This window comes from Rutidosis leptorrhynchoides, chromosome 7 (assembly GCF_046630445.1).
Source record: "Rutidosis leptorrhynchoides isolate AG116_Rl617_1_P2 chromosome 7, CSIRO_AGI_Rlap_v1, whole genome shotgun sequence".
Taxonomy (NCBI): domain Eukaryota; kingdom Viridiplantae; phylum Streptophyta; class Magnoliopsida; order Asterales; family Asteraceae; genus Rutidosis; species Rutidosis leptorrhynchoides.
The window spans coordinates 372,857,788-372,929,876 of NC_092339.1; the positions used below are offsets into that span (position 1 = coordinate 372,857,788).

Genomic DNA, 72,089 nt, shown 5'->3' on the forward strand with positions numbered 1-72,089 from the left:
CAAGTGTCGTTCTTTTGTCCAAACCCCAATTATGGTACAAAGTCCAATTACCCAAATTTAAATATTTTAGCCCAACATCATGATTACTTCGATTTAAATAAGCATAATAATAACTTAGCTACGAGACATTAATTTAAAAAGGAGAACATAGCTTACATTGATTATTTATCGCGTAGTGTTACACGGACAGAGTTCCGACTTTAAAACCCGTAAAATAACCTTTGCATAACCCAAAATTAATCTAATATAAAACTACCCTATACTATAATATATATATATATATATATATATATATATATATATATATATATATATATATATATATATATATATATATATATATATATATATATATATATATATATATATATATATATATATATATATTATTAGAGGAGTATTATTATTATTCTCTTTAAAACTCGTCGAATAAGCTGGCTATTTATAGGACCTGACCAACTTTTTCGGGCCATGCGATCGCATGGGATATGTGCCTTCTGGCCATGCGATTGCATGGCCAGCTGGATCCAGCCACATTTGTTTGTTTTCTTCTTTGTCGACATAATATATAAATATATATAATATATATATAATTTATATAATTATATATATATTATATTATATTCTTGTGCATAGTAGACTTGTAATTTTTGGTTCGTTGCGTCGGGCGTTGATAGTTGGCTCAGGTCCCGGTTCCGGATTTTCGAACGTCATTTCGTATAATTTAATATCTTGTACTTTGCGTTCCGAAACTTGTACTTTTGTCATTTTTAGACGTTTCTCATCAATAAATTGAACCACTTGGATTGTATCTTGTACATTTGAGTTTTTTGGTCATTTGCGTCTTCAAATCGTCGTTTTCGCCTTTTGTCTTCGCACTTATTTAATATAAATGATTACAACTTAAAATAGGACAATTATAACTAAATAATTTACATATTGGGAGGATATTGCTACTAAATATATGTTCATTTGGAGCACTATCAAATATACCCACACTTGAACGTTGCTTGTCCTCAAGCAATACATAACTTGAAATAAAATCACACTTCACTCGAATCACTTTTTTTATTCTCACACTTTATACATCAGTGATTTTAATACAGTGGTATAAAAATGATAGTAACGATGTGGTTACAGTCCCACATGACTATGAAAATTTAGATCCTTTAAGGAAATTGGATCTTTATGAAAATATTTGATCTTTTGAAAATTCAATCTAGCTTTTACCCTAGATAAGTTTTCCGGAATAACCCGTCACCGGTGTTTGCAAATTATTTTTGTGAGTTTTGTGGGTTTCATATTTGAAAATTTTAGCTCAACATTTGCGGTTTTGTGTCACCCACTTGCTAACCTTGTATTAGGAAAGCAACACGTCCAATTTACTTGCTCCGTATATTACCTTTCGGTAAACTACCGTCCGGTTGTAAAGGAAAGCGATGAACAAGAAACTGTTAAGGCAATGTCTAATGACATGCATTTGTTCATGGTCTATGACGTGTCGGATGCAATTACTATCCTTTGTAGGAGCAATAGTAAAGCTCACCCTTATAATTTTCCGGTCTGGCACAAGGTCCTGTCTTTGACCATGCTATGCAACCACCGTTCTTACGGTTGACACCCGATTTAGTTCAGGTGACCTAATGAATTCTAGGTAAATTCCTAGGATTTTACGTTCAATGGTAATGAACGCATTGAAAATGGGTTTTCAGAAAACAAATCTGTTTGTAATTTTGATCAAAATATTTTCTCGTTCAAGCTCGAGTTTAGATATCATCGAATTCCATGAGTTTGTAATTCTCAATCTTTAAGGTCAATCTAAAGGATTGAGTAATATCAGGCTTAAAAGCTGATTTTTAATCTTTAAGGAGAATATCCTTTCTGGGGGTCTGATTCATTAGTCTTATCAAGCTAATTTTCACGGCGTCCTCCCCATTTTACGAGACAGATCCTCTCATGGTTAGGATAAGTCTGACCACTTGGCGACCCTGTTTGATGCTGAGATCCGTGGATTTCCTGCTGATTTTAGAGATGACTTTTCTAGATTTTGCGTCAACCTACAGCTGGTCTGGACGACAACTTCTTGACCTAAATCAAGAAGCGTGTGTCTTTTTCGAAAGACTTTACTTCCTTTTAATGATGGAATTGATTCATCGTGTAGATCCATCTATTCTTTCAAAAGTATTACAATAAATCGGGTAAAACAGTTAATTTAGTCCAAAACAGAAGCACCTGCAATAACTTTACAGAAACATATGATAGATAGTTTTTAATTGAATAACTTGGTACATTCTCCCCACACTTGGCTTTTATCATGCGTCTTTTTATATTTAATAAATAAATTCAAGCGTTTTAGTTGTTTCTCAATTTATGTCATTTCCGAGGTAACAATAATTTCGGCATTAACACCTAGTTTTATCGTTCATAAATATGTATAAACATGCTTTTGAATTCATTTAGTTGAAATTTTTTTAAAATTTTCACAATATTTAGAAAATAAGCCAAGTATAAACCCGAGAGAATTTATAACCCTTCCCCACACTTGAGATCATGCAATGCTCTCATTTGCATGAAATCGGACTATAATTATAAATTCACGAGGGTGATAAGTGTAGAAAAGTGATTAAAAATACCCAGTTTGTGATTACAAAGCTCGTCGAATGATAGATGACGTGCCTCATCGTTCATTCCTTCTTGTTTTATTACACATGTTTTTCTTCAAAAACGGTTGCTTTTCTAAACTGTTATCTAATATTTGAAAATACGTCTTTTACCCTAACTCATCATGAATTTTTATTAACGAGTTATGCACTAACCCGAACCCCTAATTTAACATTAAGTGGGGTTAGACTTCCCCATACTTAGCTGACGACATGTGAAGTCGGTAGAATAAGTTCCACGAATTAAAACAGTGAGCCAGTTATTTACATCTCGGGTGGTATAAAATATATCAATGGGTTTAAAGTTTAGACCCACCCGATCGTCACTACTTAATTCTTTTTTAAGTGTAGCTTTTAGTAAATGGATATGTTTCTTTTCTGGTTCTTGGTCAAATGGATCGATATACACCGACATACATATTTCTATAGGGTGGATAATTCCTAACATTTTCTTCCGTTTATTCTCGGGATCAAAGTTTTCACCTCTATTACCCAATTGGGTGAAATTCGAGGTGTCAATATCTATTACAGCTTGTAGTTCATCTTTGGTAGATGACTCGTCTATTGAGAATATTGGGTTGGAAGGTTGTGGAATGGTGAATTTTGGGATCAAAGCAAATTCTTCTTCATTAATCGGTTCCACCATTTTGGTCTCGGGGGTAAAATTTTCAACGTTATCGTTTTTCCAAGAGTACTGATGTGTAAAATCTAGTATATAATTTATCTCTGAAAAATGCCGGTTTAAAGATTACTACACACTAACGGGCAGTGTACCCGATCGTGTAATAGTATGAAATTGGTAATTCCGAAATCGTTTCAAGGACAGTTTTAACGTGAGAATTAAGATTGTACTAATAAAATAAAATAAATTAATCTACTAAAATTGAAAGTACTAGATAGTTTGTTTTGGTGGCTATTTAACGATTAGCCAAATCAAGATAGATTTAAAAGTAAAGACAATATTTTTAGGTTTTTAAGTTTAAATAAATCAAATAACAGACTCAACGGAAAATAAAGATAGTTTGAATTCAATAGATAAAAGAATGTTCGCCTAGATCTCCTATTCGCAGTGTTGGATGATTTGTTATTAAGCACTAGTTCTATTTATCAATGCATGCAATTACAGAGTCGGTTTACCCAGAGTTCTCTTTTAGCAAACACGTCAAACTAGGATTTATTGGCGTAGGGTTCCCTTTTACCAAAGACCTCTTTCGTTTGTGACTTAGTAACTAGCTAATTATAAGATTAAGATTTAATTGGTTACGCGTTCGCTCCACACAATTCACCCCTGCTTTGTTCAATCAATGTTACCCGGTTTACCCCCTTGGTCCAGTAAGCACCCAATCGGTTAAGACAAATCAATTGGAAATTAGATCACTAAATTGAAACAGGGTTCCCATTGTTCAAACAAGATTCACTAATCAACCTAGTAACAATAATCAACGCCCACAAGAATGGTTCTTAATCAAAACTCATAATTATCATGTATTAATTAATAAAACTACAAAGTATCATCCAAACACATGCAAATATTCAATCTATACAAACATTAAAAGTTTAGCCAAAAATCATGGCTAGAATAAAAATCACAATCAAAGTAATAGAAGAATTCATTGTTTTAAACAAAGAGATTAACCTAATTAATGATTGAATCTTGAACGATAGATGGATCGAGACTTGTTTCCGGAATGATTGATGTGTTAGAATGACCTTGAGAAGCCCCAAAAATCGCCTAAGTTTGTCAAAAAGCTGATGGAAATCGTCTGGATGTGAAAAAAATAAATTAGGGTAATTTTCGGGCTTTAAATAAGTGGAAATCTGAACCCGGATTAAGACTCGCGCGGCGCGCCATACATCCGCGCGGCGCGCCAAATAGCTGCGCGGCGCGCCACTCTCTGATGAACTGAAAATCAAGCCTTTTTAAAATGCTCGAACTGAATTTTATGCCTAATGGAGCGGCGCGCGCCCTTTTGGAGCGGCGCTCCAGACCCCATTTTCTGAAACTGAGCTGAAAACTTGCTAAAATCACCCAAAACTCGAATCGGACCAAACCCTTTCACTCGTTTGCATAGAAAATCATCCCAAAACCATCAAATAACTTCAAATTTAACCTTCTTGGTCTTGGAACTCAAACTTTCACAACTTTCACCGAAATAACTCCAAATCGTATCCAAAAAGGACCAAAATATACCCGATATCGCTAAGGAAAACGCGTATGAAATATGCGATATCAAACAACCCCACACTAGAGTTTTGCTTGTCCTCAAGCAATGAAACTCGATAATAATCTTCTACAATATGATAAATTCTTCAAACATGTATGTAGAACCAAATAAACAAGAAACCAAACAAGCAACTAGCGTGGGCACGATTTGGAGTAAATAACCACCATGGTTCCCACTTGCATTCCCCCAACATAACTTCCCAAACTGCAAACAATATGTAACTGATATAGCAACCAAAATTAATCTCGATTAACGTACCATACTGATGAAGTAGAGAATCTCGAATCAAAATAAAAGTCTTCAATGGAACCGGGAATCAAGTGGAAACCAAGCACCAACAAGTATAGCAATCGAACAAATGTGCCAAAAGAACGCACGGGCTACCCCGCAATTGGTCAAGCCAAGCCTCCCACAGTACCTAACATCGCGAGATGTCGGTAAGAAAATAATATGCTTAGGAGGATACACATTACGTCCAGATATCATCGATAATCATGTGGTGATCATCTAATCCGTTAAGTCAACCATAAAGATTGAGGTTCATCAGGCTTAAAAGCTGATATCTTACCTTTCCGGAGGTTATCCACTGGAAATCTGATCAATCACTGACATTTTGTGTATCATGGTGCGCTTCCCATTTGGCTAGCAAATCTCCCTCATTGAGATAAGCTTTGACTACAAGTTTCCCTGTTTGACGTTGAGGCCTGGTAGATTTCCAGTCGATTTTAGCAATGACTTTTCAAGATTTTTCGTCACCCTACAACTGGTCTGGACTACATCTTCTGAAACAAATCAGCAAGTGTGTCGTTCGGGAGACTTGACTCCCTTAAGGATGGAAAAGATACATCATGTGTGGTTAAATAAGGTGGTCGGGTGCAACATTGTCCTTGTTAGGAGAAACAATGAGGATCGCCCTGTTTAAGTTTTTGATCTAGCGAATGGTCCGGTTTCGACTATACGCTACTATCACCGTTCATACGGTTGACACCCATTTTTGTACAAGTGACCTACGTATGAACTTTCATGTTCATGTAGGATTTCACATTCAAAATAGTGAACATGTTTTGAAAGCTCAAGACTTTCTCCTCTAACAGTACCTCATCGTGAAATGATGGGTAATGAAATGGCACGCTTAAGAGGTATACGTACCAAGTGGAACGGTCGGAAGACTTTACTTCCTTAATGAGTGGATCTGAGTCACTCGGAAGTGCCAATCTATTTCAATTGACACTCGGTTTGAAACATCTTTCGAAAGACTTTACTTCCGATAAATCCCAAAAACCTTCGGGTGCCATAGCTTTTGACTATGGGTTGTGTTGTCTAAGCAAACACAAGTACGTAGCTATTGCTCCTAAAAAGGACAGCACTGGTGAAGCTCAAGGCTCCTCTTCCCACAGTATCACACCATTAGATGATGTAATAATAAAATGGTATAGTTTCGGAAGTCTGCTATACCAAGTAACCAAAATTTTTTGATCTGGCACGTGATTCGGTCACAATCACGCTATGCAATCACCGCTCTCTCACGGTTTACACCCGTTTTGGTATAGGTGACCTACTATTGAGTTCCCCGAACTCGTAGGATTTCATTTCCAATGGTAATGAACATGTGGAACACTTTTGGCTTCTTTGAAAACACGAATATACCATAAAATACCAAGCCAATTTTCAAAATTAAAGTTTTGTCCGAATTTTCAATTGTTTTTCTACTTTTTTATTTATTTTTGAACTAACTTTTCTGTTTTTTTTTTATTTTATATTTTACCCTAAATTTTTCAATTTTTTTTTACGACCAAAACCCATGAAACGTCAAGTCTTTTTAATATCAAAACTAATATGATGATGATTCCATTAACAACCAACCCGAGAGATTTTACATCCCCACCCCATACTTAGATCAAGCAATGTCCCCATTACTTGAGATCAAAAATTAGATTAAAATCGAAAGGGTAAGAAAAATAAAAACTTATCGAGTTAACCACTGATCGTGGAATGACAGTGACAGATGGCACTGAACTTACTGCCAGCATAAGAATATCGTCCATTCCCGATCCTCACACCAATATCATCACTCAAGTAGTTTTGCTGAACTTACTGCCAGACTTGAAAAATTGTTTCACCAACATACCTAAGAAAAGAAAAAAACAAAAAAACTACATAAATGGAATAAGGTGGTACCACCCGGTACCGAAACGCCTTGTCCCCAAATAAATCCACAGTACATAAGCAAATATAAAATTATCCAAGTACAAACCAACGAAACGAAAATAGTTTTAAACAAATTACAACAACAATACGTGCAATAAATCAATCACTTCGTGGCCAAAAATATCTCATCGGGTCCCAATCCATGCCATAAGTATCCTGGCACGCCTGATAAGGGTCGTAGTATGGATCCGGTCTCGGAGGAGTCACGGTTGTATAATCCGAAATGGTAGCGCGCGTCGGAACGTATGCTTCCGGCATCTGACGCATCTGCCGCTGAATCTGTCTCTGATGGACCTCCCACTGATTGTGGACCTGAATCCCCCTAACATCATACTCAATCCTGTTAACACGTTCGCCCAAATTACCAACCTCCGTGCGAACCTGACCCAACGTCGTGTTAAGCGACCCATAATTACCCTGGTGCCAAGTCATCAATTCCTCATTATGACGGCGCTGCTCATCGTACATCCGCTGATTGTGCTCAACCTGAGCATCATAAACTGATCTACTATTTCTGTACTCAAGATGCAACCCGTCAACTCTATTAACCAATGAATTAAAAGTCTCCTCATCAGGAGTCCATGTTCCCTGAACATTTGCACTTGAACTCCCTGCTTCATACGTGGACCTACTAGCACCACGTCCTCGACCTTGACCTTGACCCTGACCTTAACTCGGTTGTTGCTGTTCATCATCCACCAAAACCCATCCTAACGGACCTCGACGAATAAACTCAGCTTTCGAGAAAAACAAAATATTCGTGGGCATCGCTTCAGCCCCCGACACAGTGCACCTATCAGTAGGGACTGAAAATGCCCTAGCCAATCTTGTCACTAAATGACCCCCCAACAACGGGCGCTCAGGACGGTTATCGGTACCAATTTCTTGAAACCAAGCCCCCAACATACACGGAACATCAATTGACTCTCTTGCTTTAATCTGTTGAAGAATCCAAAGGTCTCTTCACTGAATCTTGTTTGTGTTTTTACGGGCCATAAACATGCTAGCAATCATCTTAAAAATAATCCGGTCCTCAGGACGTCGAAGATTTGATTGAATACTTCGACTAGAACTAAAAGCACCAACCCCTGGATTTGCCACCGTTGGCCAATAAAGACTTTCACTAAAAGCTTCCTCACCAAAAACTCTGCAACCCATCAAATGGTGCTGTAAATCAGTATCATCAGTCAACTCGGGATATAAACCTAATGCTCGAGCCAATCCTATTTTACTCATGCGGCGCTCCATCCCACCAAGCCTAAATGTTAAGAAGTCCGACTCGGTAGGAGAAGCTCTAGGCCGACAACTCACAGTTGAAAAGAATTCTACAGTTAACTGCTCGAAAACGTCTTCATTAACTTCAAACAACCTCTCATAAGGTCTCAACTCAATACCCGAATAAACAACCCATAAGTAACCACTCAATCTTCGAAAAGCATGAACATTCGCCGCTGAAAGTTGCGACCCATCCAAATAGAAAGTTTGCTCAATCGGACGAGCAATATTAATCGTAAACCTCTGTTCCAAATCCTCATTATTAGCAATGTGGGACAACCATAGTTCCGGATTGTTCGGTGGTTGCTGTGGTTGTCCTTGGTTACCTCTTATTCTCTACATTCATGAAACAAGTAAAGAAAACAAAACACAAAACTCAAAAGTTAGTGTTAGAAATAATAATGAGCACCGAATACCCTTAACAACCAAACCATGTTTCATGCTAATCCACCTTTTAAAACAATCATCAAATTAACAAATAACTCTTGTAAAAACATGTCAAGAACTACAATCTCAACCATATCACATTATCCCTTAAGACATAACAACTCATGAATCCTACTCATATATCAACACTACCAAAACATGACAAACATAATTACTTATCACTCTTTTAATTTTCAACAATCCAATAACTTCACCACGTTTGCAAACTTTAACCAATTCCAACAACCATTTACAAAATCTTCATCACAATTTAAAATCATATGTTTAATCCATACTAGCATGGCATTATACATAATTAAAACAATATAGCTCAAGTCATTCAAAACAATTTGACCCGCCCATATGGACACAACCCCACACTAGCTCAAAAACACATGAACAATTCAAGAACTACCACACTTTCAAGCAAATATCCCCTTTCTCACTTACAAAATTCGGATTTTTAAACCTACAACCCTAGGTTCATGTAAAACTTCTAAAAACACAAAATTCATCATGAAATCAAAGCATACAAAGATAATCTAACAAAACCCATGACTAATTGAATCACATAACCTAAATTAAAGCAACCCCACATTAATTCATCATGATAATCAAGAATTAAACAAACAATTACACATAATAAGATGAAATTAGTTAGAAAGAAACAAATTCGGACCTTGGTGGGAGCCATTCTTGAAAGATTGAAGTTAATTGAAACAAGAAATCAAAGTTTTGAGAATTAGGGTTTTGAAGATCTAAGTGTTGTAGGTGTAAAAGTCTTGTACAGAATGAAAATAATTGAAGGGATTGGGAATAAAAACAGCTGAAACCCGTGTTTTATTATTTGTGGTGGAGTAAATTCGTTTTTATTTCCATTTAAAAACTAAACAGCTGGCTGACAGGATATCGCGCGGCGCGCCATGATATCGCGCGGCGCGCCAAAAGGCTGCGCGGCGCTCCGAATAACTGAAAAAACATGTCGAGCATATTTGAATATCTGGTACCTCAGGTACCACAGGTTTGCGCGGCGCGCCATGAAATGGGGCGGCGCTCCAAATGGCTGTTACACCAGAATTTCGCATTTTGCACATTTTAAACCCATTTTCTCAACCTAAAACCAACAAACAAACCCCAACAAAAATCCAAGCATGATTATATTGCACATATTATCAAACAAGCACAAAAAATATACAAACTATACAACAATGTGAAGTTTATTACCGAGTCATTCACAAGACTCGTTTCCAACTTCAAGTAACCTTAGGATTGGGTTCAACGTGAACCCCATCATCGATCTCCAATGGACCGTCAAAATATTTCTTCACACGATGTCCATTAACCTTAAAGGTCGTACCACTAGCATTTTTCAACTCAATCGCACCGTAAGGGTACACCTTAACAACCTCAAATGGTCCCGTCCACCGGGACTTAAGTTTTCCGGGTAGAAGCTTTAATCTAGAGTTAAATAAAAGCACTCGATCACCTTCATTAAACTCTTTTGGACCCTTTAACCTCCTATCATGCCATAGCTTGGTTTTCTCTTTATAAATTAAAGAATTTTCGTACGCATCAAGGCGTAATTCACCAAGCTCATTCAATTGCCCCGCCCTTAGGCGTCCGGCTTCCTTCAAATCTAAATTGCACTTTTTAAGTGCCCACATAGCCTTATGCTCAATCTCCAACGGGAGATGGCATGCTTTCCCATAAACCAACCGATAAGGAGGGGTACCAATTGGTGTTTTGTAGGCGGTTCGAAATGCCCACAAAGCTTCATCGAGCTTGTTCGCCCACTCCTTCGGATTCGACCCCACTGTTTTCTCAAGAATCCCTTTAAGAGCTCAATTAGTGTTCTCAACTTGTCCACTCGTTTGAGGATGGTATGAAGTAGAAACTTTATGGAGAACTCCATATCGCTTCAATACCTTCTCCATTTGGGCGTTACAAAAATGAGTACCCCTATCGCTAATTAAAGCTTTAGGAGTTCCAAATCGAGAGAATAAACGCTTAAGAAAGGAAATCACAACTCGTGCATCGTTTGTGGGTAAAGCTTGCGCTTCGGCCCATTTAGACACGTAGTCAATGGCAACGAGTATGTAACTATAATTCTGAGATTTCGGAAATGGCCCCATAAAGTCAATTCCCCAAACGTCAAATACTTCGCAAACTTGGATGCTTTGTTGAGGCATCTCATCCCATTTGGTGACTTTACCGGCCCTTTGACAAGAATCGCACGACTTGCAAATCCGGTGGGCATCCTTGAAAATTTTCGGCCAAAAAAACCCGGCATCATAGACTTTACGCCCCGTGATTTGGGGTCCAAAATGCCCACCGGTAGGCCCACTATGGCACTCAGTCAAAATACGCGTACACTCCTCACCGAAAACGCACCGGCGAATAACCCCATCGGGACAACAATGAAAAAGATAGGGAGCCTCCCAGAAATAGTACTTAAGGTCACTGAAGAATTTCTTCCTCTTTTGATGCGACCACCCTTTTTCCAAGAATCCCCCAACCAGATAATTAGCAATGTCCACGTACCACGCCTCGTCCACCTTGTCCACCGCCATGAGATATTCATCGGGAAAATCATCATGGATACTCGATTCGTGAAGGACTTCGAGATTTGGGTTCTCGAGTCTAGACAAGTGGTCAGCCGCTAGATTTTCAGCACCCTTCTTATCCCGGATCTCGATGTCGAATTCTTGCAAAAGCAAGATCCATCTAAGCAGTCGAGGTTTCGCATCCGGTTTCGAAAATAGGTACTTCAGAGCAGAATGGTCCGTAAAAACTATAGTCTTAGACAAGACTAAGTAGGACCTGAACTTATCAAAAGAAAAGACCACCGCAAGGAGCTCCTTTTCAGTGGTAGTATAATTCAATTGGGCTCCCTGCAAGGTCTTGCTTGCATAGTAGATGGGTCGGAAATGTTTCTCGACCCTTTGACCCAAAATAGAGCCAACAGCAAAATCGGAAGCATCGCACATAAGCTCGAATGGAAGGGACCAATTCGGAGCAATTATGATTGGTGCATTGATCAGTTTCTCCTTCAGAAGATCGAATGCCTTTTGGCACTCATCAGAGAAATTCCACGGCGTGTCCTTTTCAAGGAGTTTGTTCATCGGGTTAGCGATTTTAGAGAAATCCTTAATAAACCGCCGGTAAAAACCGGCGTGCCCGAGAAAACTCCGAACACCCTTAACATCGGTGGGAGGTGGAAGGTTCTTAATAGCCGTTACCTTCGCATGATCCACCTCAATACCGTCTTTGGAAATCTTGTGCCTGAGAACTATGCCTCCTTGAACCATGAAATGGCACTTCTCCCAATTGAGCACAAGATTAGACTTTTCACACCGTTCCAACATCCGTTCTAAATTCAGAAGGCATGAATCAAAAGTGTCACCGAAGACCGAAAAGTCATCCATGAACACCTCCATGCAATCCTCTATCATATCGTGGAATATGGCCATCATGCACCATTGAAAAGTGGCCGGAGCATTGCAAAGGCCAAAGGGCATGCGTCGGTATGAAAATGTGCCATACGGGCATGTGAAAGTAGTTTTCTCTTGGTCCTCGGGCGAGATAGGAATTTGGAAATAGCCCAAAAAACCATCAAGAAAACAATAAAAGCTGTTTCCCACTAACCTCTCTAGCATTTGATCCATGAAAGGTAACGGGAAGTGGTCTTTGCGTGTGGCGTCGTTCAACTTTCGATAGTCAATACAAACACGCCACCCCGTGACAGTCCTAGTGGAAATTAACTCATTTTTATCATTGGTGGTAAGAGTCATACCACCTTTCTTAGGTACACAGTGTACCGGGCTAATCCAAGGACTGTCAGAGATCGGGTAAATCAGACCTGCATCGAGGAGCTTAATGATCTCTTTCTTCACGACATCTTGCATGTGCGGGTTCAACCTCCTTTGACGTTGCACCACAGGTTTGGAGTTATCCTCCATTAGGATTTTGTGGGTGAAATAGGAGGGACTAATACCCTTAATGTCGTGAATTTTCCACGCAATGGCCGGTTTATGGGCCTGCAGCATGGTTACAAGCTCAGTTTTCTGACCTGTAGTAAGAGAAGAAGAAATAATTACCGGAAGCTTAGATTCCTCCTGCAAATAAGCGTATTCCAAATGATCTGGAAGTGGCTTCAATTCTAACTCGGGAGGTTCTTCAATTGAAGACTTGCTCTGGTAAATTGCATCGCGTTCGAGTTCCTTGAACTCCTCCTCAGTCTGCTCATAGCCGTTTTCCATCAAGGTGGTCAAAACGTCCACCTTCTTAACCTGCAATTCTTCATCAATTTCAACCAATGAGCATTCTCCTGAACCCTATAACTCTGGGAATTCCTGCAACAACTCAGAGTGGACATTCACAGTGTTAAGAAAATAGCATACATCATCGGTGTACGCAGGGTATTTTAAAGTATGGTCGATTGAAAAAGTTGCATGCAAATTATCTATCCGAAGGGTCAACTGTTGGCCATATACATCAATGATACACCTAGCAGTATTTAAAAATGGCCGACCCAAAATCAGTGGAATTCTATCATCCACTTCCATATCTAACACCACGAAATCGACCGGGAAAACCAACGACCCGGTCTTAACTAGCATATTCTCGATAATTCCACGAGGGAATTTAATAGAGCGGTCTGCTAGCTGAATAGCCATTCGTGTGGGTTTCAACTCCCCGGGGTCTAGCTTCAAATAAATAGAATATGGCATTAAATTTATGCTAGCCCCCAAATCTGCCAACGCCCGCATACAATCCAAGTTACCCAATAAACAAGGAATGGTAAAACTTCCAGGATCCTCAAGCTTCTCGGGAAGCTTATTTGCAACTACCGCTGAGCATGCGGCATTCAACCTGACTGAAGACACATTCTCCAGCTTCTTCCTGTTGGGCAGCAAGTCCTTAAGAAACCTTGCATACTTCGGCATACCTGCAATCACATCAATAAAAGGCAAATTAATGTTAACTTTTCTAATCAAGTCCATGAACTTGGACTTTTCTGCCTCCAGCGTCTCTAGTCTCTGCTTCCTCGGGAATGGGAGCGGTGGTTGATACTCTTTAACTACCGGTTTAGCAGCAACAGTTTTCGGTACCCTCACAACCTTCTCAATCACCTGTTCCGGCTCCTTACCCCCTCCGGTTCACTAACAACTACCGGCTCACTATCCTTAACCAACGGCACTCGTAAATCATCCTCATTGGGCTTACTCGGTGAATCATATGCTAAACCACTGCGGGTAGTGATAGCATTAACGTGCCCATTCTTCGGGTTGTTATCGGTCTTACTCGGTAACTCCCCCGGTTTCCTCACATTATTCTGACTAGCAAGCTGACCAATTTGTTTCTCAAGATTCTGAATCGCTGCTTGTTGATTTCGAAACATTTGGTCATTCTTCTCATTGTTCTGAGTAACAGTAGTAACAAGCTGAGTTTGAGATATCACAAGCTTCTCGATCATAGCTTCAAGGTTGGACTTTTTCTCTTCGGCTTGGGGTTTCTGAAAATACCCGGGAGCTTGCTGTTGATATCCTCCACTAGAACCTGGCTGAAACCTCGAACCTTGATTACCTTGAGGATTATAGGGATTATTAAAATTCCTATTAAACTGCGCACATCCCTGAAACTGATTGTTGTTCTGCTGACTAATATAAGCTATCTCTTCCTTCTGATTCATAGTCAAACCTGCATCACAATCTTTTGCCAGATGCAATCCCCCACAATACTCATAACCAACCTTCATACCATGAATATCCTTATTTATCTTCTCCAAATTCCTACCAAAGGAATCCAACTTAGCACTTATAGACCCAAAATCGTCATATGCACCATGGGTTTCGGTCTTCTTAACTGAAGCTGAATGGAATGACTCATGATCTTGATGCCATTCGTGAGAGTAAGCAGCTTGCTTTTCAATTATCTCTAGCGCCTCTTCTTCGATCTTATCCATTAACGTACCACATGCGGCTTGATCAATAGTCTGACGAGTAGGGATATCACAACCTTTGTAGAAAATCTGGACCTTCTGTAAATCATTCAACTCATGTTGCGGGCATGAGCGTAACAAAGTAGCAAAACGGTCCCAAGCATCAAACAATGTCTCACTGCTCTTTTGTCTGAATTGAGAAATTTCTGCTTGAAGTCTAGCAGCTCGAGACGCAGGAAAAAACTTCGATAAAAACTTATCCTCCAAAGTCTCCCAAGAGGTAATCGTGCCCTCTGGTTGCTTATCTAACCATCTCTTGGCTTCTCCCTTAAGAGTCCAAGGAAAAAGCCTTGTCTTGACTGAAGTATTGGCAACCTCATGCAACTTAAACAAATTGCAAACATCATTAAAATTACGAAGATGCTCGTTAGCATCTTCAGTATCCTTGCCATAAAATCGGCAATCAGAAGAAATCAAATTCAGGATCGGCCCGGTAATTTGAAAAGGCTGAGTGATGTTCGGTTGAGTAATCGAATTGCCTTGGCCCCCTCGTGTGGCCTTCAACTTTTGTGCCATAGTCTGAGGACGAGGTGGTTGTTCTTGGTCCGCCATATCTTCAGTCTCGGAAAGATCTAAGGAGATGTAAGATTCTTTTTCTTCTCTGATTTCAGGTGGTGTATCGGGCACCACAGTCTCAGAACTACTTCCCAAATTAATTATATTAGCACTTGAAGAAAAAGATGAATCCACTGTGGACTGTTGTTCGTGACTTAACGCTCTGAATAACTCTCTTTCGGGTTCTGCAAATGGTTGAAGAATCGGAGAATTAGAAGAACGCGTATGTGGCATGCACTACCTGTTACCTGCGAAATCACAACTAACAACTGATTAAACGCACCGATTCAACTAGAGAATAACAAAAAGAAATAATAAACTATAACTAAACTAAACTAAACTAAGAACAATTAGATAACAATCTTAATTTTCGACACAACTGTCCCCGGCAGCGGCGCCAAAAACTTGATGTGTAAAATCTAGTATATAATTTATCTCTAGAAAATGCCGGTTTAAAGATTACTACACACTAACGGGCAGTGTACCCGATCGTGTAATAGTATGAAATTGGTAATTCCGAAATCGTTCCAAGGACAGTTTTAACGTGAGAATTAAGATTGTACTAATAAAATAAAATAAATTAATCTACGAAAATTGAAAGTACTAGATAGTTTGTTTTGGTGGCTATTTAACGATTAGCCAAATCAAGATAGATTTAAAAGTAAAGACAATATTTTTGGGTTTTTAAGTTTAAATAAATCAAATAACAGACTCAACGAAAAATAAAGATAGTTTGAATTCAATAGATAAAAGAATGTTCGCCTAGATCTCCTATTCGCAGTGTTGGATGATTTGTTATTAAGCACTAGTTCTATTTATCAATGCATGCAATTACAGAGTCGGTTTACCCAGAGTTCTCTTTTAGCAAACACGTCAAACTAGGATTTATTGGCGTAGGGTTCCCTTTTACCAAAGACCTCTTTCGTTTGTGACTTAGTAACTAGCTAATTATAAGATTAAGATTTAATTGGTTACGCGTTCGCTCCACACAATTCACCCCTGCTTTGTTCAATCAATGTTACCCGGTTTACCCCTTGGTCCAGTAAGCACCCAATCGGTTAAGACAAATCAATTGGAAATTAGATCACTAAATTGAAACAGGGTTCCCTTTGTTCAAACAAGATTCACTAATCAACCTAGTAACAATAATCAACACCCACAAGAATGGTTCTTAATCAAAACTCATAATTATCATGTATTAATTAATAAAACTACAAAGTATCATCCAAACACATGCAAATATTCAATCTAGACAAACATTAAAAGTTTAGCCAAAAATCATGGCTAGAACAAAAATCACAATCAAAGTAATAGAAGAATTCATTGTTTTAAACAAAGAGATTAACCTAATTAATGATTGAATCTTGAACGATAGACGGATCGAGACTTGTTTCCGGAATGATTGATGTGTTAGAATGACCTTGAGAAGCCCCAAAAATCGCCTAAGTTCGTCAAAAAGCTGCTGGAAATCGTCTGGATGTGAAAAAAATAAATTAGGGTAATTTTCGGGCTTTAAATAAGTGGAAATCTGAACCCGAATTAAGACTCGCGCGGCGCGCCATACATCCGCGCGGCGCGCCAAATAGCTGCGCGGCGCGCCACTCTCTGATGAACTGAAAATCAAGCCTTTTTAAAATGCTCGAACTGAATTTTATGCCTTTTGGAGCGGCGCTCCAGACCCCATTTGCTGAAACTGAGCTGAAAACTTGCTAAAATCACCCAAAACTCGAATCGGACCAAACCCTTTCACTCGTTTGCATAGAAAATCATCCCAAAACCATCAAATAACTTCAAATTTAACCTTCTTGGTCTTGGAACTCAAACTTTCACAACTTTCACCGAAATAACTCCAAATCGTATCCAAAAAGGACCAAAATATACCCGATATCGCTAAGGAAAACACGTATGAAATATGCGATATCAAGTACCAATTTGTCACCCTTACTTCTTCTTCTTCATCCATTGATGGATCGTTGATTTCGTCGGTAGAGGCTAATGTGTCGATATGTTGTGAAATTGGTAAAGCTGAATAAAAAGTATCATCGGGATAATTGGTGATTTCGGAACTCTCGAATTCATCAAAATTCGATGATATGAGATTTTCTTGCACACGACTCCTCAGATCAACAGGTGTGTAATCTGATAGAGTTTCAGCTTGCCGATTTACAAACTCTCTCATTTGTTCATTTTGAGCATCAAGTTCTTCGAGTTTGATTTTCATATTGTCTAAAGGATTTTCAGACACATAATTCTCCTCGTCTTCTGGTTGTTGAGTTTGGATATATTCTTGGGAATAATCCTAATTTGAATTGTATTCTTCATAATCATTCCATTCAGGTTCCATGGGTGCATAATTTTCCATAGGAACGTAATAATAACATTCCCATGTTGAGTGATAATCTCCACAGATTTCACAACCAGTTATTGTTTCGTCATTCGTGATCCAAGATTAACCGAACGAATTGTCATCAACACCCGTTTGAGAGTATTGATTAAATTGATTTCGGATGTTATAAAGAGTTTCCAAAATATTCTCGAGATTTTCCATAATGCGTTTTTTTTTTTTTTTTACTAAATTTTAGCTACAATGTGGTGCATTTACTTAATTATCCTATTAGTTATAAAATAAAAAAAAATTATATAAGTTATCAAATTAATAGACTTTTCTGTTTTTGCTCACGTTTTGAATAGCCAATAGATGCAGCAGGGAGCCAGAACCCTTTAAATCGGAAGCTCACAACTCAGCCACTAACAAATTCAACTATTACTACGAAGCAGAAAATTTGGATGTCTATCTATTTAACCGCTTAAAATAATTTTTCGTTTTGAATTATTAGAGAAGAAATAGAGAAAATTCTAAGTCCTAAAAACTAGAATGGCGAGAAATAAGAAAGAAAAAGAGCGCGTCGAAAAATGTTGAAAAATAAAAGGTCGAAAAATAATAGGCGTCGAAAAATAAAAATTAGAAAGTAGCGCGTCGAAACTTAAAAAAAATAAATTAAAAACTAAGAATTAAAAGTTGCGTCTAAAAAATAATAAAACTTAAAAGAAATACTATATCCCAAATGGCAAAAAACTTAAAAAGGTACTAAAAACTTAGAACGGCGTCGCAAATATCTAAAGCACCTAAATCTTAGTCTAAAGAAAAAGCACTTAAGGGATTTTACGGCAAATCCTAAAAATCTAGAAATAAAAATACTATGGCAAAAACTATGACTAAAACTAAGTACGAGCGAAAAATACAAATATTACGCTAAAACGATTAAAAAGGTACAAAATATAAAAAATAAAACTAAAGTTTATGAAAATACAATTTTTATAAAAATATTATTTTTATATTATTTATTTTATAAAAGTATTAATTTTATATTTTATAAAACTAATTAAACTTAAAAATACAAATTAAATAAATAACTAAATTAAATATTTAACTAATCTAACCTAATTAGGGTTTAAATATAATAATAATAATTATAATCCGTAATTAATGCAGTACTCAGTCAACTCTGGCGTGTCAGCAGGGCTCATGCGATCGCATGAGTCCTAAGTTATCCAGCCATGCGATCGCATGGGCTAGGGTTTCAGGCCAGACACTGGGCTGCTACAGTACTGGACTCGAGTGTTTTTAATTTTTTAATTTTTTTTTTCTGTTTTAAATAAATACAAAATATTTAAATAAAACTTATATTTTTTTAACACTAAAATAAAAATAAAGAACTTTATAAAACTTTTAACAAACTCTTAAAAATATATAAATTTTTATTTTTCTTTTTATATTTTTGGTTTTTTTTATTAATTTTTTTTATATTGTTTTTCTAAAAATGATATACAAATATATTTATAAAATATAGTGTTTCGCCGAATTCCCCGGCAGCGGCGCCAAAAACTTGATGTCGTGCGAGGTGTATATAAAATAGCTTTATTTTTACTAGGAAATACTATTAAATACGATACAATTTTACACAAGATATTTATTTATTTAGAGAATGGATATACTTAAACCTACTACAACACTATAGGTAGTGTACCTAATCGTAGAGTAGTATAGTTTTTAGTAAGTCCGGTTCGTTCCACAGGGAGACGACTTATTTTACACTATATTTTAAACAACTATATTTGTATAAAATATATATTTTTATATATAATAATAATAAAAAAGGGGTTTTATCGTTTAATGACCGGTTTGTCGATTTCAAAACTTTAGTCGCAGTTAAAACCTAATGTAAAATATATTAAAAATAAGACTTAATTTAAAGCGTAAAGTAAATAACGATAATGAAATTGCGATAAAAGTGCGATAAAATAAAATTGCGATAATTAAAAAGTACGATAATTAGAAGTGCAATTAAATACAATGACAATAAATAAAAGTGCGATAATTAAAAGTGCAATTAAATATAAAATAAAGGAAATTAAATATTAAATAAAAGAATTATGCTTATTTAAACTTCCGTAATCATGATGTTTGACGTGTTGATTTTTAGTTTATTCCCATGGGTTAATTGTTCTTTGTCCTGGATTATTTAATATGTCCATCTGGTTTTTGTCCATAACAGTCCATCAATCATAAATTTAAAGTGCGAGTATCCTCGTCAAATTATCCTTATACCTAAAGTCAAATATTCCAACTAATTGGGGACTTAAACTGTAACAAGGTTTTATTACTTTGTTTAATAATTACACCAGGATATCGACTGTGTGTAACCCAAGGTTTTAATACTTTGTTATCAATTATGCCAAGTGTCCTTGCACATAATTTCACCCCTGTTTTAATAATTCCATAGACTATTAATCCATTCCCGTGTCCGGTTAAATGAACGATTATTCGTACATATAAATATCCCGCCCATCGTGTCCGATCGAGTGTATGTGGTTATTTATAGGGACGTCCAATTGTAAATCTTTATATTAAAATTAACAAACTATCATTTAGTTAAACAAATATAAAGCCCATTAATAGCTCATAGTTTAATTTCGACAAGTGTCGTTCTTTTGTCCAAACCCCAATTATGGTACAAAGTCCAATTACCCAAATTTAAATATTTTAGCCCAACATCATGATTACTTCGATTTAAATAGGCATAATAATAACTTAGCTACGAGACATTAATTTAAAAAGGAGAACATAGCTTACATTGATTATTTATCACGTAGTGTTACACGGTCAGAGTTCCGACTTTAAAACCCGTAAAATAACCTTTGCATAACCCAAAACTAATCTAATATAAAACTACCCTATACTAATATATATATATATATATATATATATATATATATATATATATTAATTATTAGAGGAGTATTATTATTATTCTCTTTAAAACTCGTCGAATAAGCTGGCTATTTATAGGACCTGACCAACTTTTTCGGGCCATGCGATCGCATGGGATATGTGCCTTCTGGCCATGCGATCGCATGGCCAGCTGGATCCAGCCACATTTGCTTGTTTTCTTCTTTGTCGACATAATATATAAATATATATAATATATATATATAATTTATATAATTATATATATATTATATTATATTCTTGTGCATAGTAGACTTGTAATTTTTGGTCCGTTGCGTCGGGCGTTGATAGTTGGCTCAGGTCCCGGTTCCGGATTTTCGAACGTCCTTTCGTATAATTTAATATCTTGTACTTTGCGTTCCGAAACTTGTACTTTTGTCATTTTTAGATGTTTCTCATTAATAAATTGAACCACTTGGATTGTATCTTGTACATTTGAGTTTTTTGGTCATTTGCGTCTTCAAATCGTCATTTTCGCCTTTTGTCTTCGCACTTATTTAATATAAATGATTACAACTTAAAATAGGACAATTATAACTAAATAATTTACATATTGGGAGGATATTGCTACTAAATATATGTTCATTTGGAGCACTATCACAAGCTATGTGCATGGAGTCATACATGGCATATTTTTCAAGGAAACGTTGCATTCACCAAATCATCACCATGTATCTTATTTTGACTGCATTATCAACGGAAGTATTATTGTAAATTATTATATTACGGTGATTGTCTATATGTAGAAATCATCAGATGTCGAAAACCTTTGATTTAAATATTCATTTATGGTGTGCCTTTTCAAAAGAATGCAATGTTTACAAAACGTATCATATAGAGGTCAGATACCTCGCAATGAAATCGATGAATGACGTGTTCGTCCATATGGATTTGGAGCGATCGTCACAGTTGGTATCAGAGCGTTGGTCCTAGTGAACCAGGTCTTGCATGAGTGTGTCTAACTGATAGTGGTTAGGATGCATTAGTAAGTCTGGACTTCGACCGTGTCTGCATGTCAAAAGTTTTGCTTATCATTTTTGTCGGAAATTACCTGATTATCATTCCTAGTCTAGACACGTTTTACTGCATTGATTGCATGAATAGTGTATAGACAAAATTCATATCTTAGCGTATCTGTTACTGTAAACTTTTCCTGACATCTTCCGAAAATTTCTCCGTGATTTATGGAATTTGGTATTATATATACATATGTAAATTATGTATTGAAGAATACCAAATTAAATTCTATAATCTAATTCATATAAAAAAAATCATCTCCCTAATTATACAAGATCGATTCTGTATGTAGTTCAAATTACTTAAACTCTGACAGCTATTCCGATATGGATATTCACCTGAATTCCGAAGACAGTGTAACCGGAATGGATCAACCAATTAGCCATCATCTATTCTGGATGAATTGGGGATGGGTTCGTAGCCTACTTAATTATTGGAGACAAGAAGAAGGCGATCCCTTCCATCCACCACATTGCCCTCTTGGCGAAAAACCTGAAGCACTTACCGGTGAACCTGTTCGTAATACCATTTTCTCTCTCATCTCCAGAATATCTCGTCATGATCATATACTCTCTCAAATTCTGGATCTTATTTATCCGCACGTCCGAACCGCCAATCATCCCGGTGTAGTAGAAGAAGTCAACGAGCTTCAAGCTCGGGTAGTGGCTTTGGAGAATATGGTGCAAAGGTTACAAGCACCAGCAGAATCTCCGGCATCAACAGTACCACTGACAACAACACCAACAGTACCATTACCACCACCAACAACATCCGCACCGCAAGCCTCAACATCACAATATGTACCTTGAACATCAACGTCATACGCATCGTAGTTACTAATAAATACCAGCAACAATAACCGATGAAGTATTAACTTATTTCCCCTGAAGAAATTTTATGTATATTTAATATATATGAATTTTGAAATCAAAATAAATCTTTTCGTACTAAGCTATTACGTGTGAATCTTAACTGGTAGGTACTACTCGATTAGTTCATATTACTAATATGCAATGATGTACATCCGTCCTTAACAACTTAACCATTATAAACTACAATCTCTGTTTCAACTTAATGAATTCCATTTCATAATAAACCAAGTGTATTATTCAATTACATAATTGATTTTACATTTTCATTTTCGATGTACTCGAAACTTTCCAGAAAACATCATCTGTGCCTTGTAAGGTTCACAAAGATTCCACAAGCATCAACATCCTTCACCGAAAAATAAGAATAAATAATGAAGTATCGATTACATTAGCGAAATACTCCGTAAAGATTATGTAATCTTTAATGTTTTAGAGATTAATCATTTCTAAATCAAGTCGAAAATCAAATGAGCTTAATATGATATTAACTCATTAAATCTGTATTAGATTTGAAAAAAATATACATACATATATTTTCATAAAGACGGTAATAAAAATTCTTTTGTACAAAGTATTAATTGTGAAATCTTTAACGGGTAAGTACTACTCGAGAAATATTTAAGTTCACAATTAATATGTTACACTGTACATTCTTCAATTTTGATTCAAAAATCATTAACTATACTCACTATCTTCACAATGATACACAATTATTTCATACAAATTCAATCACATATTCTGATATCGACGGATCAGAATCCAAGCCATAACTCTGAATCGGTGACATCATTCTTAGATCTCTACATATTTCAAAGCTATACTTTGACTTCAAAACTATGCAAGATCCTTTAGCATTGTTTTTACCAAAAATAACCTTGCAATTCCTTTTCAAAGTATCCAGTATTATCAACCATTCAACCAGTCAACGACGACCTTTCAGACTTGTAATTTTGGCATATATATTTTCGTTACTGGGGAACCTTTCATGTCCCACCACATTAGCAGTAAATTTACCAGCAACTTCATTAATCTGTGACCTAAGTTTCTTCGAAAAATCACAATAATTATTCATTGAAACTCTATCAAGTACTCATATACAACTAGTAACAACAATTGCCATACCAACCACCGGGAATTAGCAATCAGTATTTTGAATCTCGCAGCATTTTCTACTACAACAGTAATATATAGATAACATCTATCTTCTAGACCTACAGATTTCGAATGTGAATTTTCTGAAAAACACCTTAAACTACGAACTAGTTCTCGAAATCTTGAAAAATGCTGATGAAGCAGCAAAAACTGTAAACGACCTTAACAGTAAAAAGTTTAATGATAAAGGATAGTGTGCTGGAAAAGCTCAGAAAAAAGAGAAAGTTTGGAACTGGAAAACGGATTGAGCAAAGTATGAAAGAGGCTGTGGATAAATCACAAGGATGAAATCTGTCTTCAAAGAATCCAAATGATTCAGTATCTGCTGAAGCCATTAACGAATACCTTGCTTCCGAATCTAAACCCTTGCAGACAATATTCTTCATCATCCTCTGATATTAGAAATTCTAAGATATCATCGTATCTTTCATTATAAATATCCTCCATATTTCTGGAGATAATTCCATAATCATTCTTATCGGAAATCAATTTTCTCCTTACGATATCTGTGTTACACCATAAAAGAAACTATTTTAGTTTCTAAATTCTGAAACTTTCAAGTTTAAAATATAAATGTTTTGAAGTAATGTTGGGAATTGAAGCATGAGTTAGTATAATATAATGACACCTGATCAACGTGATTATATTATAGTAAGTCATGATGAGTTTCTAATGGAACGTGATAAAGGTTCACAGATCATACCCTCATCATGAACCATGTTACATAACTCTTTCATTCTATATAATCTCGAAAAATATCAAGAAAATATTTTCTTAATGATTCGGTCTTTTTCGAGGTATTCTGGTAATTTGAAAAGTCAGATTGTGCTATTGCCATTTCTTTCTTAGAACATTAGTTATGTTCATCTGAAACTTCATACCTACGAATTCTGGACCATTATCCGCTTGACTTAAGGTCGGGAAGAGAAAACGAAAGCATGAAGTTCCGAAATATAATGGAGAACATAAAGCCCGATAACAACCTCGAAATTACAGACCGTGTATATCAATGTGTATAGCAATATAAAGACACGGGAGAATGAAAAACACTATAACCCCAAGGTAATAGTAGAAGAAAATAACTTCCTCTGGTGGCAGATGAAAAAGAAGAATGAAGGATACGATAGCCAGGAAAATATCAAGAATCAGAACTGGATTAAGCATTTTCACAATCTATTGGGATGTATGAAATAAGAAAGAAGATTATAGGAGTGGTGAAAATAAATGAAACGGAAGAGGTCAATTTATAGCGAAATATCAGACATAGCAATCGAGGCAGATTACGCATTTAATCAAAGAAAATCCTAATTTTCGCAAATTCCGAAGAATCAAATCTTATTTAGATTATGAAGATTTTCTATTCCTTAAATTCCGGAAATCATTCGTAACTACGTCAAAAGCTAAGACGAATCTCTAATCTTTCATTTCACTCTTTTACGATAACTTCTCTCATACGCTTCGAGAAATCGGATTGTTTTATCCATATAATTCAACGGTGATAAAATTCTATTTATCAACTCATATTCGTCATGAAAACATTTCTATTGTTAGCCATGACGACCTCACTTAAATTTCGGGACAAAATTTCTTTAACGGGTAGGTACTGTGATGACCCGGAAATTTCTGACCAAATTTAAACTTTATCTTTAAATGATTTAATGTTTTCGACACGATAAGCAAAGTCTGTAAAACCGAATCTCAAAATTTTTGAACTATTCAAGTACCCTTCGGTTGTTCTCAATGATTCGCAAACCATTATATGTAAATAGATACATATATATACTATAACTTGAAAACGTAACAAAGTTTTAATTGTTTAATACCATACATTAAACTTATTGGTTTAAATATTTATTTGAATATATATGATAAGTTGGAATATTAATTGTATGAATAACTTGCGACGTATATTTAAAACGTGTTTATGAATGTTGAAAATATATATTAACTTGGTCATAAAACGATTTGTTATTATATATATATATCAACAAATAGCGAGACAATGATTTATAGAAGTAAATGACCAAAACACTCGAAAGTTTAAGATACACTTTGAATGATATAGTTTATTGATAATTTAAGACTATATTTTGACAAAGGTACGAGTCACAAAACGTAAATTGCGAGTTTTCTAAGCGTACGAAAATGCGTTCGAGAAACCGAAACCGGGACATAAGTCGAGTGACAACGTACGAGTCATCGGAACGAAAATTACAAGTCAACTATGCATGTGAATTTAATATAATATATAATTAATTATATAAATTAAATATATTATATATATTATATAAAATTATGTCGACAAACAAAAAGTTAAAAGTTTGTGAGCTGGATCAGAGGGCCATGCGATCGCATGGCCTTGAAGCACAAATCCCATGCGATCGCATGGGGTACTTTTTCAGAAAAGGTTCTATAAATTGCTAGAGTTTTGGTTCAGTTTTTACACCTTTTCATCTATCCATCTATCCTCACTCCGTATGCATTATATTTATTTATTATATTATTATTATTATTATTATTATTATTATTATTATTATTATTATTATTATTATTATTAATATTAAGATTAATATTATTATTAATATTATTAATATTAGTATTATTAATTAGTATTATACATAAAATACTACGACGGAGTGCCGTTCGAGTAATTTAAAAACAAGTTTTACGAGCGGGATAGAGCTAAGGAAAATATGGGTTATAGCTATGGAGGTTATGGGTAATATTCATGGATACTGTTCGCAAGTCAAACCTAGTGTTTATCGTCTCCGTTGTGTCTACGTACTTTTCTACAATATTGAATCTCAATATTGATACGTAAGCACTCATATTTTACCTTTTATATATTAATTGTGTATCCATGTGTAACGCCCCGTACAAAATCATCGTGTACGGATAATCAACAACAGGATCATCACAAGGTCAAACACTATATGCTGTTTGAAAACTGATTTGCATTCATTAAAAAGATAACGTTTTACAAGGATAACATGTCATAAGACTTATTACAAACCATTGTTCCAAAATAGCATAAGTTTACGAATGCAAAACATAAGTTTCATGATTGAGACATCTCTAAGTTATGTAGCGGATATCTAACATAGCAGGTCCTTAACAGCAATTCAATAATAGCATGACAGCAAGTGTAACAGCGGAAGCAATAAACCTCTAGGCACCTAAGAAATACACGCTTAAAAAGTCAACACGAATGTTGGTGAGCTATAGTTTAAGTTGTAATAGTAACGTAAGATAGGCCACGAGATTTCAGTGCTGCAACAGCGTATCAAAACAGTATGAAAAGTATATGCATAACCGTGGGCACCCGGTAACTAAACTTAACGTTTATAACCCCCTGAAAGTACACTTGGCGAGTGCGTATGTTCACGAAGTATTAAACACCCGTTAAATGCTAGCGCGACTAGCCCGAGTGGGGATGTCAAACCCTATGGATCCATATCTAAGATTCGCGTTCACCGGTTCAAAAACCAATGACTAAACGTTACCGTGCTAAAGGGAATGTTTATGCCGTTATATAACCCACATACATACAAAGTTTAAGTACTCGTGCCTAGTATGTAAAACGTAAAAAGCGCATGTATTCTCAGTCCCAAAAATAGTAAAAGTAGTAAAAAGGGATGCTATAACTCACAGTGATAAAAGCGGTAAAGTCGGTAATGAAAGTACGCAAGTAGTAAGTCGGTCCGAAAGGTCGTCAACCTAAATCAAAAGTTACTAGGTCAGTAGGTTGTCTTTATAAATTCTAATAGTGCATAAAATAAGTTTAAGTGTCATCATCATCATCATTCATCATCATAAAAGCTAAGTAAGTTTGACAAAAATAGAGATCGAAACAATGGGCTGACTTCGGTCAGCTGCTACGACCTATACGTAAATCGAAAAGACTCATGGTCAGTGGCTATGGCTCCGTATATGAGTCCCCTAACAGCTGACCAATTTTCAGAACCTAACTCATCTTCGTTTGACCGTGGCGATGGTTTAAGTGCGAGTAGGTCAGAAATTTCAGCACAACGTTAATAGGGTGTAGTGACTCTCGGAGGGCCATAACTCCTAACCTGTAACTCGTATTAAGACGAGGCCTAAACGGAAAATCATATAATCGAACCGAAATAACTAAAAATAAGCTTTCCAGTAGCCCAGGTGGTCTGATAAGATACAAAAATCAGTGGACAAGTGCTCCGGTGGGGTTCTTGGTGCTCGATGCTCATCACGGTTCTCATCCTTGATGCTTGTAGCTTCAAGTGTACAACTCGTTGATGGTTTAGCATCACTTTTGACCAAGATTCACCATCAATACACAATATGTTAAGACCAAGTAAGAATACAACTCATCCATGAGTCTTAGATGGATGATGAACCAAGGTTACATCATATCCTTAGTCTTAACACTAATACAAGTCATAATAACAACTAAAGTTACAAACTTTACATCAATTTAACAAGTATGAACACAATCTAAGTCAAAAGAAGTGATGGAAGCCTAAGCTAGAGAGCTTGGATCCATTTCACACAAGTTACAAGGTTACAAAGCTAGAAAGCTTGAACCTTTAAGTGTTCTTGAAGATCTTGAAGCATAAAGCTTGGATCTTGAAGATACATGAAGATTACAAACAAAAGTTTGAATCTTTTTAACAAAATAACATTAAACAATCATAAAAGTAATAGATCTATAAAAGATATGAAGATTCAAGCTAGAAAGCTTGAATCTTTGTTGTTCTTGAAAGATTCAAACTTGAATCAACAAGATATAAGTAAGATCAAAGCTAAAGGAACTTTGATCTTTATAAGGATGATGGTGATGATCACGAATTCAAGAAGAAAGAGGGAGGAGAAGAAAACTTACAAACAAAAGGAAGAAAGAAAGGATAAGTGTGTGAAATGCCAAAATGATCAAGTGTTGGAATGAGGGGCTTAAGGCTAGTATTTATAAGCAAATGGATATCACATGGATTGATGAGGTGGCAAGCCATATGGTGGTGGTGGTGGACGAATTTTAGAGGGGGAGGGGGGGACAAAATCTTGCTTTTTGGCTAATGGTGTCTAAAGTATGTCCTTTTGCTAGAATCTTATGTAACAAAGTTGATAATCCTTATCCATTATGCTAGTATGACTCATTAATTAATTAATTTATTATTTATTTATTATTATGGGCCACTAGTAATAATACTTGGACTAATTAATTGGGTCACTAGCTAGAGTAGGGTGGGCTTGAGCCCAACAAGGTAAAAAGTCCAAAAAGGCTAACTATTGGGCTTTAGAAATTAAATAAATAAAATTAAGCATCCAAAGGCCCAGGTAATTATTATTAGAAAATAATAATTAATATTTCGCAGTCCAAAAGTTCCGGTTCCGACAAAAGTCAAACGTGCGCGCAGTCCGCGTTTTAATCGTAACGGTAAATAACACTAACGGTTATAAAGCATCCAATGGACAAGTTAAACATTCTACATACACCAAGGCACGTTTTAAAGTAAATATGAATATAAAACACATGTACCAAGGTTCCAGAGTAATAAAGTAACACAGTACGTACAAATACGCAGTTTCGCTAGAATACAAGGCATAAAAGCAAGTCGAAAAAGTCGGGTCGTTACATTACCCACCTGTTATTGGAAATTTTGTCCCGAAATTTAAGCTGAGGTAGGTGTTGGAGTCGGGAAAAGGTGAGGATACTTCTGCATCATTTGATCCTCTCGTTCCCAGGTAAACTCAGGTCCACGCTTGGCATTCCATCGAACTCGGACAATTGGAATCTTATTGCGTTTCAAGGTTTTGACCTCACGGTCCATAATTTCAATAGGTTCTTCCACGAAGTGGAGTTGGTCATCAATGGTAAGTTCTTCCAATGGTATGATAAGTTCCGGTGGAGCAAGACATTTCTTCAAATTTGATACATGAAAGGTAGGATGAACGACACTCAACTGAGTCAGAAGATCCAAACGGTAAGCAACCGGTCCGATACGTTCCAAAATTTCAAAGGATCCGATGTATCGCGGGTTCAACTTTCCGAGTTTCCCAAAACGAATTACACCTTTCCAAGGTGCAACCTTCAACATCACACGGTCACCTATGTTAAATTCGAAGTCTTTACGTTTAAGATCAGCATAACTCTTTTGGCGATCACGGGCAGTCTTAAGTCTCGCCTGAATCTGAGAAATCTTCTCCGTCGTTTCATGGACTATCTCGGGTCCGGTGATTTGCACTTCGCCTAACTCGGCCCAACAAATAGGAGAACGGCACTTGCGGCCATACAACGCTTCAAAAGGTGCGGCTTTAATACTTGAATGATAACTGTTGTTGTAAGAGAATTCGGCCAGCGGCAGATGCCTTTCCCAAGAGTTTCCGAAGTCAATAACACAGGCACGTAACATGTCCTCTAAAGTCTGAATCATTCGTTCGCTCTGACCGTCGGTCTGGGGGTGATACGCGGTGCTCATGTCGAGATGAGTTCCCAAGGCTTCTTGCAAAGAACGCCAGAATCTGGAAGCAAAACAGGGATCGCGATCTGAGATGATTGATAAGGGCACACCATGACGAGATACCACCTCTTTGATGTACAGTTGAGCAAGTCTCTCCATTGTATCTGTTTCTTTCATTGCTAGAAAATGAGCAGATTTGGTAAGACGGTCAATGATAACCCAGATTGTATCGTATCCGCCCACCGTCTTTGGTAGCTTCGTGATGAAATCCATTGTAATTGCTTCCCATTTCCATTGTGGGATTTCTGGTTGTTGAAGTAATCCATATGGCCTCTGATGTTCAGCTTTAACCTTCGAACAAGTCAAACACCTTCCAACATAAGTTGTAACATCCTTCTTAAGATTTGGCCACCAATACTGTTCATTAAGATCGTGGTACATTTTTCCAGCTCCTGGATGAATCGAATATCTCGACTTTTGGGCTTCATCAAGTATAAGGTTCCGTAGATCTCCATAACGAGGTACCTAAATTCTTCCGGCATAACATCGGAGTCCAGACTCCTTAACCTCAAATTTAGAGACGAGAATGTTCAGGTATTCACGAGATATGTTCTCCTCCTTGAGAGCCTCTTCTTGGGCTACTCGAATCTGACTGTGGAGGTTCGAATGGATGGTAATGTTCAGAGCCCGAACACGAAGGGGTACCGTCCTCTCCTTTCGACTTAATGCGTCAGCTACAACATTGGCCTTGCCCGGATGGTAGCGAAGTTCACAATCGTAGTCGTTTAGCGTCTCAATCCATCGACGCTGTCTCATGTTTAGTTGCTTCTGATCGAAGATGTGTTGGAGACTCTTGTGATCGGTAAAGATAGTACTCTTTGTTCCATAAAGATAGTGTCTCCACAGCTTCAATGCGAAGACGACGGCTCCAAGTTCGAGATCGTGAGTAGTGTAGTTTCGCTCGTAGACCTTCAGTTGACGAGATGCATAAGCAATGACCTTCGTTCTTTGCATCAACACACAGCCAAAACCATTCCTCGAAGCATCACAGTACACAACGAAGTCGTCACTGCCTTCAGGAAGAGATAAGATAGGTGCGGTGGTTAACTTCAGCTTCAGGGTTTGAAATGCTGCTTCTTGCTCTTTTTCCCAAACAAACTTCTTTCCTTTATGAGATAACGCAGTCAAAGGACGCGAAATCAAAGAGAAACCTTCAATGAACCTTCGGTAATAACCGGCAAGACCTAGAAATTGGCGGATGTGAGTCGGAGTAGTGGGTGTCTCCCACTTGTTGATAGCTTCAATCTTGGCGGGGTCAACTTTGATACCTTGATCACTCACAATATGACCCAGAAATTGGACTTCCTTCAACCAAAATTCACACTTGGAGAATTAGGCATAAGGCTGCTCTTGTCTCAAGAGTTCGAGCACTAACCGAAGATGTTGTTCATGTTCTTCTTTGCTCTTGGAGTAGATGAGGATATCATCTATGAAGACGATAACGAATTTATCCAGATAAGGCTTGCAGACACAATTCATGAGGTCCATGAACACAGCGGGTGCGTTGGTTAAACCGAATGGCATCACGAGAAACTCGTAATGACCATAGCGGGTTCTAAATGCAGTCTTCATCACATCACTCTCCTTCACCCTCAATTGGTGATAACCTGATCGCAAATCGATCTTAGAATAAACGCTCGATCCTTGTAGCTGATCAAAAAGATCGTCAATTCGGGGAAGAGGATATCGGTTCTTAATCGTCAACTTGTTGAGTTCACGGTAGTCGATACACATGCGGAAAGATCCGTCCTTCTTCTTCACGAATAAAACAGGTGCACCCCAAGGCGACGAGCTCGGTTGGATAAACCCTCGGTCGAGCAATTCCTGCAGTTGACTCTGCAATTCTTGCAGTTCTGAAGGTGCCAGACGATAAGGCGCACGAGCTACGGGTGCAGCTCCCGGCACCAGATCGATCTGGAACTCCACTGCTCTTGGTGGTGGTAATCCAGGCAGTTCTTCCGGAAAGACGTCGGGGAATTCATTAACGATTCGCACATCATTCACACTCTTCTCCTCTGATTCTAAAGCCTTCACGTGTGCTAAAACGGCAAGTCGTCCTTTCTTCATGATCTTCTGCGCTTTCATACAACTAATGAGGTTCAGCTTCGAGTTACATCTCTCTCCGTAAATAGTCAGTGGGTCACCGTCTCCTTGTGGTATACGAAGAGCTTTATCTCCACAAATAATATCAGCCCTTACCTTGGTCAACCAATCCATGCCGACGATCACGTCAAAACTTCCCAGTTTGATAGGTATCAAGTCAATTTCAAAATCCACACCAGCTACATTAATAATAGCTCCTCGGCCAATTTGGTCAACCTTTTCAAGTTTACCGTTGGCTACCTCGACAAGCATACTTTCTTTTAAAGGAACTAATGACCAATTTATCTTATCGCAAAAGTGTCTACATACATAACTTCTATCGGCACCAGTATCAAATAGGACAGAAGCTAAAAGATTGTTGATAGTGAATATACCTGTCACCAAGTCGGGGTTCTCGCGTGCATCCCTGGCATTAACATTAAAAGCTCTACCACGCGGTGGTCCGCTGTCCTTCTTCTTATTGGGGCAATCATTCCTAAAGTGGCCCTGCTGTCCACACTCATAGCATTTCCTTGGCCCATTCGGGTTTGTCCTTGCAGCTGGGACGAGAATCTTGTAGTTCTTACCAACATGTCCGATCCGGTTGCACTTTTCACAGACCGCATTACAGTACCCAGTGTGATGTTTGTAACACCTCTTGCACTGCGGTAGAGTACCCTTGTAGTTCAGGTTTGAACTTGTGCCTGGGTTGGGGTTTCCACCGTTGTTGTACCTCTTGGCAGGGGTTTGATCATAGATTCTTCCCTTGTTATTATCCTAATTACGCTTCTCACCACTACCCGCTTCAGACTTGGACTTCTCCGGTTCATCGATGAGAATCTGATTCATGAGTGTATGCGCCATGCGCATTGCTTCGGGAACATTCGGTGGCTTGGACGAGGTGACTTTACCCTTAATGGACTTAGGGAGTCCCCAAAAGTATCTCTCCATACGCTTGAATTCCGGGGTGACCATGGTAGGACACATAAGAGCTAACTCAAGAAACCTCCGATTGTAACCATCGAGATCGTTGCCAACAGCTTTCAATTGCATAAACTCTATTTCCATCTTTTGTATTTCGGTTCTCGGACAATACTCATCAATCATAGCCGCTTTGAACTCCTCCCATGGTGTAGCATACGCCTCATCAATACCTTGTGCCTGAGCCATGGTGTTCCACCACGTGAGGGCGCCATCGGATAGCGTGCACGAAGCAAATTTGGTTTTGTTAGACTCGGAACAGTTGCTGACTCGGAATACTGATTCAAGCTTTTCAAACCATCTTGTGAGACCAACAGGCCCCTCAGTTCCGCTGAAGTTAGGTGGCTTACAGCTATGGAATTCTTTGTAGGTGCACTCTTTTCGAACGGGTTGGATAACCGGCGGTGGTTCATCTTGAGGGTCATTTCCGCCAAGGCTGCGGCGACTCGTTCATTAATCATCTCTTCGATTTGAGCTGCTGTGGGTGTTGTTCGTGTGTTTGCCATTGCCCTTCGAAACAGAAATTTTGACTTAAGTCAAAATCCAGCATTTAATATATAATAATATAGTATATAGTAAATAGGGAAACAACATAACGCATGCCAATATAGTGACGCAACTAGGTACAAATACCGCAAAACCAACATACAGTAATGTAAATAGAACACTGTGCAAGAATTTAATAATACAAAGTTTCATTCATTAATAAAGAGTTGCATACATCCGCATAAGTTCGCACATTACATAAGGAAAACATGGAGCTACAAACGAGATTACAAAATGAAACCTACTACAAAGCTCTATGGTGATGGTGGGTAAAGGATGTCCAGCACATGGGACATCTGCTCCTCGAGCTCAGTTACCCGAGCACGTAGGATCTCCACCTCCCTTGCCAGTTCCTCGACAGAGGGAGGGGCTGGCAGAGCAGGCGGTGCTGCTGGTGCAGGTGGTGCAGGTGGTGCAGATGGTCCAGCTCCAGAGGTAGATGCTGCATGGCGATAAGGCTTACGCACGAACGGATCAGCCGGGTAAGGCACGACCCGCTTACGGGCGGTAACCCTACGACGCTGACCATGTGCGTCAGTGAATGCTCGTCCTCTGTTGATCCCCGGAATAACGGTGCCATCGAAACGGTACCGCTTCTTCGGCGGGGTGGAGGGTGGCTGGACAGGTGTATCATCAAGGTCCTCCTCGTCGGAATCATCGTCACTAGAGTCGTCTGTGGATGAGTCGTCTGAACTAGCTGGGGGTGACACCACAGGTGGACCTCCTCGAGCGGCCATCATCTGTCCATATCTGGCGGGTTCGATTGGCACGAGACGTCCATCAGGAGTGCGTCGGCACCAGTGGTTACGTTCATTATGAACCGGACCTTCCCCAAGATCCGCAGGAATCACAACACCACTGGGGCGAGGCTGTGGCTCCTGAGGTACCGGGGAAACTAGAGCTGGAATCTCCGGAGGGTCTTGGGCTCCGACTGCGGTAACCACCGGTACAGGTGTATGGCTGCTTGTTCCGGAGGATGAAGCGCCGGGGTCACTGGTTAACGAGATCTGTGTATCGGTAGCAGCAGTAGGTGAGGTGGCTGACGAGTCTGAATCGCTATCCAAAATAATGACAGGTGGAATATCCGACATCTGAACAAGAAAAATAAATTTTCCATATCAGTAAGTCATAAGCAAGCAAGTATTAAGCACTATAGCATCCTAGCATGGCAATAACAACAGTGCTAAACAGTAATAACAGTGAAAGCAGATAGTAATCATGCAAAGGAAGAAATAGGCATACAGCAAGTTCGCATGGCAGTAAAGATAGGCAATAGCATGCAGTAAGATCACATGGTAGTAAAAGTAAGCAGTAGCATGCAGAAACAAGTAAACTAGCAAGTTGTAGATTAGTCCTATTAGTGAATCCTACTCGGGTCGGTCCTAGACTCACTAATGCAACCTAATTCCCTACAACTAATGCTCTGATACCAACTGTAACGCCCCGTACAAAATCATCGTGTACGGGTCATCAACAACAGGATCATCACAAGGTAAAACACTATATGCTGTTTGAAAACTGATTTGCATTCATTAAAAAGATAACGTTTTACAAGGATAACATGTCATAAGACTTTTTACAAACCATTGTTCCAAAATAACATAAGTTTACGAATGCAAAACATAAGTTTCATGATTGAGACATCTCTAAGTTATGCAGCGGATATCTAACACAGCAGGTCCTTAACAGCAATTCAATAATAGCATGACAGCAAGTGTAACAGCGGAAGCAATAAACCTCTAGGCACCTGAGAAATACACGCTTAAAAAGTCAACACGAATGTTGGTGAGCTATAGTTTAAGTTGTAATAGTAACGCAAGATAGGCCACGAGATTTCAGTGCTGCAACAGCGTATCAAAACAGTATGAAAAGTATATGCATAACCGTGGGCACCCGGTAACTAAACTTAACGTTTATAACCCCCTGAAAGTACACTTGGCTAGTGCGTATGTTCACGAAGTATTAAACACCCGTTAAATGCTAGCGCGACTAGCGCGACTAGCCCGAGTGGGGATGTCAAATCCTATGGATCCATATCTAAGATTCGCGTTCACCGGTTCAAAAACCAATGACTAAACGTTACCGTGCTAAAGGGAATGTTTATGCCGTTATATATCCCACATACATACGAAGTTTAAGTACTCGTGCCTAGTATGTAAAACGTAAAAAGCGCATGTATTCTCAGTCCCAAAAATAGTAAAAGTAGTAAAAAGGGATGCTATAACTCACAGTGATAAAAGCGGTAAAGTCGGTAATGAAAGTACGCAAGTAGTAAGTCGGTCCGAAAGGTCGTCAACCTAAATCAAAAGTTACTAGGTCAGTAGGTTGTCTTTATAAATTCTAATAGTGCATAAAATAAGTTTAAGTGTCATCATCATCATCATTCATCATCATAAAAGCTAAGTAAGTTTGACAAAAATAGAGATCGAAACAATGGGCTGACTTCGGTCAGCTGCTACGACCTCTACATAAATCGAAAAGATGCATGGTCAGTGGCTATGGCTCCGTATATGAGTCCCCTAACAGCTGACCAATTTTCAGAACCTAACTCGTCTTCGTTTGACCGTGGCGACGGTTTAAGTGCGAGTAGGTCAGAAATTTCAGCACAACGTTAATAGGGTGTAGTGACTCTCGGAGGGCCATAACTCCTAAACCGTAACTCGTATTAAGACAAGTCCTAAACGGAAAATCATCTAATCGAACCGAACTAACTAAAAATCAGCTTTTCAGTAGTCCAGGTGGTCTGATCCGATATGAAAATCAGTGGACAATTGCTCCGGTGGGGTTCTTGGTGCTCGATGCTCATCACGGTTCTCATCCTTGATGCTTGTAGCTTCAAGTGTACAACTCGTTGATGGTTTAGCATCACTTTTGACCAAGATTCACCATCAATACACAATATGTTAAGACCAAGTAAGAATACAACTCATCCATGAGTCTTAGATGGATGATGAACCAAGGTTACATCATATCCTTAGTCTTAACACTAATACAAGTCACAATAACAACTAAAGTTACAAACTTTACATCAATTTAACAAGTATGAACACAATCTAAGTCAAAAGAGGTGATGGAACCCTAAGCTAGAGAGCTTGGATCCATTTCACACAAGTTACAAGGTTACAAAGCTAGAAAGCTTGAACCTTTAAGTGTTCTTGAAGATCTTGAAGCATAAAGCTTGGATCTTGAAGATACATGAAGATTACAAACAAAAGTTTGAATCTTTTTAACAAAATAACATTAAACAATCATAAAAGTAATAGATCTATAAAAGATATGAAGATTCAAGCTAGAAAGCTTGAATCTTTGTTGTTCTTGAAAGATTCAAACTTGAATCAACAAGATATAAGTAAGATCAAAGCTAAAGGAACTTTGATCTTTATAAGGATAATGGTGATGATCACGAATTCAAGAAGAAAGAGGGAGGAGAAGAAAACTTACAAACAAAAGGAAGAAAGAAAGGATAAGTGTGTGAAATGTCAAAATGATCAAGTGTTGGAATGAGGGGCTTACGGCTAGTATTTATAAGCAAATGGATATCACATGGATTGATGAGGTGGCAAGCCATATGGTGGTGGTGGTGGATGAATTTTAGAGGGGGAGGGGGGACAAAATCTTGCTTTTTGGCTAATGGTGTCTAAAGTATGTCCTTTTGCTAGAATCTTATGTAACAAAGTTGATAATCCTTATCCATTATGCTAGTATGACTCATTAATTAATTTATTTATTATTTATTTATTATTATGGGCCACTAGTAATAATACTTGGGCTAATTAATTGGGTCACTAGCTAGAGTAGGGTGGGCTTGAGCCCAACAAGGTAAAAAGTCCAAAAAGGCTAACTATTGGGCTTTAGCAATTAAATAAATAAAATTAAGCATCCAAAGGCCCAGGTAATTATTATTAGAAAATAATAATTAATATTTCGCAGTCCAAAAGTTCCGGTTCCGACAAAAGTCAAACGTGCGCGCAGTCCGCGTTTTAATCGTAACGGTAAATAACACTAACGGTTATAAAGCATCCAATGGACAAGTTAAACATTCTACATACACCAAGGCACGTTTTAAAGTAAATATGAATATAAAACACGTGTGCCAAGGTTTCGGAGTAATAAAGTAACACAGTACGCACAAATACGCAGTTTCGCTAGAATACAAGGCATAAAAGCAAGTCGAAAAAGTCGGGTCGTTACACCATGTCTAGTGCTCGAGTATATATATTTAAGCATGCTTGTATGCTAAATTTCGTCGTTAAACAGTTTATAATGAATCACAAATTAAATACATATATTACTGGTAAAAGGTATATGATATACATGTTTTTGGAAAGCTGGCGAAAAATCAATAACTTTTCATTTAGATATCGAATAGTTTCAATGAACGGATTAAAAGATATGATCAACTGAATTATAATTAACGTTAATTAGAATTACTTTTGAATCTGCAATTAATATTTAAACAACTTTTTTCCGAGATTGATAAAATGGATTTTTGAATATTACCAACCGAGTAAATAAATCCTTATATAAGACACGTCTCGTTTTGTTGAACAATTGTCAAAACTGATTGTTTTATCATATTTTAAAGCCTTATAAAAACTATAGTTTAATCTTACAAGAATTGGGAAACTATGTGAAATATTAAAATGATTCGATTGCCATGATCATTCAACTATTGTATGGAGTCAGATTGACTTTTTGAAATAACTTTTGATAACTATTGTATATCGATATCTAGCATTAGGATTGTGATACACTATGACCTGACCTAGCTTGATAGACATTTATTGACCAACATATGTTCTCTAGGTTGAGATCTACGGTTATTTAGTATTCCGAGTTTCGGTCACATTTCGATGAACAACTTTATGTGCTGCTAAGGTGAGTTTCATTGATCCCTTTTTAATTGCTTTTGCAATCTATATTTTTGGGCTGAGAATACATGCACTTTATTTTAAACGCAATGGATACAAGTACATACTAAATTCTACACCGAGTTTGAACCGAAAATCACTAGCTTTGGTAACTAGTAACTGCCAGTTATAAGAACTGGTGGGCGCGAGTAGTTATATATGGATCCATAGGGCTTGACATCCCCGTCTGTTCCAGGTATAGAAACTCTAGCCTGAACTATAAAACAGACGTACGCTATTTGAGATTAGTACACGTTAGTTTGCGTGTATTGTACATGTTGGTTGCATGTATGTTAAAACAGGGGTACTTATTAAAACGTTAAAGTTTAGTTACCAGGATGCTCAATCTTGTAGAATATTTTGATAAACGTTTCTGGATGAAACAACTGAAATCTTGTGATCCACCTTTATATACAGATTATGTGCAACACTAAAACTATGAACTCACCAACCTTTGTGTTGACACTTGTTAGCATGTTTATTCTCAGGTTTCTTTGAAGTCTTCCGCTGTTTGCTTATATGTTAGACAAGCTATGTGCATGGAGTCATACATGGCATATTTTTCAAGGAAACGTTGCATTCACCAAATCATCACCATGTATCTTATTTTGACTGCATTATCAACGGAAATATTATTGTAAATTATTATATTACGGTGATTGTCTATATGTAGAAATCATCAGATGTCGAAAACCTTTGATTAAAATATTCATTTATGGTGTGCCTTTTCAAAAGAATGCAATGTTTACAAAACGTATCATATAGTGGTCAAATACCTCGCAATGAAATCGATGAATGACGTGTTCGTCCATATGAATTTGGAGCGATCGTCACACTCAAGAACCTTCGAATCAACCAAACCGGCCCGTATCATAGGGGCTGCCTATCATAGCAAAATTGTTGAAATGCCGGTCCACTCAAAACTCGATCTCTGGGAAATTTGCTTTGTATAGGCAGGCCAAGATTGAGAATTTTATAACAATTTCAAGAATGATGATCAAAAGGAAGACGATCACAAAGAAAAACAAGACGAGAAGGGTTTTGTTACCATGGGAAATGTTATCAATAAGAATGATAAAAAGCATGAGATGGCATGTTGTAGTTTGTATGCTAGTGCATTTGCACGATATTAACACGATGACGATTTGCTATTGGGAGTCTTCTTAAACTTATTAATATTCGATTATTCGGAATATGGGTGTCGATTACAACGGGTTGCCTGTTAATAACGAATGTTATCCATTGTTGATGCTTATACGACCAATGTACTAATTAATAAATTTTGAGCTATTGAACTATTATCGATATATCACGAGTCTTATCGGGTACTACTACAAATTATATGCAAAAGTGCACTTCACAATGGTGAAGATAGTGATAGTGATTAGAAAGATCACCAGGAAGAAGCAAAATACTTTCGTCAAAGAGATTCAACCTATATGGAGAAGTGCTTGTTTGGATGAAATAAAGTTTTAAATTTATATAATATATAATAATTATGTAGTATTATATAAAGGAAAATGTTAATGACAACCATAAGGTTATCATTAAGAAATTCAGATATTTATTTTATACGGTACATGGAAAAACTACTCTCTAATTTACAAATGTACCACTATTTGCATATTTTTTTTTTCTTAAAACAATTCAAAACATTATCATTAGAAAACTCGTTATATAAAAGCTCATATTTTAAAAGTGGAAATGTGGAAGGATGATTTATATATTTGTACTCACTTTGTTTTACTCGAAAAAACAAAAATTGTAATAAATGCAAAAAAAACTTTCATTTTAAAAACTTTAGTAAATACGAAGAACAACGTTCATCAATAAATAAAAAGAACCTCAAACTTAAAAAAAATCAAAATAAACTAAACAACTAAACCTACTTTAACTTACAATTATATGTTTAAAAAGTAAAATATGAACTCACACACTCACTAGTCACTACCACAAATTAATTTACAAATATAAACATTATTATATTTTATTTTATAACTTGAACAATGAACCTTGTAATTTGAAGGATCATTTTACTAACACAATACCAAGAAGTTGTGATGTGGTTCAGTAGTTGGTGGCCTACCTCCTTTAGAGGATGTCAGAAGTTCGACTCCCGTTGACTACATATTAAAAAGAAAACACAATTTCATCTCTGCCATGAAATATCCACTCAGGGCACCTGGGGAGTAAAGGGGAGGAGAGTTTTACTTGGTCGTGCTCTTGGAACAGTTTCAAAGTTTCCTCCCGAACAGTGATGGGGGCGGGGTTATTATCGCTGCATCGGCATAGTCGAAACGGGAGATGGTCGCAACGGGTGGTTTAGTCCCCCTCGAGTGATCCCAATCGCTGTTAAAGAAAAAAAAAACATAATACCAATAACACTTTGTTCATTAGATATGTGTATATAATTTTCGTTAGTAATTCGCTATGTATAAGTGTTTATACTGTTAGACATTTTTTTTTCTTTTCGAAAGACCAGAAGTATATTAGCACGAAACGGGGCAAGGGGGCCCAGCCCAATACACGAGGGCCACGAATAAATTACAGTAGGCAAAGAACAGACAGTTGCAAAGCTAGCAACTGAGAGAATAAAGAAAAAAAGAAAAACAATACAGGAATTGACTTGTAATTTAAACAGCATAAGACCAGAGATCACTAATCCAAGTTAGCCATTCCATCTTCCGATTATATACACATCTTCCGATTATACTGTTAGACTTTTTTAACCTTGTATTCTTGTACAGTTAAAAAAAAAACAAGATATGAATTGCTTCCGATGATAGAATGAAAGGTGCGAGAAGTTGTGATGTGGTCCAGCGGTTGGTGGCATGCCTCCTTTAGGGGAGGTCAGGAGTTCCACCCCCGTTGGCAACATATTAAAAACACAATTTTATCTCTGCCATGAATTGTCCACCCATGACACCTTTCCCATATCGTTTGAGGGGGTAAAGGGGAGGGGGCATAATCGAAACGGGAGATGAAAGCAACGGGTGGTTTAGTCCCCTTCGGGTGATCCCATTCGCTGTTTAAAAAAAAAAGAATGAAAGGTGCCAAGAGTTAATATCTTCCTTTGTTCAATATACTGTTAGACTATTAGAATATTTATCATTATTTTTTTTAGAACAACTCAAATTTATTAACAATTGTTAGAGTAATATTTATTATTATTAGTTATTCTTTAGACTATTAGAATATTTATCAATATTTTTTTTTAGAACAACTCAAATTTATTAACAACTGTTAGACTAATATTTATTATTATTAGTTTTTCTTTTAGAACGGCCGTTTTGGAATCACCCATAGTGATATTATCTACCTTTGCGATCATATTTCACACACACGCTTCAAGGAAGTTTCCAATGACCCCCCACACAGATATCAATCCATACGGGCATGTATCATGTGAAAAATCATGATAATCACCCCGACGGGGCTCGAACCCGAGACCTCTCGAAACCCAATTAACCTTGGGGTACCACTCAGGCACAAGTGTTGGTGGTTTATTAATAGTTTTAACACATGTAGATAGGGAACTACTAAAGAAAATCATACAAACATGCTAATGAACAAAGTGTCATTAGCATTGCAATACTGAAATGATCCTTCAAACTACGAGGTTCATGGTTCTAAGTTATGAAATCAAATAATACTATATATTTGTTAATTAATTGTGATAGTGAGTGTGTGAGTTTCTTTATTATCTTTATCTTTATTATTATTATTATTATACTATTAAAGTTAAAGTATATATGAACAATAAAGTATGAATAATTCGATACACTTATCTAAATCTAAATCTAAATCTAAATCTAAATCTAAATCTAAATCAAGATAATAATACGGTTGATATATTAATTTTTATATTTGTTCAAGATCGACATGTATTCATATTGCTGCCAAAATGGTTCGATACAGGCTCAATTTATAATCAGGCCACGTTCCCGATAAGCCCAATAAACAGGCACAAACAGGCAAACAGCCCATCGTCAATTTCAACAAAATCCCTTTTTCAACAAAGTTCAAGAACTAGGGTTTGACTCCCCGACGTAAAGATGAAGAAGACGAAAACAAAGAAGAAAAAGTTCAAAGATTCATCATCATCATCATCATCGGAAATCACTTGCTCAGAATCATCGGATTACCATACGGCTGTCTCTAAAATCGCCGTCGCACAGATCTGTAAATCCGTCGGATACAAAGGCGCTCAAACCACCGCACTCGAAACCCTAACAGACATCGCCGTCAGGTACCTTCAATCAATCGCAAAATCCGCTGCTACCTCCGCCATTTCCACCGGCCGTACACAGTGTAACCTCCTTGACGTCATCCGTGCATTCGAAGACCTACATTCTGACCTAGGGTTTAAAGGAAACTCAGATCCTAAAAAACGATTATATATACTCAGTAATTCATCGATTCTACGTGATACGATGAAATTCGTCTACCGGACTCGTGAAATTCCGTTTGCAAAACCGTTGCCACGCCGCGGAAGTACGATACCGTCATTTTCGACGTGTTTTCCCGACGAGCGTGTGAAATTGAATCATATTCCGAGATGGTTGCCAAGTTTCCCTAAAATCGGTGACGGTGGAGACAAAACGGTTGTTGATACAGCAAATGAAGGTGCAATTGAAGTGGAGAAGATGTGTTTGATTGAATCGGATCGGAAAATTAGTAAGTTGCCGGAGAAAAGGAGAAAAGTAAGCTTTAAGATTTCAGGCGGTAGTGGTGGTCGGAATGAAATTGTAGTTAAATTTGGGGGTGATTTGAGAAGTGGTGTTAGTAAAAGGGGTAAAAGAATTTTATGCGAAATTTATGACGATGACGATAATGATGACGGAAAACCTGCTTCAAAAAAGCAAAGATGAAATTGATGCTGAGATGTTATTATTACGATTAAATTGATGATTGGTCATAATCATAATTTATACTTATATACTTATCAAGAAGTTTGTTTCTTGTTTAAATAGTTTTAATATGGTACGTGTCCTACTATAGATGTGGATCGTTGGTATGGTAACATTGTGTGTTTTGAAGTTCAGGTCTCGTGTTCAAGTCCTGTTCCATGCACTTTATTACTATTTATTTTTTTGGCTTCTTGAAAAAGTGTGTATAGATAAATAAAAAAAAAACCTCTCTTAATCCAAAGACACTTTTTGAGTTTTGTAAATGGCATAAATATAAATATAGCCTAGTTATTATGAACAGAACTTGGTCTTGGTTGATGTGATGAAATTTCATCTAGAAATAATTGTAGTAATAGTAATAGTAATAGTAATAGTAATAGTAATAGTAATTATAATAAAAATGAGATGGAAATTGACTTCTGAATTTAACAGTGAAATATCGAGTGATTGTGTTATGTGTTATCTGTTTTGTTTGTTGGTTACAGGGTGATATCAGGAATAAGAAGGATTTGGAGAAGTTGTTTTCTCAGAATAAGTAAGTACATATTTTGTATGAATGTGTTTTCTGCTGTTGCGTGTTACTCACCTTCAGGTTAATATATGTCGACTATATTAATGGTATGTAGGTTTGATGCTGTTGTACACTTTGCGGGGCTCAAAGCGGTGGGTGAAAGCATGGCCCATCCGTTTCGTTACTTTGATAATAATCTGATCGGATCAATCACCATGTATCAGGTCATGGCCAAATACAACTGTAAAAAGGTCCATTTCTCATAACCAAATCATTAATTAGGAATGCCCTTTGTTTCCATGCTTATGTTTAAAACTCTGTTGTGCAGTTAGTTTTTAACGTCTTCTGCAACTGTTTATGGACAGCCCAAGAAAATTCCATGTGTGGAAGACTTCGAATTGAAGGCAATGAATCCGTATGGGCGTACAAAGGTATCATTCAATGTTGTGTCTCAAGCTGTTCTGATTACTAGTGTTCTTTTGTGCAGTTGTATTTTATATGAAATTTTATTCCTAATCTATGTTTTTTTTTTTTGGTTGATTAGCTGTATCTTGAGGAAATTGCTCGAGATATTCATACTGCTGATCCAGAGTGGAAGATTATTTTGCTGAGGTATTTCAACCCGGTTGGAGCTCACGAGAGTGGTAAATTGGGTGAAGACCCAAAAGGCATACCGAATAATCTCATGCCTTACATACAACAAGTAGCTGTTGGATGATTACCAGAGTTGAATGTTTATGGTCATGACTATCCTACTAATGATGGCACTGCGGTATGACTCTATCTAGTCGGCATTGACCAACTTTGACTTGGACTGTATTTGACTTACTTTGACCAAGTAAATCAGACTTTGAACTAATAAATCCGTCTTTGACCCGCTAAGTTGTTATTTGGAAAACTGCGACTAAATAAATCTGACTTTGATTGACTAAATTGGACTTTTGACAACTTTGACCGAATAAATCTGTCAATCTGGGACTAGTTGGACGACTTTTACAACCATGCCTAAATGTCGATTTGAGAGAGCCATTTTGGTTTGGCAACTAGTGACAACTTAAAGTACACGTTGTAAAGCACCAGTTTCTTTTTCTTAATGTATGAATTTGTCCATGTGACCAACTGAAATGCCCATTAGAATTTTGGATATATTCATCTAAGATATACTTTCCAGTTTATGGTTCCATGATGTCATAAACTTACAGACTTATGTCATTATATATGATTCTTTATGATGGCTGACAGGTGCGTGACTACATCCATGTGATGGATCTGGCTGATGGTCATGTTGCAGCGCTTAAGAAGCTTTTCGCGAAAGAAGACATTGGTGAGTTATTTATTTATTTATATGGAATTGTTATAATCATAAGTTAATTTTTCTGACGTGTACATCATGTTTGTTAGGTTGTTTTGCCTGTAACTTGGGGACCGGTCATGGGACCTCGGTTCTTGAAATGGTTACTGCGTTTGAGAAAGCATCCGGAAAGGTTCTCTAACTGTTAACCATGTGATTGACTTGTACTTTATGCATTATTACTAATAACTTTCTATTTTCAGAAAATTCCTATCAAATTCTGCCCTAGAAGGCCGGGAGATGCAACCGAAGTTTATGCGTCTACTGATAAAGCTGCAGCCGAGCTTAATTGGAAGTATGTTATCACATACCCGTTTCGACCTGTTACCCAACCTTACCCATTTGGACATGTTTAAAAAATCTGACCCGTTTAACCCCTGACTCATTTCAACCCAAAATCTCTTTGATCCGTTACCTAAATTGACCCAACCTGACCCGTTTTACAAGTATAGTTTCATCACGGAAGTTACTTGTTTTGAACCATTTGCAACTGACCCGTCCATATTACCACCATTAGTCTAGCATTACTGTATTGTGATCTTTCTTACAAATAATGGTGTGTTCTCAGGGCAAAATATGGAATAGAAGAGATGTGCAGAGATCAATGGAACTGGGCAAAGCAAAATCCATGGGGATATCAAGGGCCACCAACAAAAGAGAAGACTGCAGATACCCAAATTTGATGATGGGTCTATCGTTCGTGTTGCTTGTGTTTGTTCAGTTGTGAATCATTGTTGTTTTAGCTCAAAAGTCGAGTCCAGTGGTCGTGGTTGATATGTAGTTTGATTACTTGCAACATTATTACTGTTTGTCGCTTTTCAAAAAAAAATTATTACTGTTTGTCGATGGTTATTCTAATACTTTTGTGTATATCCTCCAAGTGACTGCTAAAGTCGAAAGAACGTCGTTAGCTTTCTGAATACAGAGTAATAAAGTTGGGCTCATGGGGATTTAACCTCAGCCTATGTGGCATTCATTTTCAGGTCTTTGACATAACGTCTAACGACATGTCCGTGTGAAATGTTCAAAGTTATGATTTGATATGAGGGTTGTAGTCTGTAGAGACCAACTGGTACCGTTGTGTTCAAGTTATAATCTTGCAGCGTTGATAGTCGAAGTTTGGTATCATTGGGCAGATTAGATGAAAACTTAGAACTACAAACTAGGCATTTAATATTGGTAGAGTGATATAATAGGTGCGTTGGGTTATGAGCCAAATGTTGTGGGTTTAACTTTACGGGTAGAACATTTGTAGATATTCGTGAAAAATCGTGTAGGATATGTGGGTTTGTCTTTAGTATATGTATAGAAGATTTTGAATAAAGCCTAGTGTTTAAGGGTTTAGATGTTCAGCGGTTTACTTTCTTTTTTTGGCAAAAAAATGAAAACTCATATAGAAACGAAGTCGTTTTTCAAAGGAAAACGCTCTCAACAGAAAATACAAAAAATGGGAGAAACGAGAAAGCTCGCACCTAAAAAACAACCAACTAAACGACAACTATTTATAAACGAGCCTCCCCTAACAACCGGATAAACCTTAAAACAAATTCACCAATACTAATCGGATACTACACGATAGAAACGTGAACCAAACCAAATGAACTAAGTGAAATCAACAAATGAAAATAATAAACGAGAAAAACACAAGACGAAACGAACCGATCAACCTCTAGGTCCCGCCCTTTTCAATTCACTATTAACCGTCTCTTTCAGAATGTTCTTCCCGAATAAATCTCTATCTTGTAAGATAAAACATTAGCGGATCCATCACACGGCTCGCTTTCCTAGGCTAAACGTGTCATCATTTCATCGAATACCGCGAAAGCCTCCATACTTGAATAAATGTAGGAAGATAATATCTTTATTGTAACAATGACATTAACCATTCCAACATACCTGGTAAACATCATTGTCAACATTTCTTGAGGTGACAATGTAAAGAACTGAAAATGATCACGGGATAACTGGTTATGCCGCGTACGTTTATTTAAAATAATCATCCTCCTCATGTAAGGTCTTAGGTTAAGACATCATGTAATGTATTAGGTAAAGAACTTTATCGTAGCAAGATTCTTGAAATGCCGGTCGAAACAAAACTCGATTGTTGTGAATTTTGCATTGTATGGGCCGGCCAAGACCGAGAATTCTTTAACGATTTCCCAAATGACGATAAAAAGTAAGACGATCACAAAGAAAAACACGATAACACAACGAAAGGATCACACAACGAAAGAAGGTAAGGTTATGTTACCATGGAAATATTGCAACCAATGTTGAGAATTTTGGGGCTTTGTTTGATGGGTATTAACAAGAATGATAAAAGGAACAAGGAGATATCATGTTGTAGGAGTTTGTATGCTAGTTACAGCATCGTACGATATTAACCCGAAGACGATTTTGGCTATTGGGAGTCTTCTTAAACTTATATATATATATATATATATATATATATATATATATATATATATATATATATATATATATATATATATATATATATATATACACACTAATAGACAAAACACTACTTCACTATTCACCAATAGTAACTAGTGGTATTTTCGTCATTTCACTTTTTTTTTTCAGCGATAAAATAAACAACTTTTGTAAAAGAACTAACCCTTCAATGTTACCAAAAGATGTCGAAAAAAATAATTTTTTACAAAAAAATCAACTAATTTTTTTTTCTCTTTTCTTCCTCAACGATAAAAGAGGCAACTTTCATAAAATAAACAATCCTTCAATGCTACCAAAAGATGTCGAAAAATATTTTTTTTTACAAAATAGATCAACTAACTTAAAAAAAATAAAAAAATAAAAAAAAAAACGCTAAAAGAAGTAACTTTCACAAAAGGAACAACCCTTCAATGTTAGATGTCGAAAAATAAATTCTTTTTTACAAAATAGATCAAGACTTTTTTTTTAACTCGCATTCAAAACAGAGGCCCCGGCGCGAAGCGAGAGCTCCACAACTAGTTATTACTAATATTCAGAAGGGGTGTCGACGGTAGCGAGTTGCCCGTTGCAAATGTTATCCATCTTGATGCTTATAAGACCAATGCGCTAATTAATCAATTTGAAAAATAAAACTGTCATCGATATATTATGAGTCTTTAGTCTTATCAAATTATATGCAAGAATGCACATCAAAAGAGTGAACATGATCGTCCTTTTAATTTTATGTGTATTCGTTAATAAATAATGAGTAATATTTAATACCTCTCAAGTTTAGAGATGAATTGATGAATGCTAACCTTTACATTGAGGCGGAGACACGAAAGACAAATCAAGAAAGTGTCAGCTATTTTAGAATTTAAGTATTTAAATTTATACTCCATTCCTTTCATATTAATAATTCATAGACAAAAAACACACAGTTTAAGAAAAAGTGACTGTCACGTGCATTTTTTCTTACTTACCAGTTTTACTCTTAAATTTTTACATATATTTTTGTCATCTATACAAAAGTTAAAGGCATAAAGGAAATTTACCTCATTAATCTCATCTATTAATGAAAGTGGACTATTATTTTGAGACAACCTAAAATAATATTGGACTATCAAGATGAGACGGAGGGAGTAACTTTTAAACCTTGATAAATGAATAGTCTAAACATATATATTGTTATGCTATATTTTGAACCTTTTTTGATATCTGACCATGTACAAGTGATATCTTATCTTACGCCTCAATATTTGGCTTTAAAGTTAAAGAATGTGATTATAAAGATTATCAGGAAGAAGCCAAATGCTTTCGTGATTAGAGATTTAACCTATATGGAGTGCTAGTGCTTGTTTGGATGAAATAAAATTTAAATAATAATCATCACGGAGTATTTTTTTTTTTTTTAACGGCAAAAAGATAGTATATATTATTAATATAGGAAACAATATACAAGTTACAGTCAATCAACAAAACGATGAAATATACATATAGGATAATCCAAAAAACGAGAAGCGAGAACCAAAACGAGAGTAAAGAACTTTAGTAGAGATAATTCCACCGAAGCACGTAGGAAAACGCCGTAGTCCGTTCATTATCGTTAAGGGGGGGATTTAACTTGAAACGACAAGCTGGGACGGCCCGAAGCACAGTGTTGGCAATGCAACGACAAAGCACTTCGGACAACCCCAATTTCTCCCCGTCCAAAACGACTACTCCAGGAGTGGGGCAAAAAACCTACAGGTGGAATATCTATTAGCCAATACCAGTCCTCCTAGATGCTATGGCATTTGAATCGCAATCCCGAGGATTAGAGATCCAAAGATCCCAATCAAGCGATGACTTTTTATTTCTATTAGAGATCCATTCAAAAGTCTTCAACTGTATTTCCTTGAAAATAAGATCACAATTAGGTTTAGACTTAGTGAAGGTGCAAACATTTCTATATTTCCAAATCAAATATCCCGTAATCCATTCGACAGCTTGCCACATTTGCCTGCCACCAGGTGAGCAAAACGAAATTCCATGACCAAGGAAAGCATCAGTCATGGTAAGAGAAGGTAGCGGGCCAATATTCCACCAATTGTAAATCTTAATCCAAGTTTCAAAAGCAACATTGCACCGAAAAAGCGAGTGTTCCACCGTCTCGAGATCATTATCACAAAGTGGAAATCATCACGGAGTATATAATTGCTCATATTTTAAAAGTAGATGTTGAAAAGCGTATAATAGTGTGGTGCGGCAAAGAAAGCTCAAAAGTTGAAGATATCCGTTTTCGACAGTTCTTTATTCCTACACAACGAGGACAACGATCTTGATGGTGGTGATTTGTGTTATGGTGCTGCTCATGTAATGCTAGATGTTGGTAGTAATAAGAATCTGGTTTCTAGTGAAGGGCCTTGTCCGATTGTTTCAAAAGTGGCACCTCCTTCATCTCCGATGTATAAGTATGATTCAAGGATAGACAAAGCGGTTACATATCAATAAGTTGCATGAAAGTTTTCAGACCGGAAATCACGTGGCAAGGTGTCTAAGGAGCCGGCTAAATTCGGAGTTACCTAGGTGGTTCAACTTTGAGCACGATGCCTGGCCTTTTGTGTTGCTTATCCTTGGTATTTTAGTCCTTGGTGTTCGATTTAATTATAGTGTGGCAATTGTTGTATGCTTGTATTGGTAGGATTTGTTTTCTTTTGGCTGTTTAAGTTTTTGTTCCAAGTTTGTTGTGGTTTTTGGCTTGGGTGTCTCGACACGCTCATATAGAGCACCTTTAGGTTGTTTTGCATTAGTTTTGCCGGTCTTTGTTGCTTTCCAAGTACGAGGCGTTTTCAGCCGGTCTAGTTTGTATTTTCTTGAAGGCAAAAGTGTGATTTCATTTTTATGAAAGGTCTTAAGTTTCATATAAGTTTATTATTTTTGTTCATAGAAAAAAAAGACTCACATATTAATTAAATTAGTTACTATTATAATATTATAATTTAATTTAATTTAATTTAATTTTAGATTAATCATATGGCTCATTGTTATATTTTACGAGTGAAGGCTGGGCAATGATGATTTATATATATTTCGGTTTTAACAGTATTTTGGGTCGGGGACCGAAATAATTCGGTTTTAACAGTATTTTGGGGGGTAATTGGACCAATCAAATGATGACATGAATTACGTGAATTAGAAATTAGATAAATAATAATGTGCAGTTGTGAATTAACTTGGAGTAGCGAGTTTATCTATTTTATATATGAACAGTTTATTATTGAAGACAATTATTTAAAGCAAGATAATAATTTGGTCAATATATATACTTTTATATTTGTTCACAATCGACGTGTATTCACATTAGTGCCTTAGAGCACTTAGAGCACTGGGAGTGGTGACTAAGGTCACTTGGCATGTCAGGCGTAATTTGCTGAGTCAGAAAAAGTGGGGAGTTGTGACCTATGTCAGTTAGTGTGTTAAAATAATATTTTATTATATTTAATAATGTCTTCCTTTGAAAAAAAAAAAAATGGGTAACATCTGTCGCATATGCGACTGACATGGGGGAACTTGCAAAAGTAACTTGAGTGGGGAGTGGGTGACTAAGTCACTTAGGGTGTGACGGGAGGGAGACTTGCTCCCACTCCCGCTGCTCTTACTTCTCTATCTTATTTCTTTTTGAATGTTCATCGAAAAACATACCACATCCCTTCTTCACCATTTCTCATCCAATCCACCAATAAATTCCTACGCACATGTTTACTTTCTACTTGATGATCTATTTGTATAATTTTTGATTCTGTAAAAAAATAGTTTATTTGTCACTTAATTTGTTATTTAATCTGAAAACTAGTCTGTAAGTATTCACGAGACATAAAATCGGACACCCCTTTTCAAACAAAGAAAAGTAAAAATAGGACTTTAAACAGAAAAAATGTAAACAACCTCTACATGTTTTCCATCTTAAGAGATCGGAACCCACATTTCCTCCATCTCATGCTTGTTTTCTCGAAGTTAACATTAAAGTATATCTCCCTGTTGTTTCCCCTACGACCACCGGCTTATCGCCGATGGTCGGGATCATTTATTTGTTTTTCTTCTCTTCTCTTTTCTCATTTCTCATTTCTCTTCTCCTTACCCTACAAGATCTGGCCTTTTTTTTAAGTTTTGGCTTTGTTTTCGGCAACCACCAACGGTCTCAGGCGAGGTGGCACCCGTGTTTCAAGCTCCGATAGTGGTTTCATCTGGTTTGGTATGTGAAATATCCCGTTCATATTGATTATAAACGTTCTATATTAATTGATTTCGTTGCGAGGTTTTGACCTCTATATGAGACGTTTTTCAAAGACTGCATTTATTTTTAAAACAACCATAACTTTTATTTTATCAATAAAGGTTTTAAAAACATTACGTAGATTATCAAATAATGATAATCTAAAATATACTGTTTACACACGACCATTACATAATGGTTTACAATAGATATATATTACATCGACATATGTTTCTTAAATGCAGTTTTTACACAATATCATACAAACATGGACTCCAAATCTTGTCGTTATTTTAGTATGCAACAACGGAAGCTCTTAGTATTCACCTGAGAATAAACATGCTTTAAACGTTAACAAAAATGTTGGTGAGTTATAGGTTTAACCTATATATATCAAATCGTAACAATAGACCACAAGATTTCATATTTCAATACACATCCCATACATAGAGATAAAAATCATTCATATGGTGAACACCTGGTAACCGACATTAACAAGATGCATATATAAGAATATCCCCATCATTCCGGGACACCCTTCGGATATGATATAAATTTCGAAGTACTAAAGCATCCGGTACTTTGGATGGGGTTTGTTAGGCCCAATAGATCTATCTTTAGGATTCGCGTCAATTAGGGTGTCTGTTCCCTAATTCTTAGATTACCAGACTTAATAAAAAGGGGCATATTCGATTTCGATAATTCAACCATAGAATGTAGTTTCACGTACTTGTGTCTATTTTGTAAATCATTTATAAAACCTGCATGTATTCTCATCCCAAAAATATTAGATTTTAAAAGTGGGACTATAACTCACTTTCACAGATATTTCCTTCCTCGGAAATAAGACTTGGCCACGGATCGATTCACGAACCTATACAAATATGTACATATATATCAAAGTATGATCAAAATATAATTACAACAATTTTTATTATGTTTTAAAGATTTGAGTGTATTAAGTCAGCTGTCCTCGTTAGTAACCTACAACTAGTTGTCCACAGTTAGATGTACAGAAATAAATCGATATATATATTATCTTGAATCAATTCACGACTCAGTGTATACACATCTCAGGCTAGATCACAACTCAAAGTATATATATTTTTGGAATCAACCTCAACCCTGTATAGCTAACTCCAACATTACTGCATATAGAGTGTCTATGGTTGTTCCAAATAATATATATACATGGGTCGATATGATATGTCAAAATATTTGCATACGTGTCTATGGTATCCCAAGATTACATAATATATTAGAATACATGTATAATACAATATAAGTTAGCTAGGATATGATTTGTATAGATTTGTTAAACATTTCCCGTAGCTAAAAAGAACAAAAATATCCAATCTTGTTTTACCCATAACTTCTTCATTTTAAATCCGTTTTGAGTGAATCAAATTGCTATGGTTTCATATTGAACTCTAATTTAAGAATCCAAACAGAAAAAGTATAGGTTTATAGTCGGAAATTTAAGTTACATGTCAATTACTAAAGAGGTAGTCATTTCCGTCGAAAGAACGACATCTTGATGACCATTTTGAAAAACATACTTTCACTTTGAGTTTAACCAAGATTTTTGGATATAGTTTCATGTTCATATGAAAAATTCATTTTTCCAGAAGAACAACTTTTAAATAAAAGTTTATCATAGTTTTTAATTATCCAAACCAAAACAGCCCCCGGTTTCACTACGACGGCGTATATCCGATTTTATGGTGTTCATCGTGTTTCCAGGTTTTAAATAATTAAGTTAGCATATCATATAGATATAGAACATGTGTTTAGTTGATTTTAAAAGTCAAGTTAGAAGGATTAACTTTTGTTTGCGAATAAGTTTAGAATTAACTAAACTATGTTCTAGTGATTACAAGTTTAAACCTTCGAATAAGATAGCTTTATATGTATGAATTGAATGATGTTATGAACATCATTACTACCTCAAATTTTCTGGATAAAACTATTGGAAATGAGAAAAATGGATCTAGCTTCAAAGGATCCTTGGATGGCTTGAAAGTTCTTGAAGCAGAATCATGACACGAAAACAGTTCAAGTAAGATTTTCACTCGAAATAAGATTGTTATAGTTGTAGAAATTGAATCAAAGTTTGAATATGAATATTACCTTGAATTAGAAATATAACCTACTGTAAATAACAAAGGTTCCTTGATCTTAGATGATTACTTGGAATGGATTAGAAAGCTTGGAAGTAGACTTGCAAACTTGAAAGTATTCTTGATTTTTATGAAACTATACTTATGGAATTTATGAAGAACACTTAGAACTTGAAGATGGAACTTGAGAGAGATCAATTAGATGAATAAAATTGAAGAATGAAAGTGTTTGTAGGTGTTTTTGGTCGTTGGTATATGGATTAGATATAAAGGATATGTAATTTTGTTTTCATGTAAATAAGTCATGAATGATTACTAATATTTTTGTAATTTTATGAGATATTTCATGCTAGTTGCCAAATGATGGTTCCCACATGTGTTAGGTGACTCACATGGGCTGCTAAGTGCTGATCATTGGAGTGTATATACCAATAGTACATACATCTAAAAGCTGTGTATTGTACGAGTATGAATACGGGTGCATACGAGTAGAATTGTTGATGAAACTGAACGAGGATGTAATTGTAAGCATTTTTGTTAAGTAGAAGTACTTTGATATGTGTCTTGAATTCTTTCAAAAGTGTAAGAATACATATCAAAACAAACATGTATATACATTCTAATGAAGTCGTTAAGTCTTCGTTAGTCGTTACATGTAAGTGTTGTTTTGAAACCTTTAAGTTAACGATCTCAATTAATGTTGTTAACCCAATGTTTATTATATTAAATGAGATGTTAAATTATTATATTATCATGATATTATGATGTATGAATATCTCTTAATATAATATATACATTAAAATATCGTTACAACGATAATCGTTACATATAAGTCTCGTTTCGTAATTCTTGAGTTAGTAGTCTTGTTTTTACATATGTAGTTCATTGTTAACACACTTAATGATATATTTAAATATCATTTTATCATGTTAAATATAGTGTATCAATATCTTAATATGATTCATATGTATTTAGTAGACGTTATCATAACGATAATCGTTATATATATCATTTCGAGTTTCTTAATTTAGTAATCTCATTTCTTATGTATATCACACATTGTTAATATACTTAGTGAGATACTTACTCATCATAATCTCATGTCAACCGTATATATATGTCTATATATACCACAAAATGTAGTTTTTACAAATTTGTAACGTTCGTGAATCGCCGGTCAACTTGGGGGATCAATTGTCTATATGAAACTTATTTCATTTAATCAAGTCTTAACAAGTTTGATTGCTTAACATGTTGGAAACATTTAGTCATGTAAATATCAATCTCAATTAATATATAAACATGGAAAAGTTCGGGTCACTACAGTACCTACCCGTTAAATAAATTTCGTCCCGAAATTTTAAGCTGTTGAAGGTGTTGACGAATCTTCTGGAAATAGATGCGGGTATTTCTTCTTCTTCTGATCTTCACGCTTCCAGGTGAACTCGGGTCCTCTACAATCATTTCATCGAACCTTAATAATCGGTATCTTGTTTTGCTTAAGTCTCTTAACCTCACGATCCATTATTTCGACGGGTTCTTCAATGAATTGATGTTTTTCATTGATTTGGATTTCGTCCAACGGAATAGTGAGATCTTCTTTAGCAAAACATTTCTTCAAATTCGAGACGTGGAAAGTGTTATATACAACCGCGAGTTGTTGAGGTAGCTCCAGTTGGTAAGCTACTGGTCCGACACGATCTATAATCTTGAATAGTCCAATGTACCTTGGATTTAGTTTCCCCCGTTTACCAAATCGAACAACGCCTTTCCAAGGTGAAACCTTAAGCATGACCATTTCTCCAATTTCAAACTCTATATCTTTTCTTTTACTGTCCGCGTAGCTCTTTTGTCGACTCTGGGCGGTTTTCAATCGTTGTTGAATTTGGATGATTTTCTCGGTAGTTTCTTGTATTATCTCCGGACCCGTAATCTGTCTATCCCCCACTTCATTCCAACAAATTGGAGACCTGCACTTTCTACCATAAAGTACCTCAAACGGCGCCATCTCAATACTAGAATGATAACTGTTGTTGTAGGAAAATTCTACTAACGGTAGGTGTCGATCCCAACTGTTTCCGAAATCAATAACGCATGCTCGTAGCATGTCTTCAAGTGTTTGTATCGTACTTTCGCTCTGCCCATCAGTTTGTAGATGATAGGCAGTACTCATGTCTAGACGAGTCCCCAATGCTTGTTGCAACGTCTGCCAGAACCTCGAAACAAATCTACCATCCCTATCAGAGATAATAGAGACGGGTATTCCATGTCTAGAGACAACCTCCTTCAAATACAATCGCGCCAACTTCTCCATTTTGTCATCTTCTCTCATTGGCAGGAAGTGTGCTGACTTTGTGAGACGATCAACTATTACCCAAATAGTATCATAACCACTTGCAGTCCTTGGCAATTTAATAATGAAATCTATGGTAATGTTTTCTCATTTCCATTCCGGGATTTCAGGTTGTTGTAGTAGACCTGATGGTTTCTGATGTTCAGCTTTGACCTTAGAACACGTCAAACATTCTCCTACATATTTAGCAATATCGGCTTTCATACCCGGCCACCAAAAGTGTTTCTTGAGATCTTTATACATCTTCCCCGCTCCGGGATGTATTGAATATCTGGTTTTATGTACTTCTTTAAGTACCATTTCTCTCACATCTCCAAACCTTGGTACCCAAATTCTATCAGCCCTATATCGGGTTCCGTCTTCCCGAATATTAAGATGTTTCTCTGATCCTTTGGGTATCTCATTCTTCAACTTTTCTTCTTTTACAACCCCCTGTTGCGCCTCCTTTATTTGAGTAGTAAGGTTAGTATGAATAATTATATTCATAGCTTTTACCCGTATAGGTTCTCTGTCCTTTCTACTCAAAGTGTCGGCTACCACATTCGCCTTCCCCCGGGTGGTATCGAATCTCAAAATCATAATCATTAAACAGTTCAATCCACCTGCGTTGTCTCATATTCAGTTACTTCTGATTAAATATATGTTGGAGACTTTTGTGGTCGATATATATAATACTTTTGACCCCATATAAATAATGCCTCCAAGTCTTTAATGCAAAAACAACAGCACCCAATTTCAAATCGTGAGTTGTATAATTTTGCTCGTGAATCTTCAATTGTCTAGAAGCATAAGCAATCACCTTCGTTCATTGCATTAATACACAACCGAGACCTTACTTTTATGCGTCACAATAAATCACAAAATCATCATTCCCTTCAGGCAATGACAATATAGGTGCCGTAGTTAGCTTTTTCTTCAATAACTGAAACACCTTCTCTTGTTCATCCTTCCATTCAAATTTCTTCCCTTTATGCATTAATGCAGTCAAGGGTTTTGCTATTTTGGAGAAATCTTGGATGAATCTTCTGTAGTAACCAGCCAATCCTAAAAATTGACGTATATGCTTCGGAGTTTTTGGGGTTTTCCACTTTTCAACGGTTTCGATCTTTGCCGGGTCCACCTGGATACCTTCTTTGTTCACTATGTGACCGAGGAATTGAACTTCTTCCAACCAAAATGCACACTTTGAAAACTTAGCGTACAGTTTTTCTTTCCTCAATACTTCTGATGTGTGCGAGGTGTACTAGGAAATAGTATTATTTTTACAGCGAAATACTATTAAATACGATACAATTTTACACAAGATATTTATTTATTTATAGAATGGATATACCTAAACCTTGCTACAACACTTATAGGTAGTGTACATAATCATACAGTAGTGTAGTTTTTAGTAAGTCCGGTTCGTTCCACAGGGATCTTTTAAACAAGCTTAACGCTATATTTTTAAAAACTATATTTGTAAAAATACAAAAATATATATAAGTAATATTATTATTATAAAAGGGGTTTTTTTTTACCGTTTAATGACCGGTTTATCGATTTTAAAACTTTAGTCGCAGTTAAAACCTAATGTAAAATATTAAAAATAAATATAACTTAATTTTAAAGCGTAAAGTAAATGATAATAATGAAATTGCGATAAATAAAAGTGCTATGAAATAAAATACGATAATTAAAAAGTGCGATAATTAAAAGTGCAATTAAATATGAAAATAAAGGAATTATGCTTATTTAAAATTCCGTAATCATGATGTTTGACGTGTTGATTTTAGTTTATTCCCATGGGTTAATTGTCCTTTGTCCTGGATTATTTAATATGTCCGTCTAGTTTTTATCCATAACAGTCCATCAGTCATAAATATAAAGTGCGAGTGTCCTCGTTAAATTATCCTTATATCCGAAGTCAAATATTCCAACTAATTGGGGACTTAAACTGTAACAAGGTCTTAATACTTTGTTTAATAATTACACCAGGATATCGACTGCGTGTAACCCAAGGTTTTAATACTTTGTTAACTATTACACCAAGTGTCCTTGTACATAATTCACCCCTGTTTTAATAATTCCATAGACTATTAATCCATTCCCGTGTCCGGTTAAATGAACGATTATTCGTACATATAAATATCCCGCCCATCGTGTCCGATCGAGTGTATATGGTTATTTATAGGTACGTCCCATTGTAAATCTTTATATTAAATTAACAAACTATCATTTAATTAAACAAATATAAAGCCCATTAATAGCCCATAGTTTAATTTTCACAAGTGTCGTTCTTTTGTCCAAACCCCAATTATGGTACAAAGCCCAATTACCCAATTTTAAATATTTTAGCCCAACATCATGATTACTTCATCTTAAATAAGCATAATAATAACTTAGCTACGAGACATTAAATTAAAAATAACATTAACTATAACTTACAGTGATTAAAAATAGCGTAGCGTTACACGGACAGAATTTCGACTTACACCCTTACAACATTCGCTATTATACCCTTATTATTAGAATTTAAAATTAAAATTAAAATTATAATATATATATATATATATATATATATATATATATATATATATATATATATATATATATATATATATATATATATACACGTTTGATAGATAGAGAGATGGATAGGATATATCAGTCGACCAGAGCGTGCTTTTATAGGAATGTGGCCTGGTACTATTCACCATGCGATCGCATGGCTTTATAACAGGTAGGCCATGCGATCGCATGGCCTGCTTTTCCAGCTCAAATGAGCTTGTTTCTTCTACCGACGGTTTTTATAAATAAATATAATATATAAATAATTTTAAGAATTATTTAAATATTATATTATATTTATGTGCATAGTTGACTTGTAATTTTTAGTCCGTTGCGTCGAGCGTTGAGAGTTGACTTTGGTCCCGGTTCCGGATTTTAGAGCGTCTTTGCGTACAATATAATATCTTGTATTTTGCATTTTGCAGCTTGTACTTTTGTAATTTTGAGACGTTTCTCATCAATAATTTGAACCACTTTGATTGTATTTTGTACTTTTGAGCTTTTTGGTCGTTTGCGTCTTCAATTCGTCGAATCTGTCTTTTGTCTTCACCTTTTATTATTTAAACGAATATCACTTGTAAATAGAACAATTGCAACTAAAAGCTTGTCTTTCTTGAGGGATAATGCTATTAAATATATGTTTGTTTTTAGCATTATCAAATATTTCCACACTTGAGCGTTGCTTGTCCTCAAGCAATATAGTCTTGAAATAAAAATACTAGAATCACTTCTTTATTCTTCACACTTTGTACATCAGTGATTTCTATATGGCGGTATGAACAATGGTAGTAACGATGTGGTTTACAGTCCCACATGACTATAAAAATTTAGATCCTTAAGTAAATTGGATCTTTATGAAAACATTTGATCTTTTGAAAATTAAATCTAGCTTTTACCCTAGATAAGTTTTCCGGAATAACCCTTCACTGGTGTTTGCAAATTATTTTTGTGGGTTTGATGGGTTTCAGATTTGAAAATTTTAGCTCAAAACTTATGGTTTTATGTCACCCACTTGCTAACCTTGTATTGGGAAAGCAACATGTAACGACCCTAGATTTTCCAATGTTTATTTATAATAATAATTATTATTAATACGTATGATAAAACGAATGTATGTTATTACATTTACATGTTACCATGATTGCCCGTACTTGACTTTTAAGTGCCCGAAACGTCTTTGTGACACACGAAACTTCACGAATAATATTTTCAAGTATTATTTGCATTCATGATTAAGTTTTATTAATCATTTTAATTAACTAAAGTTATTAGTTAGTTACTTGGGCTTTTAATTGGATTAACTTGTTAATTACATGCATACTTGGGCTTTTAATTGAACTTGGGCCATTATTAGTATTAGTGGACTTTAGAAGCCCACCCTACATTTTAAGTGGACTAGTTAGCCCATACATACATGTAAGTATCATTTTAAGAATGAACTAGTTTGATTAAGGAAGATTGGAATCTAGTTACTTGCCATTCCCATGTAAACACACCCATTAACCACCTTTATGAAGCTTTACATTCTAGTGACCACAAAACTTCTCCCTCCCTCCATTTTTTTTGCTCAAAACCGTGAGCCTAGGCTCCCATATGGAGTGGTTTATGTTTCATTTTTCATTTACTTCATTTGCTACATTCCTCTCTCATTTTCACACACACAAACTTGCTTCATTCTCTCTCAATTTTCTCTAGTTCTTGTAAGTAAACTTGAAGTTTTTCCTCCTTTCTTTTCTCTTGTAAAACCGTAGCATATGCTACCTATATCATCATCATACTTTGTTTGTTTTAATCTTTGTTTACTTGTGTTGATTTCTAGTAGTTATTAGTTACTTACTTACATGTTACAAGAATCAACTTTCTAGTTAGATTCTTCATATTAATCTTGTATTTTCAAGAACATACAAGAACTAACTTTCTAGTTATGTTCTACACTTGTTATTTTTAAAAGATTAGAGTTCATGTGTTGTAACTCATACTTGAAGTTCATGAAGTAAACTTTAAAGTTTACTTTCTAAAGATCAAACTTTGGTTTGAATCTTTAAAGTATGAACAACCATGAATAATTTACTTGTTTAATTAGTTTTACTTGCACTTAAATTTTATGATCTTGGTTGTTGTTGGTCAAGTACTACAAGTTAGTCTTGATCTCATATCTCTTGGAACTTAAAGTTAACTTAAAAGTTCAATAACATATAAATAAGTTTTCTTTAAATATAACTTTGTACACTTATGTTAGATCTAGACTTTTGAGTCTTGGATAAACTTCAAGATCTAACTAAGAACTATGTTCTACATTTTAAGATCTTGATTTCATAAGTTCATTTTCAAGTTTGTAACTTATTATTAGTCTTATAGTTCATGTAAGTGTCAAACCTAAGACTTTGATGTAACTTTGGTTCATCAAACTACATGCAACTCTTAAGTGAGTTGTGCTTCATGTCTTAGATTTGCACTAGGGTTATGATGGTCAAGACTTGGTTAAGATGATGTAGATACATCAATGAATTGTACACTTGAAGCTATATGCATCAAGGATGAGAACCATGATGAACATCAAGCACCAAGACCACCGGAACTCGCTTAAACTTACTGTTTCTGTCCAAACCCTACTGACCTGCTGTCTTTGTAACAGACCAGTAGACCTGGGCTACTGAGACCATGATTTTTAGATAGAACTTTTCGAGTAGATAACTTTTCATATAGGACTTGTCTTAATCCGAGTTACGGTTTAGGATTTATGGCCCTCCGATCGTCACTATGTCCTTTAACGTTGTGCAGAAATTTCTGACCTACTCGCACTTAGACCGTCTCCACGGTCAAACAAAGACGATTTTACTTCTGTAAATTTTACCACACTTAAAGGACTTATATACGGAGCCATGACCACTGGTCTCACCTTAATTCAGTAAGGTTAGAGGCCGTGGTGACTGATCGAAGTCAGCCTTTGTTTTAAACTACTTTCATAAACGAAACTTACTTTACGCCTTTTGTTTGATGATGAACGATGATGACCCTTAAGACCTTATTTACATACTTTTAAACCTATTAAGACGATTTACTGACTTAGTACTATTTGCCTTAGGTTGAGGACCTTCGGACCGATTACTTGCACACCTTTTCCGAACCGACTTTACGACTACATTATCATTGTGAGTTATAGCATTCCCTTTTTACTTTAACTTATTTTGGGAACTGAGAATACATGCGGATTTTATGTTTTACATACTAGGCATGAGTACTTAAACTTTATATATGTGTGGGTTATACAACGGCATAAACATTCCCTTTAGCTCGGTAACGTTTAATCATTGATTTTTGAACCGTGAACGCGAATCTTAGATATGGATCCATAGGGTTTGACATCCCCACTCGGGCTAGTAGCGCTAGCATTTAATGAGTGTTTAATACTTCGTAGACATACGCACTTGCCAAGTGTACTTTCAGGGGGTATAAACGTTAAGTTAGTTACCAAGTGCCCACGGTTAACATATACTTTATCATACTGTTTTGAAACGCTCTTTGTAGCACTGAAATCTCGTGGCCTACCTTACATACTGTTATACTTTACATACTGTTATACTTAAACTATAGATCACCAACCTTTGTGTTGACGTTTTTAAGCATGTTTTTCTCAGGTGCTTGAGGTTAGCTTCCGCTGTGTACTAGTCGTGCTGTAGACACCCGCTGCTTAGAGTTGTCATCGCATGAACTACTTTACCTTGCATTCAAACTTTAGTACTTTTGAACTATGACTTGTAACGAATATTGTGATCACATACACTTATTATTTGCTTCTACTTAGTGAAGCATGCTTTTGAAATGTAAAACATTTGATGTCGGTTATGACATCACCTTTTTATCGTGAATGCAACTTCTTTAATTACAGCATATAGTACTTAACCTTGTAATGATCCTGTTGTTGATGATTCGTACACGATGGTTTTGTACGGGGCATCACATTTGGTATCAGAGCATTGGTTGTAGGGAATTAGGTTGCATTAGTGAGTCTAAGACCGACCCGAGTATGATTCACTAATAGGACTAATCTACAACTTGCTAGTTTACGTGTTTTCGCTGAACTTACTGCATGCTGCTGCTTACTATTACTGCTATATGCCGTATGCTACTACATGATTTCACTACTGCATGCTATTACTTGCTTTCGATTGCGTGCTACCTTCGTACGATTTGATGTTATTGCCATGCTACTTATTGTTATACATGATTTAAACTGTTGGCCTAATACGTGCTTGCTTTATGACTTACTGACATGGAAAATTTATTTTCCTTGTTCAGATGTCGGATGTACCACCTGCTAGCATTTTGGGCAGTTTAGACTCTTCAGCTACTCCACCTACCACCGTTGCCGATCCACCGATCTCGCCACGCACTAGTGACCCCGGTGCTTCATCTTCCGGGACTAGCAGCCAGCCGCCTGCACCAGTGGCTACTTCTGATGGACAAGTGAGCCCTACGGAGATTCCAGCTCCATCTGCTCCCGGACCCTCGGATTCACAGCCCCGCATCGGTGGTGTTGTGATCCCCGCGGAGTTCGGAGAAGGGCCATTTTGTAACCATATGCGCACGCCTTGTCGACGCACTCCTGACGGAAGTTTAGTGTCGATTCCGCCAGGCAGACACAGACAGATATTGGCCGCCTTCGGAGTGCCAGTTGAGCCACCCGTGTCGCCACCACATGATTCAGACGACGGGTCTTCCACTGATGCTCCATTAGACGACACCTCTTCGGATGACTCCAGTGACGACGAGGACACTGCTGATATACCTATACAGGCACCCTCCAGCCCGCCGAAGAAGCGGTACCGTCCTGATGGCACCGTTATTCCAGGGGTGAATGGAGGTCGTGCTTTCACTGACGCTTTTGGTCGGCGTCAGAGGGTTACTGCCCGTAAGCAGCTTGTGCCGTACCCTGCCGACCCACTCATACGTAAGGCACCTCATTACGTGCTGACTATTTCTGGAGCCGGGACATCTGAACCTCGTTTCGTGAGGGCTGCACCACCTGCACCACCGGCACCATCTGCACCACCGGCACCACCTGCACCACCAGCACCGCCTGCCCCACCAACTCCCACTGTCGAGATATTGACAAGGGAGGTGGGAATCCTCCGAGCTCAGGTTACTGAGCTCGAGGAGCAGTTGGCTCAGGTTTTAGACATCCTACACCCACCTTCACCGTAGGACTTTTGTATTAGATTTCATGATGTAATCTAGTTGTAGCTGTTGTATTATTCATGTATTGTACGGACTTACTCAGATGTATGGAACTTATTATTATTAATGAAACTTTGCGTTATTTAATTCTTGCACGATGTTCTATTTACATTACTGTACGATGATTCTGTGGTATTTGTACCTAGATGCGTTATTTAATAACATGTGATGTTTTGATTCCATGTTGGTTAATATATACTATATTAATACATATTGAATGCTGGATTTTGACTTGAGTCAAAATTTTTGTTTAGAACATCATGGCTAACGGTCGATCCACACCTACTGCTGCTCAAATTGAAGAGATGATCCAAGAACATGTCGCTGCAGCCCTAGCAGAAAGAAATCTCCAAGCTCCACCGCCACCACCACTAGTTATCCCACCCGTTCGAAATGGGTGTACTTACAAGGAATTCCAGAGCTGCAAACCGCATGACTTCAGTGGAACCGAGGGACCGGTTGGTCTCACTAGATGGTTTGAGAAACTTGAATCAGTATTCCGAGTTAGCAACTGTTCGGAGGATAATAAAACCAAGTTTGCATCTTGCACGCTATCTGACGGCGCGCTAACGTGGTGGAACACGTTAGCTCAAGCGAAAGGTATCGATGAGGCGTATGCTATGCCATGGGAGGAATTCAAAGCGGTAATGATTGATGAGTATTGTCCGAGAACCGAAATCCAGAAGATGGAAATCGAATTCATGCAGTTAAAGGCCGTTGGGAACGACCTTGATGGTTACAACAGGAGATTTTTGGAACTAGCTCTTATGTGTTCGACAATGGTCACACCGGAATTCAAGCGTATGGAGAGATACTTCTGGGGACTCCCTAAGTCCATCAAGGGAAACGTCACATCGTCCAAACCACCGAATGTTCCCGAAGCAATGCGCATGACGCATACCCTCATGAATCAGATTCTTATTGATGAGCCGGAAAAGGCTAAGTTTGAGGCTGGTAGTAGCGAAAAGAGGAAATGGGACAATAACCACAACAACAACAACAACAGGGGGAGAAACTACGATCAAACCCCCGCCAAGAGGCACAACAATGGTGGAAACCCTAATCCCAACAACAACACCAACACCAACCTGAACTACAAAGGAACATTACCACAATGCAAGCGATGCTACAAACACCACACTGGGTATTGAAATGTTGTCTGCGAGAAGTGCCAACGGTCTGGGCATATCGGGAAAGACTACAAGGTCACCACTTTGAATGGGAAGCCAAACACCAATGGGCCTAAGAAGTGCTACGAATGCGGGCAGACGGGCCATTTCAGAAATGCGTGCCCAAACAAACGAAAAGACGGAGGACCCCCCCGTGGTAGAGCTTTTAATGTTAATGCAAGGGATGCACGCGATAACCCCAACTTGGTGACAGGTATATTCAAAATCAACAATCTTTTAGCTTCTGTCTTGTTTGATACTGGTGCGGATAGAAGTTATGTATGTAGACATTTTTGCAATAAGATTAATTGGTCATTAGTCCCGTTAAAAGAGAGTATGCTTGTCGAGGTCGCCAACGGTAAACTTGAAAAAGTTGACCACATTAGTTGAGGAGCTATTATCAACATAGCTGGTGCAGATTTCGAAATTGATTTGATACCAATCAAACTGGGAAGTTTTGACGTGATCGTCGGTATGGATTGGTTGAGCAAGATAAAGGCCGATATTATCTGCGGAGATAAAGCACTTCGCATACCACAAGGAGATGGCGAACCACTGGTTATCTATGGAGAGAGATGTACCTCGAAGTTGAACCTCATTAGTTGCGTGAAAGCGCAAAAGATTATGAAGAAGGGACGTTTTGCTGTCCTAGCACATGTGAAAGCGGTAGAAACTGAGGTGAAGAGCGTGAACGACGTTCGAATCGTGAACGAATTTTCCGATGTCTTTCCAGAGGAATTGCTTGGATTACCGCCGCAGAGAGCCATAGAGTTTTAGATTGATTTAGTTCCAGGAGCTGCACCTGTAGCTCGCGCACCTTATAGACTCGCACCTTCCGAGATGCAAGAACTACAAAGCCAACTGCAAGAACTACTTGATCGAGGATTTATCCAACCAAGTTTCTCGCCTTGGGGCGCACCTGTTCTATTTGTAAAGAAGAAGGATGGATCCTTCCGTATGTGTATCGACTACCGCGAACTCAACAAATTAACTATCAAGAATCGGTATCCTCTTCCTAGAATTGACGATCTTTTTGATCAACTACAAGGATCGAGTGTCTACTCAAAGATCGATTTGCGATCCGGATATCACCAGCTGAGGGTGAAGGAAAGTGACATGATGAAAACTGCATTCAGGACCCGTTATGGTCATTATGAGTTTCTCGTGATGCCATTCGGTTTGACAAACGTACCTGCCGTGTTCATGGATCTCATGAATCGTGTCTGCAAGCCGTACTTGGATAAGTTTGTTATCGTCTTCATAGATGATATCCTCATCTACTATAAGAGCGAAGAAGAACATGAGCAACACCTCTGATTAGTACTTGAACTCTTGAGACAAGAGCAACTTTACGCCAAATTCTCCAAGTGCGAATTTTGGTTGAAGGAAGTCCAGTTTCTGGGACATGTTGTGAGCGACAGGGTATCAAAGTTGACCCCGCCAAGATTGAAGCTATCAGCTAGTGGGAGACCCCCACTACTCCGATTTATATTCGCCAATTCCTAGGTCTCGTCGGTTATTATCGAAGGTTTATCGAAGGATTTTCTCTGATTGCGCGTCCTTTGACCGCGCTGACTCACAAGGGCAAGAAGTTCATTTGGGAACCCGCACATGAATCAGCATTCCAAACTTTGAAGAAGAAGTTAACCACCGCACCTATCCTATCACTTCCTGAGGGCAGTGACGACTTTGTTGTTTATTGTGATGCATCGAAGAGTGGTTTTGGTTGTGTACTGATGCAACGATCAAAAGTTATTACCTATGCCTCCCGCCAACTGAAGATTCACGAGCGGAACTACACTACTCACGATCTTGAACTTGAAGCCGTTGTCTTTGCACTTAAATTGTGGAGACACTATTTGTATGGAACTAAGAGCACTATCTTCACCGATCACAAGAGTCTCCAACACATCTTCAATCAGAAGCAATTGAATATAAGACAGCGTCGATGGATCGAGACGCTCAACGACTACGATTGTAAACTCCGTTATCATCCTGGCAAGGCCAATGTTGTAGCTGACGCTTTAAGCCGAAAGGAGAGGACGGCACCTCTTCGTGTTAGGGCTCTGAACATCACCATCCATTCGAACCTCAACAGCCAGATCAGAGTAGCCCAAGATGAGGCTCTCAAGGAGGAGAATATATCTCACGAATATTTGAACATACTTGTCTCTCGATTCGAGGTTAAGGAGTCTGGACTCCGATGCTATGCCGAAAGAATTTGGGTACCTTATTACGGAGATCTACGAAACCTGATACTTGATGAAGCACACAAATCGAGATATTCGATTCACCCTGGAGCGGGCAAAATGTACCACGACCTTAAAGAACAGTATTGGTGGCCGAATCTTAAGAAGGACGTTGGGACTTATGTTGGTAAATGTTTGACTTGCTCGAAGCTTAAAGCCGAGCATCAGAGACCTTTTGGGTTACTTCAACAGCCGGAGATCCTACAATGGAAGTGGGAAAGGATCACAATGGATTTTATCACCAAGCTGCCAAAGACGGTGGGCGGATACGATACTATTTGGGTTATTATTGACCGCCTTACCAAATCTGCACAATTCCTAGCGATGAAGGAAACTGATACAATGGAAAGACTTGCTCAGCTATACATTAAGGAGGTTGTATCATGAAACGGTGTACCTCTATCGATCATCTCAGACCGCGATCCCCGATTTGCTTCTAGATTTTGGCGTTCTTTGCAAGAAGCCATGGGAACTCGTCTAGACATGAGTACTGCTTATCATCCTCAGACTGACGGGCAAAGTGAACGAACGATTCAGACGTTGGAAGACATGTTGCGTGCATGTGTCATTGATTTTGGAAAAGCCTGGGAAAGGCATTTGCCACTAGCCGAATTCTCGTACAACAACAGTTATCACTCGAGCATTAATGCCGCGCCTTTTGAAGCATTTTATGGCCGTAAGTGCCGCTCTCCTATTTGTTGGGCCGAAGTAGGTGAAAAGCAAATCACCGGACCCGAGGTAGTCCATGAAACAACGGAGAAGATTGCTCAGATTCAAGCGAGACTTAAGACTGCACGCGATCGTCAAAAGAGTTATGCCGATCTTAAACGTAAAGACTTTGAATTCAACATTGGTGATCGTGTAATGTTGAAGGTTACACCTTGGAAGGATGTGATTCGCTTTGGAAAACGTGGAAAGTTAAACCCACGATACATTGGTCCTTTCAAAATTTTGGAACGTGTTGGACCCGTTGCTTACCGTTTGGATCTACCAGCACAATTGAGCTCAGTTCATCCTACCTTCCATGTGTCAAACTTGAAGAAGTGTCTTGCTGCACCCGAACTTATCATACCATTGGAAGAACTTACAATTGACGACAAACTTCACTTTGTGGAAGAACCTGTTGAAATTATGGATCGTGAGATCAAAACTTTGAAACGCAACAAGATTCCGATCATCCAGGTACGATGGAATGCTAAACGAGGACCTGAGTTTACTTGGGAACGAGAGGATCAAATGATGCAGAAGTGTCCTCACCTTTTCCCGACTCCTCCATCTACCTCAGCTTAAATTTCGGGACGAAATTTTCTTTAACAGGTGGGTAATGTAACGACCCTGGATTTTCCAATGTTTATTTATAATAATTATTATTATTAATACGTATGATAAAACGAATGTATGTTATTACATTTACATGTTACCATGATTGCCCTTACTTGACTTTTAAGTGCCCGAAACGTCTTTGTGACACACGAAACTTCACGAATAATATTTTCAAGTATTATTTGCATTCATGATTAAGTTTTATTAATCATTTTAATTAACTAAAGTTATTAGTTAGTTACTTGGGCTTTTAATTGGATCAACTTGTTAATTACATGCATACTTGGGCTTTTAATTGAACTTGGGCCATTATTAGTATTAGTGGACTTTAGAAGCCCACCCTACATTTTAAGTGGACTAGTTAGCCCATATATACATGTAAGTATCATTTTAAGAATGAACTAGTTTGATTAAGGAAGATTGGAATCTAGTTACTTGCCATTCCCATGTAAACACACCCATTAACCACCTTTATGAAGCTTTACATTCTAGTGACCACAAAACTTCTCCCTCCCTCCATTTTTTCTGCTCAAAACCGTGAGCCTAGGCTCCCATATGGAGTGGTTTATGTTTCATTTTTCATTTACTTCATTTGCTACATTCCTCTCTCATTTTCACACACACAAACTTGCTTCATTCTCTCTCAATTTTCTCTAGTTCTTGTAAGTAAACTTGAAGTTTTTCCTCCTTTCTTTTCTCTTGTAAAACCGTAGCATATGCTACCTATATCATCATCATACTTTGTTTGTTTTAATCTTTGTTTACTTGTGTTGATTTCTAGTAGTTGTTATTTACTTACTTACATGTTACAAGAATCAACTTTCTAGTTAGATTCTTCATATTAATCTTGTATTTTCAAGAACATACAAGAACTAACTTTCTAGTTATGTTCTACACTTGTTATTTTTAAAAGATTAGAGTTCATGTGTTGTAACTCATACTTGAAGTTCATGAAGTAAACTTTAAAGTTTACTTTCTAAAGATCAAACTTTGGTTTGAATCTTTAAAGTATGAACAACCATGAATAATTTACTTGTTTAATTAGTTTTACTTGCACTTAAATTTTATGATCTTGGTTGTTGTTGGTCAAGCACTACAAGTTAGTCTTGATCTCATATCTCTTGGAACTTAAAGTTAACTTAAAAGTTCAATAACATATAAATAAGTTTTCTTTAAATATAACTTTGTACACTTATGTTAGATCTAGACTTTTGAGTCTTGGATAAACTTCAAGATCTAACTAAGAACTATGTTCTACATTTTAAGATCTTGATTTCATAAGTTCATTTTCAAGTTTGTAACTTATTATTAGTCTTATAGTTCATGTAAGTGTCAAACCTAAGACTTTGATGTAACTTTGGTTCATCAAACTACATGCAACTCTTAAGTGAGTTGTGCTTCATGTCTTAGATTTGCACTAGGGTTATGATGGTCAAGACTTGGTTAAGATGATGCAGATACATCAATGAGTTGTACACTTGAAGCTATATGCATCAAGGATGTGAACCATGATGAACATCAAGCACCAAGACGACCGGAACTCGCTTAAACTTACTGTTTCTGTCCAAACCCTACTGACCTGCTGTCTCTGTAATAGACCAGTAGACCTGGGCTACTGAGACCATGATTTTTAGATATAAATTTTCGAGTAGATAACTTTTCATATAGGACTCGTCTTAATCCGAGTTACGGTTTAGGATTTATGGCCCTCCGATCGTCACTATGTCCTTTAACGTTGTGCAGAAATTTCTGACCTACTCGCACTTAGACCGTCTCCACGGTCAAACAAAGACGAGTTTACTTCTGTAAATTTTACCACACTTAAAGGACTTATATACGGAGCCATGACCACTGGTCTCACCTTAATTCAGTAAGGGTAGAGGCCGTGGTGACTGATCGAAGTCAGCCTTTGTTTTAAACTACTTTCATAAACGAAACCTACTTTACGCCTTTTGTTTGATGATGAACGATGATGAACCTTAAGACCTTATTTACATACTTTTAAACCTATTAAGACGATTTACTGACTTAGTACTATTTGCCTTAGGTTGAGGACCTTCGGACCGATTACTTGCACACCTTTTCCGAACCGACTTTACGACTACATTATCATTGTGAGTTATAGCATTCCCTTTTTACTTTAACTTATTTTGGGAACTGAGAATACATGCGGATTTTATGTTTTACATACTAGGCATGAGTACTTAAACTTTATATATGTGTGGGTTATACAACGACATAAACATTTCCTTTAGCTCGGTAACGTTTAATCATTGGTTTTTGAACCGTGAACGCGAATCTTAGATATGGATCCATAGGGTTTGACATCCCCACTCGGGCTAGTAGCGCTAGCATTTAACGAGTGTTTAATACTTCGTAGACATACGCACTTGCCAAGTGTACTTTCAGGGGGTATAAACGTTAAGTTAGTTACCAAGTGCCCACTTTTAACATATACTTTATCATACTGTTTTGAAACGCTCTTTGTAGCACTGAAATCTCGTGGCCTACCTTACATACTGTTATACTTAAACTATAGCTCACCAACCTTTGTGTTGACGTTTTTAAGCATGTTTTTCTCAGGTGCTTGAGGTTAGCTTCCGCTGTGTACTAGTCGTGCTGTAGACACCCGCTGCTTAGAGTTGTCATCGCATGAACTACTTTACCTTGCATTCAAACTTTAGTACTTTTGAACTATGACTTGTAATGACCATTGTGGTCACATACACTTATTATTTGCTTCTACTTAGTGAAGCATGCTTTAGAAATGTAAAACATTTGATGTCGGTTATGACATCACCTTTTTATCGTGAATGCAACTTCTTTAATTACAGCATATAGTACTTAACCTTGTAATGATCCTGTTGTTGATGATTCGTACATGATGGTTTTGTACGGGGCATCACACAACATGTCCAGTATACTTG

General features: G+C 37.0%; 1 protein-coding gene, 1 non-coding gene and 1 pseudogene across 2 annotated transcripts; all 3 read left to right on the forward strand.

The window, feature by feature from the left end:
• The first annotated feature begins 14,847 nt into the window (after positions 1 to 14,847).
• Positions 14,848 to 14,953, forward strand: LOC139860883 (small nucleolar RNA R71). Its single transcript, XR_011763506.1, has one exon. It is a non-coding gene; the product is annotated as a small nucleolar RNA R71 (small nucleolar RNA).
• Positions 14,954 to 42,752: 27,799 nt separating this feature from the next.
• Positions 42,753 to 43,568, forward strand: LOC139860520 (transcription initiation factor TFIID subunit 8-like). The gene has a single exon (XM_071849272.1). The coding sequence runs from the start codon at positions 42,753 to 42,755 to the stop codon at positions 43,566 to 43,568; it is 816 nt and encodes a 271-aa protein (XP_071705373.1).
• A 72-nt stretch (positions 43,569 to 43,640) lies between these two features.
• Positions 43,641 to 46,167, forward strand: LOC139856858 (UDP-glucose 4-epimerase-like; annotated as a pseudogene).
• The last annotated feature ends 25,922 nt before the right edge of the window (positions 46,168 to 72,089 follow it).

What these genes read in the sequence shown, in the direction of transcription:
- LOC139860520 (XM_071849272.1), top strand. Translation starts at nt 42,753, where the DNA reads ATGAAGAAGACGAAAACAAAGAAGAAAAAGTTCAAAGATTCATCATCA.